Source organism: Poromitra crassiceps (assembly GCF_964638095.1).
Source record: "Poromitra crassiceps genome assembly, chromosome: 8".
Classification (NCBI taxonomy): Eukaryota; Metazoa; Chordata; class Actinopteri; order Beryciformes; family Melamphaidae; genus Poromitra; species Poromitra crassiceps.
In genome coordinates this window covers 59751494-59823582 of record NC_139629.1, presented here as the reverse complement: position 1 = coordinate 59823582, position 72089 = coordinate 59751494, and the positions used below count along the sequence as shown (strand labels likewise).

General features: G+C 43.3%; 1 protein-coding gene across 1 annotated transcript; it reads left to right on the top strand.

Moving 5' to 3' along the window:
• Window positions 1-38704: 38704 nt before the first annotated feature.
• On the top strand, window positions 38705-66804 carry LOC310780823 (extracellular calcium-sensing receptor-like; the record flags this gene model as incomplete). Its single annotated transcript, XM_083641320.1, has 8 exons — window positions 38705-38736; window positions 38833-38856; window positions 42991-43206; window positions 43420-43717; window positions 44052-44846; window positions 45031-45258; window positions 45393-45516; window positions 65891-66804. The coding sequence occupies 8 exons, from the start codon at window positions 38705-38707 to the stop codon at window positions 66802-66804; spliced, it is 2631 nt and encodes an 876-aa protein (XP_083497446.1).
• Between the last annotated feature and the right edge of the window lie 5285 nt (window positions 66805-72089).

Genomic DNA, 72089 nt, shown 5'->3' with positions numbered 1-72089 from the left:
TCTAGCTTTTCTACCTTTGAAAGGGGAACCTCTTAGACAGGTGCTATGATTACAGTATCAAGTCCATCACCTGAGATGTCACAGAGACAGGGCTCAGCTAGAAACACCATCTCTTAGCTCTCATGTGAGGAACTGACCCAATATCGGCTTTTCCATCTACAAGTTGGTGGTGACAGGGGAGGAGCCATGTGACAGGGGAGGAGCCATGCCCCATTGAGATCAGGTTGTAAGAAAGAAGGAGCCGATATGATCTACAAAATCAGCAGGAAGAAGCTCACACCATCAATTTCCAAAAGGTCCGGTGTGCTGGAGAAGCACATCAAATCTCAGTGGTTTCTGATGACACAGATGTGTTCATCCTATACTCCTTCACCATTACCATCAGGAAGGACTGGATGTCCCACACATCATGGAATCACCCCACAAGGAAAGGGCAATAGTGGACATCAAGTCAATACTGGCCAAGCATTCACAAGTTGTGAAGAACCTTTTACCAGCCCATGCCATATTGGGATGTGACACTGTAGCGTCTTACTATGGAAAAGGCTCTGTCATCAAAGTTCTCAAAACTGTACAAACTATCGGCCATTGACAATGTGGTTGCACTGTTCCAGCAGGTCCTCGACCAAGTCACTGCCTTCATCTCAGCCTGTTACAAACTTAGCTGCTCTACCGCCATCGAATAAAGCATTCATTGAGAATGTTAAGAAGGGCACACTTTCATGCAATCTTGTGGTGAAATCTCAATGTAAATCTGCCACTAGCATTGAATACTGAGGAATTTTGATGCAAAAAAAGACACATGCAACAGGTCACTGAGCCCAACCACTCTACCGGAAGATTGCAAACTTGTCCCAGACACATTTTGGAGATGAAAACCCTTCTAACTCCAATAAGTGCAACTGTGTGAAGTGCATGGTTTGCCATGCACAATGTTCTGTGCATGTTTCAGAGTAGGATGCTCAAGATCCAAATAGGCTTAACTACCGTGAAGACCATCAGCAAAATGTGCCCGTCACACCTCCCAGTGTGTATCATTCTGAATCTCTACTTGAGATGAGCAAAGGCTCAATGGATGTTCTCATCCAGCACGACCCATATTGTCATAAAAAGTTTGTTTTGCTGACACGGCCTAAAATGGTTAATATTATGTAATTTGGAATGAAATACATTGTACATGACCTCCTTTATGAATAGACATTGGAGAAAACAAATTTGATGCATTTGATTTGAGTATTTTGCGTGAAATCTCATAAATCCTTATTTTTCTGTGATTTTGGCACTTAAGGGGTTAATATCTGAAAATGCTCAAGGGTACTCACCGGGCACCCTCCTGTATTTTGAATAGGTACCCCCAAACTACAAGAATCAGCAGAGAAAAAAACTTTATCCGACGAAGCGAGGTTCAACCCCATGGCTCCCGGACTACCAGCTCAAAATGTCAAAAGCCAATTGCATGGCAACGTCATTCTTCCCAAAGCCAATCATATTTGCGAATGCCTCTTTTAACCGCCCTTCCTTTCCTCAGCCCATGACGTTGACGGAAGTGCCCCAGTGTGTAATTTGTTTGGTTAGCGGATAGCTAGCCATTAGCTCTTATTATTATCCCTAATCTACTCTCAGGTGTGGCGCGCTTGCTCTTCTGATTTCCAGCGAGCGGACGTACGCACTAAGAAATACTGGTTTGAAATCAACCCAACTGTAACCACATCGCTGGGTACATAGTGGACCTAACTCATGTTGGGTTGTTATATGATCAACCCAACCTGTGGGCTGATGTTATAACCCAACCCTACTGGGTCGGAATAACCCAACATGTGGGCTGTCAACCCTATATTAACCCAAACATATGGGATGTCAACCCTATATTAACCCAACAGGTTGGGTTGATTTATTACCCAGTTCTGTTGAGTTAAAACAACCCAAAATGTGTTCTGATCACCAATTTCAACCCAACAGGTTGAGTTGCTTCAGAACCCAGGCCTGTTGGGTTAAAACAACCCAAAATGTGTTCTGATCACCCATTTCAACCCAACAGGTTGAGTTGCTTCAGAACCCAGCCCCGTTGGGTTAAAACAACCCGAAATGTGTTCTGATCACCAATTTCAAACCAACAGGTTGAGTTGCTTCATAACCCAAGCCTGTTGGGTTAAAACAACCCAAAATGTGTTCTGTTCTGATCACTAATAGACCCTTTTCACTGGGTCCATTTTGTGTTAAAAAGGCAGGGTAAACACAGGTGCAAGCAAAACACTGGGGGTTTCCAACTTCCATGATTGGAAGTTGGAAACCCTCATTACTGTTTTGCTTTCACCCGTTTACCCTGCCTTTTCGAACAAAATGGACACCGTGAAAAGGGTCTATTTCAACCTTTCAAGCATAAAAGCATTTCAAGCATAAAAATGAGATTTCTAATTGTCACATTGTATTTATTGAAATGTAAACCCTGACTAACATCAGTTGTGACAAAGTATGTCTGTTGACTATTTTTTAAGAGGCAAAATGCAACATTAAAACAAAAACAATCATCTTGCTCCAAAAACAAATCTCTCAGAACAGACTATGACTATAAAAGTGCAAATATTTTTCAAAAATGTATCTGAACAGACGTGTCATACAATAAATCTGTTAAGTACATAGAGAGAGTAACGTTTCAATGTACAATACATCATCAGAGTCAATGTCAGACAAAGGCAGTGGTGTCATATAAAGACTGTCAGGGACTTACCAACAGTGAAATGGGCATACATTAAATTAGCCAATGTCTGTACCCTGTCAATAATGAGGTGGAAAGTGGGACATTGCACACGGGGCAGCCTCACAGGGAAAAATCAGCATCTTTAAAATAATACACCAATAGAAAAAATACACGTTATGTGTCATACAATAAATCTGCAAAGTACATAATCATAACTATTATACATGTATACATATACATACTGTATATACAATGTAAAAGTGCAAACTGTCTTTTTCAGAAATGTAAAAGTGCAAATCTCTCAGAAATGGATTTTAACAGATAAAATTGCATTTAAAAAGGCAAAATGAAAACATTTGACTTGAGCACACCAAAAACAAACACTGCATCCGAACAGACACAATCACAATTGGTGGATGTTAAGTCTATTTAAAACGGCAAAATGCAGCACATTTAATACAACTTTAGACTTAAATCCATCCTGCTCTCACACATTAAACAAAACCAAAACTGCGGCTGAACAGACAAAACTACAGCTACACATTTAGAGTCCAGCAGACTGAATGGTGGTTGTAAGGAACCGGACAGCTGGGGCTTTTCTGCCCGTGCCTTCCATCTGGTAAATCGCATGCTGCAAGAATTCCCAAGAAGGACTGCACTGCTTGGGGTAGTGGATATCAAATACATAAAATGCTTTGAAGCATACATCAACAGCTCCAAGCAATGAGCTGTTTTCAAGGGTCTCGCCTGCTATTATCGTGAACACCTGGGAGCAGGTTGTATCATCACCGAGGCACAAGACGTAAGGTGTTGGCTTTGTGGCTTTAGCAAGCTTGAGGTGTTGAACCATGTTTGTCCCAACCTGGTAATGATAGGATGGATGAAATTGGATTTTAATTTCAATCATTGCATTAGCAAAAAATAGCATCCCCCAGGCAGATGGCCTAGGCCTATTTTTCTTCTTTTCTTCTTTTTTAACGACCAAGTAAAAGTTAATTCACAACAAATCATGGTAACATTTTGAACAACTGTACAGTATTAAGCATTAGATAAGTACTAGTGCAGAGCCCGTTCCCCCCATTCAGCCCCCCCCCCACCCCACACACACACACACACACACACTGCACGGTCAGGTCCCCCGAAGCGCACTCCCCAAGTTTGAAGTCGATCCGACAAACGGCGGTTCTCGAGATACGCAAAGGACAGACATACAGAAGTCGATCGGACGGACAGTCCTGGAGATATGTGAAAGTTGTGATCTTTTTGGTTGAATTGCACAAAGTTAACCCAACAATGCACCTGCCAAGTTTGAAGTCGATCTGACAAATGGTCCTCAAGATAAACCGCTTTTTGTGTTGCCAGTAGGTGGTGCTATGCCGAATTGCACAACATTCGGCACTGCTCGATGTCGGGTTCCCAGCAGCGCAGTCCCCAAGTTTGAAGTCGATCAGATGAATGGCTATCGAGATAAGGCGCTTTTTGTGTTGCCAGTAGGTGGCGCTATGCCGAATTGCACGAAAAACAGGGCACCGCACTCAGTCAGGTGCCCCTTAGCGCACTCCCAAAGTATAGTATGGCAAAGCTCACAGGCTGCACATCAATGAAGAATCTCTTGGCCTCCTCGACACTTGGCTTGAAGAACTTCTGTCCAACCCTGTATGATGACGGTGGAAGCAGGAGTGGCAGCACCTTTAATGCCAAGTCACCTTTTGCATCTAAATTGATTTAAACTATGCATTAGTCAAATAGCTTTATGGTAGCATAATCAGAAAACCATTCTTAAATACAAATGTGCACATGTAAAAATGCAGCATTTAATAAGATTCAAAATCACCTGGTGACATTTCATCCGTTTCAATCCGAAGCTTTCCCTCACGTCTGGCAACTTGAAGCACTTTCTCTCAAAAGGGAACCCAAGTGTCGAGAAGCTTTTCTGCAGGCTCAGCATGGAGGTGGGCAAAGTCTTGAACAAATCTAATAATTTTTAAACATAAAAATGGCAGATGTAGTTTCATGCTTATTCTAAAGTTTATTTAAAGGCACCATTCATTCATAGAATGTAACTTAAAAAGTACTACGTAAAATTCATTGATTAAACAAATTAAAAACAGAATTACCTACACTATCCTTTTATATATCAACAGTGAGCAAGTGGGCAATATCTGTCTGTCGTCCATTTAAATTTTTGTCCCACTGATTATGTCACAATGCCTATGACATCACTGATGTATTCCATTATAAGTGAGCAAATGGGCAATATCTGTCTGCTCTGCCATCAGTTTAAATTTTTGTCCCACTGATGATGTCACAATGCCTATGATTACATTGGGGTCAAAAATCGTTGTTTTCTTGTGTGGTGTAAGGTGTTTGCAGCAAGGATAGTGAACTTGGACTACTCAATCCATACTACAACTTGGCTTGTTTGGCTTAAAAATGACTTCCCTCCACTACACTTTAGATATGCTTTTAGAAATGCATTGTTTCTAAAGAACAATCAATGGCAAGAGTAATATGCACATTAACTGCAAGGAAAACATACAATAGAAGCTAAATAAATAAAGTATGGCTCAGAGGCTGTGGATCAGTCTAAGTCTGGTTCTGTGGCTCAGAGGCTGTGGATCAGTCTGTGAGGCCTGGTGTTGTGGCTCAGAGGCTGTGGAGCTGTCTGTGAGACTTAAGAGGCTGTGGAGGTGTCTGGCTCAGAGGCTGTGGAGCTGTCTGTGAGGCTTAAGAGGCTGTGGAGGTGTCTGGCTGAGAGGCTGTGGGGTCTGCTTCTGTGGCTCAAGAGGCTGTTGATCAGTCTGTGAGGCCTGGTTCTGTGGCTCAGAGGCTGTGGAGCTGTCTGTGAGGCTTAAGAGGCTGTGGAGGTGTCTGTGAGGCTTAAGAGGCTGTGGAGGTGTCTGTGAGGCTTACGAGGCTGTGGAGGTGTCTGGCTCAGAGGCTGTGGAGCTGCCTGTGAGGCTTAAGAGGCTGTGGTGCTGTCTGTGAGGCATAAGAGGCTGTGGAGGTGTCTGGCTCAGAGGCTGTGGAGCTGTCTGTGAGGCTTAACTCATTCATGGCCAAAGACGTCTTTGACGTGTTATCAGGAATAGCCCAGAGGGCCAATGACGTGTTTGACGTGTTTTTGTTTTTATTAGTGCAGCGCGTAGTTCAAAGACTTCCCCAGCCTGTGACATGTTATCAGGTCCCTAGCCTCAAAGTAGGCCGACAACACGCGATCAAACACATACCGCAGCTGTTGTTTTGAAATGAGCAGGAGGAAAAACAGAAAACAGAGAAACGCGCTTCCTTGTTGCAGAGGAGAAACGCCATTGAAACACCCCTCGGCGCGCTGCACGAGCTGATCGGCTTGCTGCAGGGCAGCGGACATCGAAACCGCGGTAGTCAAACCCGTGACCAACATGATCGATCCTGGTCCCTGGACCCCGTTCCTGAGTGCCAGCCCGAAAAAGACGAGACGGAGTCACAACTGTGTGAGGAGGAGGAGAACAGCAGCCTCGCCACATAAATGGCTTTCACACAGAGCCAAGCAGCACGGCCACTTTCCTGTCGAGGGCGAGGAAGACTGGACTGACTCCAATGCGACAGGACCCGGATGATCTCGCGGTAAGGAGTGTGTGTGTGTGTGTATGTGTGTGTGTGTGTGTGTGTGTGAGAGAGACTACACTGATCTCTGCATTCTATTCTATGATCACACTCACTCACACTGAGTAAACTGTATTGTTGAATGTAAAAAAAGCACTTCATGTATATATATATATATATATATATATATATATATTTTTTTTTTTTTTCTTTTTTTTTTTCTTTTTTTTTTTGTCATTTGTGTCATAACAAATAATATTTACATGTCTGATGTCAATACAGTTCAAAATAAAAGAATTGAGAGCGAGTTCTGCCTGAGATTGTGTGATTTACAAAAATGCCATTTTCTGCAATTTGTCTTCTCAGAGAGACCTTTTTGGTGAAAACAGGGTGTATATAAATGGCTATAAGTAGAGTACAGAACATGCTAAAAGCTCACTTTTTTTTCCTGGTGAACCCAGAGACGTACATCTTCATTTTCAGGTATTGCAAATCACTTTGGTGCTAATAGATAATTTACTGTGGGTCTTGAAAGATGACCAACAATTATGAAAATCTTTGGCCTGTGCTAAATATTGGCAGTCCTAAACTGGCCATGAATGAGTTAAGAAGCTGTGGAGGTGCTCAGAGGCTGTGGAGCTTTCTGCAAGGTCTGGTTCTGTGGCTCAAGAGGCTGTGGATCAGTCTGTGAGGCCTGGTTCTGTGGCTCAGAGGGTGTGGAGCTGTCTGTGAGGCTTAAGAGGCTGTGGAGGTGTCTGTGAGGATTAAGAGGCTGTGGAGGTGTCTGGCGCAGAGGCTGTGGAGCTGTCTGTGAGGCTTAAGAGGCTGTGGAGGTGTCTGGCTCAGAGGCTGTGGAGCTGTCTGTGAGGCTTAAGAGGCTGGAGGTGTCTGGCTCAGAGGCTGTGGAGCTGTCTGTGAGGCTTAAGAGGCTGTGGAGGTGTCTGGCTCAGAGGCTGTGGAGCTGTCTGCAAGGTCTGGTTCTGTGGCTGAAGAGGCTGTGGACCTCTGAGTTATCAAAGCAGGTAAGCAATTTTAAAACAGTCTGCAGCGAAGTGCAATGTAAATATTGTCGTCATCTGATCTAATGACTTTACTGCATGTAAAGGATGATGACCAAGGAGAGAAGTTGCATCAACTGCTGCCATAACTGTGGTGTGGGTTACACAATAGGCAAATGAATGCCTGTCAAAGCTCAATGTGTCCCACATCCGAACAACAAGTTGAATGACAGAATCCAGAACCAACACGCATGTCACCAGGCCAAACTGTGGCTCACCATCCGGACTATATGATAAAAAGACTGTCATACCAGGTCTGAATTCAACGCCCCTAAACTTAACCCAAGCTGTGACATAAACTTCAGTGAAAGGTGGATGTCCTCCAACCCATAATGATGAATGTCCTCATAATGCTCTATGGTAGCAAGGAGCGAACCGTGACCTGGGCCAACTTCTGTATTGTGTTGAAACACAGAACCAGTGAGGAAGGTGTAGCACTGCGTCATCTGGTGCCATGGTCTTGCATATGTTTTTGAAATTGCAAGTGTGGCTAATGCATTTGAAAAAGCCATGCTTTGCTTCAAACCGCATTGCCCAGTACTGGATTAGGGACCTAAGCATGAAGTGATGCTTTGGTCGAAGATGCAAGTGTGGGTACAGTTCAAGAAAAAGACTGTGATGTTGTTCAATTATCTTGGCCAAGTACACTGTACCTCTATGTGTGAGAGATGGCGAGAAAATGAACTCCATACAATGAAGCAGAGAAGCAGGAGATCCCAGTGGTTATTCCCAATGGGAATCAAATCACCAACCAGTAATGGCAGTAACCTCAAAATGCACCACATTTGAGAAGCAGACTGGCACATGGATCCTTCACAGTTGCGTACCTCGTGTCTACTAACGAGGGAAGGTTTATTCCGTCGATCACAAAAGCCATAATCAAAGCTTGTGATTCGGTAGTTAAGCGCATCCAAAGTTAGGTGCTTATCTTCAATGAGAGAATTCAGAACGAGTTGAACTTCATATGGTCCCACACCCTCAAGAATATCATGCATAATGTCAGGGATAACGTTGTCAACAACGCTGAAATATGAGAGGCTATTCAACGCACTCTCTCTTTTTAGACCTGTCTCAGAGGGATTGCCAGTACGGATAGCAGCTTGGTAGTTACATCTGTTCAGCAGAAGACTTTCATCTTCAGTTGTCTGGAGATGCACTACATTCTTGGGAGCCTTGCACTGTCGACAAAAGTAGCTGGCAGAAAAGCTCTCTGTGAAACCAAGAATTGCATTCAATCCAAGATTGTCTCCACATACTTGCGCAAGTGAGAATCGGACTTCACCCTTGAAATTTGGCGTGTCCAAGAAAATACCATTGATTTCCAGAGAGTTCAGTTCTTCCAGGACTGGTTGTAGTATTGCATCAATCCCGTAGGTTTTCCCATCGTCTGATTTATAGACTGCCAAGAGGAAGTGTGAATCAAGACTCGAAAGCAACTCTGGTGGCAGGCTTTTTATGGTGAAGTACAATAACCCCAACTTGTGAACCGAAGTTTTACTCCCCAGCGATGACCGTTTCACAGTCATCGTTAAAAAGAAGCAAGGGCGCTGAAAAGGCGTTTGATCGCCTCGAATGGCCATATTTGTGGAGGGTTCTGAGAGAATTTAACTTTGGAGACAAATTTATCAATATGATTCGTACGCTATATGCCAACCCATCAGCTCGGGTGTGTGTGGGAGGAGGCCTCTCTGAACTATTTGACATCAAACGTGGCACACGTCAAGGGGATCCTCTCTCGCCTTTGATCTTTAATTTATCTATCGAACCGCTTGCTCAACTAATTAAGAATTGCCCTCAGATTTCCCCCATCACAATAGGTGCAACATCCCACTCAATTTCGCTATATGCGGACGACACGTTGGTGTACATGGCAGACGTTCAACGAACGCTCCCCAGGGTATTAGAAATACTAGATCACTTTGGACACCTGTCAGGTTACAAGGTCAATCTGGCTAAATCTGCATTGATGTTGGTTAATACGGACCATAGTAGGGTGGTTCTCCCCCCCCAGATTAGTATTGCGAAAGAGGTCCTCTACTTGGGTATTAAAATCAGTACTTCATTGTCTTCTATAGCTAAAACAAATTATTCTTTAGTGTTTAAAAAAGTGGAAGAGGATATTGCAAGATGGAAACATCTGCCAGCGTCAGTCCCAGCTCGGATATCAGTCATTAAAATGAACATCTTACCCCGTATTAATTTCATCAGCTCGATGATTCCACTGGCTCCTCCGATAGGTTACTGGCAGAAGCTGGACTCCCTACTAAGAGGTTATGTCTGGAATGGTAAACGTCCCAGTATAAAGTGGTCAGCTCTCCAGGTCAAGAAGTCGGTTGGGGGATGGGCATGTCCAAATTTTAAATTATATCACTGGGCATTCGTATTGAGGAGTCTCAGTTACTGGCTGGATGGAGATAGAGTTTCATCTTGGAAAAGCATGGAGCAAGAACTAATAACACCAATAAGATTGAAGGATTTTCTCCTTATAGGTATATCTAATAAAAAATGTAGTTTGCTTTATGGTCCAATCTTTACTTATATGCTTCAAGTGTTTAGAGCAGCGGAAAGGTTTCTGAAGATCAAAAACAAGTGGTACAATTCATCTCCATTATGGAATAACAGTCATCTGCTAACTGGGGGGAAACCTTTCAGTAACAGATCATGGGAGGATAAAGGTATCATGTCTCTTCAAGATATCAATGGGGTAGACCGCATTCGGGACTTTCGAGACCTAGTCTCCAGCTACAGCATCGATAATCATTCTCTTTTCTTTTACTTCAGAATAAGATCAGCCTGTAGAGCCTATCGGGTTCCCTGGGGGTCAGAGTTGAAAGAACATCCTATTCTTGACTGAGTAAGAATCGCTCCAAAAAGTATAGTGTCATATATATATGATAATTTTAACTCCCATAAGTATACACCTACTTGTGGTATGCAGGCATGGGATAGAGAACTAGGACAAGAGTTAAACTGGGATGCAATTTGGGATAATGTTACTGGTGCTTCGAAGAATCCAAACCATCAATATATATTTGAAATTTTGTCATAGAGCGTATCTAACACCGAGAATTAGGCATAGGATGGGATTGGTAACTGACCCATTTTGTACGTTCTGCCACCCGGGAACCATTGGCTCTTTTATGCATGTTGTATGGGAGTGTCCAGGGGTCTTGGAGTTTTGGGGGAAGGTTATTAATACGCTGTCAGACCTGCTGGAGGTGCAACTCCTGGTGGACCCGGCAGTCCATCTGTTGAATGATGACTCGCATATCGTCTTCACCGGAAAATCACGTAATATCTGGCTAGCAGGTCTAACGGCCGCCAAGAAGATTGTTGCTCAACGTTGGAATCCTCCACATGATATATCACATACTCATTGGCTTCGGAGCTTTCTGGACATTTCATACCTGGAACTATCTTCAGCAAGAATTAACAAGGCAAAACCAAACACGATTGTAGTATGGACAGATTTAATTTCGAAGTTAAAAGATCTTCTGATTAGGTGATTATTTTTATTGGATGTATGCCTGTTTTTGTTTTTGTTTTTGTTTTAATTTATATGGTCAGTTGCAATAGTCGGATTGGTGGTAAGGGGTGGGGGGAGGGATAAGTGGGTTTATAAATATTCATAATTGTATGGTAGTCATATATACTGTATATATTGTATGAATGTATGCTTTGCCTACAAAATAAAAAATGAATGATAAAAAAAAAAAAAAGAAGCAAGGGAATGGAGGTCTTAGAAGAGAACAGAGGATGATTCTGACAATAGTCCCCATCATAGAAATCCTGCAATACGCCACCCTCTCTTTGTTGCCACCTGAAGACAGCATCCAAAATTCCAGGGATCTCAAGAACTTTGGTTAGGAGGGGCCTCAGAGGCATCCGCTGAAATGTATCTTGAATTGCCACTTGTTTGACTGTGCCTGTAGCAGAATCCCTCCTCTGTACATATGATTGTCCTGGCAAACGGAGAGTGACGGTTCCTCAACCATACACTCTGCATTACCTACTTGGGCAGGTAATGAAATTGGGGCAGGCGCAGGGAATGAAAATGGAGCAGGTGGAGGCAATGAAACTGGAGCAGCCACAGTCAAGTCATTTTCAGCACCATGTTTGAGAATGTGTCTCTGAAATGATCTCATATAGTGAAAGGTTCTGCCACAACCAGGCTCACAACACTTAAAGAATGTGGATGATTTGTTTATACCATGGACTGCATGCACGTAAATGTGTGAAAAGGCTCTTATGCCCTCCAGGTATTTTCTCTTTGCAGTGAAAACACGTATACGCCATTTTTGCCTGAGAATAATTTAAGATGTATGCCTCAAAGATAAAAAGAAAAAAGAAAACTTACTAATGGTACTTTACTTCTATGGCGCTATACTTCACTGGCTACTTACAAATTCATTGTAATGCTTTAGAAACTTGACTCTCTGGCCAATCATTGGAACCAGACACTTTATAGTGTCTGCGTCCAAAAGCATGAAGCTCTCCTCATCCACTTGCTCTGCTGGAAGACAATAAACAAACAAATTAGCCTTACTATCAACTTCCGATCATAGGACATACTCTCAAACGTATCAAGGAGAGATAGTAGCTGCCATTCTCTCAGTTTGTGGCAAACAAATTCATCCATGCAAAATCTGTCTGGGAGGCACTTGAAACTTGACACAAGAAAGTCTGCACAAGAATACCAAAAATATTACAAACCGTTTCAGGAGGATAACAAGCAGGGGCGGATCTAGTTATTTTCAGGAGGGGGGGCCTACCCCGCGACAACAAAAATGAAGACCGCCACGGCGCCACCTAGCTCTTCAACATTTCGATTGCTAACTGCTAAGTGGAAACACTTGAATTACTTTTCTTAAATTGGACACTTACAGTGTATTTGTGTGTTCATCATGTTCACAATCACAATTAGAGAGATTGAATAATAACAGTGTAGGAGAATGACTGTTTTGATCATAGTGTCACTGTTATCTCTCTATCTGCAATACAGTCTTAGAATTCAGGACAAAATCATTAATGTCAAACTAAAAAACTACTGATTTGAGTTTTCAGAGACAGATCTCACCAACTTAGGGGTCCATGGGTCTAATGTGGACTTAGAGGTCCTTCATATGAAAATGGTTCATAATCACTGCTGTATAGTAATCACAATTAGAGATAATGAATAACAGTGTAGGAGAATAACTGTTTGATCATAGATTCACTGTTATCAAAATCACATGACAACCTTCTCAGGTTTAAATATTTCAGAGACACATCTCACCAAGACAGTTAAGGGTCCGTCGGTCTAATGTGGACTAAATTAGAGGTCCCTGATATGAAAAGGGTTGATAATAAGCACAGCTGTATAGTAATCCAAAAATTAGAGAGAATGAATAACTGTAGGATAATGACTGTTTTCATAATAGTTCCACTGTTATCTCTCTACATGCATACCTGCAATACAGTCTTAGAATTCCCTACCTGTCTAATAGAGATATTATTGGTAAATGTATGATCTAACCTGTTCAAAAAGTATGACAATGACTTAAATTTGTATTATAATAATTTAAAGCAGCTACGAGCAACTTTTTCGATTGTTATTAAACAGTATAAATTTAATATCAATGCATCACATCTTACCTCTAATAGTCGACGATACCAACGCAGAGTAGTCTCGCTTGAACCCCGAGTGAATCGGCCAGTGTTAGTGTGTCTGTAGCCAGGGCAGATCAGGAATTGAAATGAAACGGTTTGCAGCAGCCACTTCGGCCATAACCACAAAATAACTTCCAAAAAACCTGTTCGAATATAACGAGAGATGTTCCCGCGAGTATGCGTGGCGTTCACATTGTTTATGTTATGTTGCTAGGCAGCGCAAACGGTGTAAAAAGGCAGCTGCGTTTCACTTCCTGGTTTCACTTCCGCGTTTCACTTCCGGGTTACCCGGTCCGGTCGCTCTAGAGAGCCCCCTGTTGGCGCGAGTTTAGACAGACTATAGACTTAATAATCACCTAAGGGAGCAATCTCAGATACACACGGCTTTGGTCTCGTCGACTATTAGAGGTAAGATGTGATGCATTGATATTAAATTTATACTGTTTAATAACAATCGAAAAAGTTGCTCGTAGCTGCTTTAAATCAAGTTAAACTAGAACGACCGCAACGCGGACTTATGCCTCCGCCATTAGTTCATTCTTGAGTCCAAATCGCCATTTGAGGCAAATTGGAAGAAATTCCGTCAAGGCGCTCCTGTGATGTTGCATTACAGAGCTTGGAAATTGGGTGTGTGAGGTCACAGTGACCTTGAACTTTGACCACCAAAATGTAATCAGTTCATCCTTGAGTCCAAGTGGACGCTTGAGGCAAATTCGAAGAAATTCCATCTAGACATTCCTGAGATATCGCGTTAACAAGCTTGAAAATGGCATTCGAGAGATCACAGTGACCTTGACCTTTGATAACCAAAATGGAATCAGTTCATCCTTGCGTCCAAGTCGATGTTTGAGCCAAATCAGAAGAAATTCTATCAAGCCGTTCTTGAGATATTGCGTTAACCAACTTGGGAATGGCGTTCGTGAGGTCACAGTGACCTTGAAGTTTGACCACCAAAATTTTATCAGTTCATCCTTGAGGCCAAGTTAATGTTTGAGGCAAATTTGATGAAATTCCATCAAGGCATTCCTGAGATATGGCGTTAACAAGCTTGAAAATGGCGTTGGAGAGGTCACAGTGACCTTGACCTTTGATCACCAAAATGTAATCCATTCATCCTTGCGCCCAAGTCGACGTTTGAGCCAAATTGGCAGAAATTCCATCAAGCCGTTCTTGAGATATCGCTTTAACGAACTTGGGAATGGCATTCGTGAGGTCACAGTGACCTTGACCTTTGACCACAAAAATCAAACCAGTTCATCCTTGAGTCCAAGTCGATGTTTGAGGCAAATTTGATGAAACTTTGTCAAGACATTTCTGAGATGTTGTGCTAACAAGCTTGAAAATGGCGTTCGAGAGGTCACAGTGACCTTGGCCTTTGACCTTTGACCACCAAAATCTAAGCAGTTCATCCTTGAGGCCAAGTCGATGTTTGATGCAAATTTGATGAAATTCCGTCAAGGCATCCGTGAGATATCGCGTTAACAAGCTGGAAAATGGCATTTGAGAGTTCACAGTGACCTTGACCTTTGACCACTGTAGATAAATATTTTACCCCTGTTCATTACTACTCCAGGGAGATAGAGGGCGCTGTGAAACTGCAGACACAGTGCCTGGGCGGAGCCTAGACCAAAGATTATAAAGGAGGAGAAGACCCTTTGTTCGAGGTCATTTGCCATCTCCAGGAGGTTGTGTGAGCAGGCAGTGAACCGGATCTGTTTGTGGACTTTTGTTTTTGTAAATAAACTATGTTACAATTTACTCTCTAGTAAATGGACTTATTTAAAGGTTAAAACAAAACATCTCACCACAGTTTGGTTGCCGAAACCCGTGGTCGAGGGGGGAACTATAGTGGTTAGTTGGGCAGGCTTTGGGCCTGTGGTTATGGGCCTTTGTTTCACGTCGGACCTGAATTCCTGTGGAGCGCGCAAATCAACAACAACACAGTCAGAGCAGGCCGGCGAGAAGCAGATGGAAGCCAAAGGTGAGTTGTAATTTGATTATTACAAATACAAAAGTCTAAGTGTGTTGTGTGTTAATTGTGCCCAATAAATGATTGGTTACCGAATGATTAAAAGAGCATAAAGAATAGCGTGGAAAAAAATCGCTATGTTGTTATTGTGAAATTTGATTAAGAGGCAAGTTATTTAGCGCTGGAGCCTCAAGGATCCACTAGGTGGGAATCATTTAAACATTCTAAGGTAACTGAGTTCGGTAACTAATCATATTGTTGATGTAACAGAGATTCTGCTGCGGATTGTGTAGGCCTACAAGTGAGAGAGAATTAAGATTAACCAAAGAGGTAAATAAGTAAAGAAGGAGAATTATTGTCTCCCAGGCTGTGCGCGGTTGGAGCATCCTTTGTTCAGTAGTCTCTTAAAACAGACTGTTTCCGGCGAATGCAGCTATTCACTTGGTGGAAGCATTTGAAAAGTGCAAAAGCCAACTTGTCTGATCTGGGAGACTATTTGGTCAGTGCAATAGTTAGCAGTGGCTATTGTGCTAAGAAACAAAGGGAAAGTCGCATTGGCGACCCATAAGATGAGACCGCAGTAAAATCCTTAGAGGAAGAGGAGCATTAAGCTTTAAAGTCGCCGGATTTCCCCCGGTTGGAATATAATTAGCGCTATATAAATCAATAAGGAATAAAAGGTACGTTAGTCATCCAGTGACTGAATTAGCTAGCAAATCTAAGTGTATGGTAAGAAATGTTAAGGGGAGTTTATGTGAGAAACGGTAAGCTTAAAAGCTGGCTGCTCTGAGAAAGTGGCGCTCGGAAGATTTTGCATATTACTGAAATGAAAAGAGACGCGTTACCAAGTGTGGTTGCACAAATTTAATAGGAAGATGCTTCTAAATGTAAGGGCTATTCAGTTGCTGGGATGAACAATAGTAGCAGAATCTGTTACATATGGCTATGTTGTCTACCGCGGTTGTTTGTTAAATCGGCTTGTATGAAAGAACATCATTGACTATTGCATCAATAGTTTCTAACCTCAGCTGATGCTTAATAATTAGGGAATTAATTTATAAGCCAGCAGCTGATTTACGCCGGTTCTGTTAGTGTGTGAGTTGTGAAGCACATGGCTGTCGGCCATTTTGAATGTAGTTCACAAGGACAATGGGACTTGTAGTCTTTGTGTGAATGAATGTAATGCATGTGAAGCTACAAATATTTTACTCAACTTGATTAGAAGTAAAGCACATGATTATAAACTGTATAGTAAATAAGCAACTTGTTACAATAAAGTAGAATTAGAGGAAACTTTGCTGTGTAATAATTTGTGTGATTTTCAGAAATGGAGTTGAGAAATCCAGATACGGAAATCCTGCCTATCCAGCATATGCTGAGTCTTCATGGGCTCATAGCAGTAGAACGGACAACTGAATGGTCTTATTGGACGAAGGGGTTGTGGCCAGCTATGGGAACTTTTGAGAAAGCTAAATTAAATGCAGTATTAGAACAATTATCTCTTAAACAATTGGATGACCAAGCTAGGAGGGAACATGGAATAGCCTACAATTTATGGGCTGCTCAGATTGCCAGAAGAGAAGGAGAAGAATCATTGGTGAGTACAAAGCAAACGGGAATCGAACAAAAGGCAGAGCAGCAGCCATTTCGACCCAAAGAAAGGAGAGAAGGACTTCACAGGAAGGTAAACCACCCCCGCTCCAATTATGGCAGAAGAGGGGGGTGGGGTGTGACAGCAGGGCAGCCTGAGCAAAGACAAAAGAACCGGACAGGATGCTTTTGTTGTAAAAGTGAAAACCACTGGATAAGGGAGTGTCCTTACAATGTGCAGGCTCCTTCCAGAATAACATCACAAAAGGGCTCAAACTAAACGGACTTAGAGTTATTTAACATAGTGACAATGCATCTCACCCCTTCTTCCTAAACAGAGATAAGAAGATTTGAAGTAGGGTGAGGGGGTAGAGAACAGTAACATTGAATGAGACTTTAAAATGGTAAGATTTGAGCGTGGAGTGAGGAGAGCAAAATGAAAATTTGTTTGGGAATAAATAACACAGAATTGTCTAATTATGGTAATATCAATATCCATAATTTGAGTTGAATTTCAGATTCTTCTTCTTCTTCTAGAATTAGAGACAAAGGTGGATGCTATAAATTTAAACAACACGGTGAACTTCATGTCCGATGAAGTCACTTTGGGTTAGAATTCCTTTGTTAGTATATTAATGTGTTACACTGCTTTATGATAATCCATATTTAATTTTGCTGTAAGTTTGAGAAGAAGAGAAAATGAATTATCTACGGTGATTAAGTCACAAGTAAATAAAATACTATGTTCTTTTATTTCAGAAGGAGCTCAGCTGAACTGGAGAAAATGAAAGCACAGAAAATTAAGGCTGTACTATGGTTTAACATAATTTGTGTGTGTTTCAGAGACGGAACCATGGGCTGCAGGATGGAAGCAGTGTTATAGAACATCATTAGTAATGGGAAACTAGATAAGGAAGAGATAGCACAAGCTATATGGTAGAAAATGTATAATTAGAAAAGGAAGAACAGAAAGGAGAGAAGTTCACCCTTGAGATGTTTGGGGAGATAAGTGGCAGAAAAATGTCTAAGAGAGACAGACAGATTATTAAGATTACACAATACGAACAACGTTCTGAACTATGCTAAAGGTACGGTCAGTTCGGGGTACTATTAATCTGAGAATGTTAACATTGTGTCACATCGCTTTAATTCTCTAGGAATCAAGTTGTTCTAGTATGGGAGGAAGAGAGAAGGCAGTTGTTGTGAGCAGGAAAATTGTACATTATGGAAGGTTACTAATGTTGGTTTTAACATTTCAGAAGGAGCGCAAGATGAGGTGACGTTGGGTGTAAGACAACTTATGTAGACAACCATGGGAAAAAGATCAAAGAAAGATTATAAAATGAGATATGAATTAGCAAAACTCCGCAAGTAGTGTATATCATAAGAAGTAATTATCACGGAAATGTGCCTGCTGAAAAACATTATGAATAACTGTAAGTAAGTAATAAGTTCCAGTAATGTAGGCAGGAAGTGAGGTCTCTAGACCATAGTTCAAGCAGAAGGCCATTCGCGCATAATCTAATCCGATCACCCCTGACGTCAATCAAGTTCTAGTATGACGTGGTCAGTCAAAGTCTTAGTATGACGTCCGTAATGACGTCAGATATGACGTCAGTTAATTCTCATATATATAGCAAGGGTTCTACGTCACCTCTCTCTCTCTGGCCGATCATAACAGCAGCAGCTTCACAGCAGTCCATCTCCCTTGAGCCCTCCTCCGGAGCGTTGTTTTGCGGCTGTTTTGCACCACATCTGCAGACCGATCCAGCACCCCCAAGCCCTCTTTAACCATGGATAATCCCCGCGGATCTCGCAACGTTCCCCGCTCCACTCCGGGTAGGTCGGATCCCGAGCCAGAGCAGCCCCTGGACAGCGTCGACAGCCTAGACAACGATACCCTGTTCCGCATCGGCCACGGAGCGCGTCTGCCGTCCGAGACGTCTGACAACACCGAACGCTCCCCACCCCACTCCTGGCATGTCGGATCCCGAGCCAGAGCAGTCCATAGACAGTGATACCCCGTTCCGGATCAGCCACGGAGCGTATTCGCCCTCTGAGACGCCTAACGACACCGGCGAAGCGGCCCCGTGCCACAGGCCGCCAACGTAGCCACAATGAGAAGGCACGGGGCGCGCCACTGCGACGGGCCGCGCCACAGCTCAGCAGCCGTTGTCCCGGGTGTTCAGGCGTCCAGCCCCAGGCTTCTTCTCCAAGCAGGCATCACAGGCCGTTCCATTCCACGTCGCTCGTGGTCAGCTGCACGGCAGGCGCAGACCCCTCTGCTATCACCAGGCAGTTAAGTCTTTACTTTAACCGTAAATAAACGGGAGGTTGCGTGAGTAAAAGATGTCACGTTGCTGCCTGTTGACGGTGACGTTATCACCGCACATTGCATATTTCACCATGGAGCATGTCTGAGCATCAGTTAGAATGAGTGTTTACTGTATAACTCTCAGACCGAAGTCAGACGGCCCAGGGAATGCCGACGTCTTTTTCCGCGTCAAGCTACCCAGTCTTAATACACCACTTCCTGTTCTTAACAAATTTCAAAGTAAAATGCCCTGGCGTTTCTTTTAACTGTGGGAATTAGGAAACAGTGAGACAGTAGACGTAGGTTGGTCGAGGTAGTTTACTTCTATCCATATAAATGTTTACATTCACCGCGGTTAGCAACCAGCAATAACAAACCTAACCCGGAACCGGAAGTACGGTAACCTTAACCCCCTGCTCTTAAAGGCACAAGTCTCCTTTGGTGAATGTCTCTCCCAGTGTCTCGATGTGGGTCACCACATAACCATAAATAATACCAAAGCTAAAATAATTAATACAGTGTCACGCTAGTCATGTAACAAGAGGCTGCGAATCCCATTGTTATCAATCAATCAATCAATCAATCAATCAATCTTTTATTGGCAGACGCTTGGTCCATAGATGACACATACACAATTACAAAAAAGCACATAAGGGCACAATAAAAGAACAAAGTACATTATAAAAGAGACTCATACCAGAATTTCCACATATGTGACTGGTATCTCACAGTGCTTAGCCCAAGGTCAGTGAGCAACTTAATAATATCATTCTGAGACACGTTCAATCTACAGATGAACCTGTACCTCAGATTTCTCAGGAGTGCCTGGAAAGTGGCCACCCCCGCCTTACAGAACAGGTCACTAGCACTGCTCCACCTGGGTTTAACGTTAGCCCAGTGAGTGCGCGAGCCAGGCTGCCCGGTCTGTCGCCTGGTATATCGTTACTAAGAGAGGAGTATGGAACTACATTTATATCATTATTCGAGCGCTCAATCAAACATAACCACGAGCGTATTATATTGTTTCACTCGCGCAATCTGACATCCCGCGCGCACAAAGACGAGGAGAGAAAAGCACAGCGCGTATTTTGCTCTACCGCGCGCGCAGACTGCTGTTGCCCTCCCTCCCTCTCCCTCTCTCTCCCCCCTCGTGGCTGAGCTCTGCGCGCGCAGACTATCTCTCTCCTCCGCCCCCGTGGTCGAGTTCTATGCGCTCGTTTGGAGTTGGTTGAATTCTACGCGCTCGTGTTGGACTTTTGACAATTGTGGGCGGAAACCAAGGCAGGCCTCTGGCCCTCTATGATTGGCCACTTTCAACGCCGACCCACCCCCTTAAAAAAAAAAAAAATAACTTTATTGCACCAAGGAGCCTTACACTGGTATCCAGAATACTTTGGCTATTAGGCTACCAGTTTAATCTAAATTTTCACAATCACAAACATGCCAGGGGGATTAATGGTTGATAATAATGACGACAAAAATAAAGAAAATTAATTGTTATCTTGTAAACACGGACCTCCTCCGGCCTTGATGACAGCTTCCATCACAGACAGGAAGCTTGGAGAGTCTGAGCATCATAGGTCAGAGAGCAACCGATTGAAGAGGGAGCTGGAGCAGCATTCATGGGGTACGCTAAGTGAACAAAATTATATTTGCGAGATGATGTTAGGTTGTTTTAACATTGCATATTGGTTTGCATGCAACTAATGTTAGGCTAGCTGTTGAAAACTGCTAACTTAATGTAGCTAACGTTAACGTTAGCTTAGCTAACGTTAACCATATCTCTGCTCTCGGATAAGTTAGCTAACGTTATTTTAGCTCTATAACTGGCTGATACAAGCCAGGTTGGTTGCTTGTTATGTTCATTTTCTATATCTAAGGTTATACTAACTGTGATGCCTCCTCCATCACAGCGTGTTTCAGAGAAAAGTTATCAGTCTGGTTCTGTAGCTATAAGTTCAGCTAACGTACCAACTCGCTTCCAAGCGGCTAACCTAACTTAACGTTAAGCAACTAGCTAATGTGTTGGTGTTTGTTTCAATCAGATTTATTCCCATTGCCTATCAGCAAATAAGATGTTTACATGCATCTGTTTATGTGTTGGTTATTTGGGGTCTGACTCGCAACAGTAGCCTACTACTGTTTAGCCTTTCTGATGCTATTGCATGGTTAAATCAATTATTCTTTATGGGGGTAAAAGTTGGTAGCCGCAGTGCTAAGTGGTACTTTGGAAATTTGGTTTGATAGTGTACTTGGTCTGAAAAGTTTGGGAACCTCTGCTAGACAACATGACTGGTTTACATGATGTATGAAAATGTTATAAGGTGATGGGTGAACAAACTATCTAACTAACAACATACATACTTTCTCTGTCTTTGCTCGTCAGACCACTTGCCCGGTGCTCAGAGGGCAGACAGTCCAGTCGAATAACACAATTCAGGCTTATCATAATTATCACGGATTCACAGAGGGCTGGAGGGCACGGCTTCCTCTCCAGCCAACACAGAGAGCAGTCAACAGGTACCAGCTGTGCCAGGCTGATATAAAGGTACATTGATAAATCATTATGTCGAGCAGCACAGCAAGAATAAAAACTGTAGTTATAAACAGGACAGAGGAAACTCTTGTGGAAATATTTTTTAGACAAATTCATGGATAGCCTACATGTTTCGGGAGCTGCTACAGATGACAGCCTGTGTCTGCTGCGGACCCCCCTCACCCACAGGGTACCACCCTTGCAGACCTCCTGTGCCCAGACATCTTTTATACAATCCAGCATAGCTCTGCTAAATTTAATATTTTTTATCAGCAGGGTTGGTGTGAAACACTTTGGGAGCAAACATTGTATTGTATTGTATTTTGTATTATGTATTGTATATATTTTGTATGACTGCAACAGATGCAAAAATAATTTCCGAAAGGACAATAATAAATCTAATCTAATCTAATTTACCAAGCTAATAAAGGGATCTATTGCTTGTAAGATGACATACCAATATTTAGTCATGTTACCAAGAGGTTGAAACACAGCCAATCAATCGTGTTGGTAGACAGGAAAAATCTATCAATACACTACCCGGACGCCCCTAAAATATAATCTATCTAATGTAATGTAATTTCACACAACTTTTATTTTTGGCCATCCAGATCATTTTTGTGCCCTTCATAGAAAGGAATTTGGGCACCTCTGTTGTAGGCAGTGTAACATGCATCTTCAACTGGTGAAACAATAATTGATGAAAATGTTAATATAGTCCATTGCACTCTGTTCATTGCATAAAAAACATAGGTTGATATATTCATCTAATGCTGAAAGCCAAAACCTTTTGGAAGAACTGATTATGTCACGGGGTGACAAGGGAGATGTGGTGTGCTCCATGAAGCCGTGCAGTTTGAATGGGTTGTTGACTGACGACAAGCCGGACGGTGATTGTGTGTGCGCCTCTGTGCTCTTCTCCACTTAGCGTGACGGTGTCTCCACCTCCACCTGCCGTGAGGACCGTGGGAGGACAGACGAGACGAGACGGCGATGTGATACGCTCTAAAACGATAAGTAAAAGGAAGGTAACCCAGCCGTCCACATCTGTATGAATGGGTTGTTGACTGCTGACAAGCCGGACGGTGATTGTGTGTGCGCCTCTGTGCTCTCCTCCACTCAGCGTGACGGCGTCTCCACCTCCACCTGCCGTGAGGACCGTGGGCGGACTGTCATAGCCCCTGCCGGGAGGATTGTGGAAGGACAGACGGGACGACGAGACGGCGGCTTGGTATGCGCAGAGAACTGCACGGAGCGGTGGCAGCGAGCCACGGGCGGAGCTACAGGGTCACGGAGGGACCTTGCCCTTTCCCCAGACTCAGACTGGAGCGAGCCCATCGACTGTGCCTGAGGGGGAGAAACCACTCAGCTGCTCAATAGGCTTTTTAACCCTTTTTATCTTTAACTACTGACTGGCCAGTAGCAGGTTTTAATTATTGTTTTTGTACACCCTTTTAGATTATTTTGTAATAAATCATTTTATACCTTAAAGTTACCTGCCTCTTGTGTCTGTGTTGTTGTGGCCCGGGGATTCCTGATACAAACCTGTGACGTAATTTGGCGTTGGTCGGCAGGATCCCTTTACCACACTTCACAGTGCAAGATGGCAGATACTGAGCAAGAGAACGAAGGCTTAGCTGGGCCAGCTGTTGCCCCCACGATGGCCATGCCATGGTTCATGGCTTTACCTTTTATACCAAAATTTTCAGGAAAAGATGGTGATTTCAAATTTGGAGTATGGGTGGAACAAATGGAGTCTATGCTGAGGGCACAGGGCCTAGACACCCAGCAAAAAGTTGATTTTCTGCTTTGGGGATCACAAAAAGAAAAGTGATGCTACTAGAACCAAACCAGCGGGGGTCCTCTACAGCCATGGATGTCTAGCCAACAAATTATATTGTGTGATACTGTAGCTCTCACAAGCATATTGTACTCGTTTCTGTATACTTCTGTCCGATATTTGGAGCTGTTACTCTAGAAATTGGCCATTATTTATTTGGGAATGTCTCACCTCATATTGTTGTGAACGGCATTTTTTTTTACGTGTGGCTTGCCTTCCATAGCAACTAACCAAGGGAGCAGGACTTAGCGAAGGGTGAATTGTAATGTCTAATGGCTCTCATGTATAAAAATACAAATACATTTTTCCTATGAGTCAATGCAGCAGCCTAACGTTGTCTTGTCTGTTCATTTAACTAACTTTTTTTTATCAGACAATGCAATGATGACACATCACCTGTCGCTGGATGTATATTAACCTGCTGGAACGACGACAGAACATGAACATTGCAAGTGGCTACTATCATAAATTGCTTTACTACAAACTGCCCTTAACCGTTGGCATGGTGATGGTCACATTACTGGGATCTGCAACACAGATTTGTTGATCCCAATTTTATTTGTTAGGGCAGTGGTTCTCAAATTGGGGTCAGGAGGCTCCCAGGGGGTCATTGAGGATGTTCTAGGGGTCCCCAGCAAAAAAGGGGAATACTGTATTCTTAGGTTTTGAGGAGGTAGGCTACTATTGGAATGGTACTTCAGGTATTGCTAGCCTTTCAATCTAATTGGTATGCTTTTTAAGGCATAGTCACTTTAGATGAGTTCATACAGAATACATATCTAAATACTTTCTAACTACTGTAGCCTACTGGATGAATTAGAAACTGTAACATGTGCTTAAGAAACTTTATAAGACTATAAAGATCAGACTCTCCAAGCTTCCTGTCTGTGATGGAAGCTGTCATCAAGGCCGGAGGAGGTCCGTGTTTACAAGATAACAATTAATTTTCTTTATTTTTGTCGTCATTATTATCAACCATTAATCCCCCTGGCATGTTTGTCATTGTGATACCAGTGTAAGGCTAACCTGACGCTGCCAGATGGATGTAAGTTCGTTCACATTTGTTTCACAAGGTGGATTGTGAATTTGTGGAACAATGCCGCCCCCGTCTGGTGGAGTCAGGCTAGTGTAAGGCTCCTTGGTGCAATAAAGTTATTTTTTAAGGGGGTGGGTCGGCGTTGAAAGTGGCCAATCATTAGAGGGCCAGAGGCCTGCCTTGGTTTCCGCCCACAATTGTCAAAAGTCCAACGCGAGCTCGTAGAAAACAACCAGGGGGGGGGGCAACAGCAGTCTACGCGCTCGTGTTGGAGTTTACTCCAATGCGAGCGCGTAGAACTTGACCACGGGGGCGGAGAGAGAGAGGGTCTGCGCGCGCAGAGCTCAGCAAAATACGCTCTATGCTTTTCTGTCCTCGCTCGTACAGTGTTTGTGCGCGCGGGATGTCAGATTGCGCGAGTGTGAGTATGCATTTGCGCGTGTGAAACAATATAATACGCTCGTGCCATTTTGATATAAATCTGTCTCCATAGAGGAGCTGGTGAAGAACGAACATCCCCACAGTCAAAGCATTTCCCCCAGATATGCATAAAAAAAAAAAAAAAAAAAAAAAAACTTTGTTGCTTTAATAGCCTACAAAAAATAAAACGTCCGTTCGTACGTGATGCTAATCCGCTAGCGATGAGCTAACGGTGCGTGTGTACTACTAGGCCTCATCCCATGAGCCACCCCGACCTCCAGGCCTGCACTCAGGGGCGCCGTATAGGGGGGGAAAGGTAGGACGATTCTAAGGGCCCTGGAAGCTGACAGGGGCCCTGTCAGCTTCAAGGGCCCTAAAAGCTTGGACACTAGGCAATTTTTTGCAGTATTAAATTATTAACCTATTGTAATGAATATACTATTTTATTCAATGTACTAGTAAAACGAATTGCTTCTTTTTGGCAAAAAAGAAAAAATCCTCTTCCACACACACCCCCCTTCGATTTTCAAGAAATGGTTTCTCCCTGCCTGGCTGACACTACAGGAAAAATAGGCACGCCTCCCATCCAGGCAGCGTGGGGCAGCAGCAGCACTACGCAGCACGCGCTGAGATCAGATGAGAGGAGAGACTAGAGAGCAGAGAGGAGACGCAACCAGCAACATGCCAAAAGCAAAGTCAGGTTTCAAAAAGAGAAAGGATAGGCAAGAAAGAGAGCAGAGAGAAAAAAGAGGACAACAGTGCCTCACGCAGTTTTATAGGAAGGCAGGTGAGTGAGCTGGACTGGTGCAGCTGTCTGCCTGTCTCTGTGTGAGGCGAGGCAGATAGCCTACGCTACGTGAATCACTCTGTTAACCTAGAGAACTGTCTAGTCTGTCTGGCGCCATCTGAACATTTATTCAACTTTTCTTAACTACTGGAAATTACCCTGTTAGACCTTAGTGAAATATGCTTACTTCACAGAGTGTTTACATTTCCCTCTTGTCCTGTCTAGCGAACATTTAATCAATGCAAACAATTGTTTGCAAGCCGTTGACATGGTAGTTGGCACAATTGCAGTGGGTCTGTGGGGATTTATTTGTAATAGGGCCTACTACTACTACTACTAATAATAATAATAATAATAATAATAATAATAATAGTAATAAAAAAATAAGAAGGATCAACACAATTTATTTGTCCACATAATGACCATTATATGAAAGGAAAAGCAGCCCACAAATGACAGCCAATGAGAAAAGGAGAACATAATGATATCACAACAGTCTCATGCTAAACACTCCTGTTGGACTCCACATGTGTATCAATATTATTTCTAGTCATTAGTTGATAGTATTTCTTTGTTCCCTCTGGTGTATTCAGAGCAGAGAGAGAGTATGATGATTCAACAGGGATGATAGTGAGATGAAGGTGGGTGAGAAAAGGAGCAAATATTGATGGTTAAGACTGAATAATGACAACACTACAGTGTTATCCTAATATAATTTAAAATGCGATATTATCCTCTAAATCAGCTTCAAACAGCCCAAATTTTTCGCCGCCGCCCTTCGGACGCCGGCATCAGTGGGGCCCATGCTATGTCCTGTCATGGGGCCCAAAATCCCTGGCGGCGCCCCTGCCTGCACTACCCAGGCTAAGAGCCCATCTCCCGGCCCCACACACCCAGCAGAGTCACCCGACCTCCAGGCAGCATTACATAACAATGAAGCCGCGTGTCTTGTCTCTCACGATAGATCTATAAGGTGAAGAGCCTGTCCAGCCAATGACGGCTTGAGACTGGCTGCCACAGCTGCCAATCACCCATTTTCATCCCTTTTTATACATCAAATAACTAAAAAAAAAAAAAAAAAAAAAAAAAAAACTGATCAGAAAATGACCACTTGCACAGGCATTAGCATGATAATGACTATCTAAAAATGATACTAACCACCTTAAAAAAAAAAAAATCATCCGACGTATACTGTGATTATTTCGGTTTTGATTTTCCCATCCACTAACATGAGGAGGCGGGCCCCGTGACCCAATACTGGATTCAACCGCCAGAGCGGCGATCTAACATGCAGCGGCTTCACTGAACCAGTGTGATGCCCAGTCCATCTTATGATGGGTCCATGGTTGCAACTAGCAGTCTATGGTGCACTTGCAAGGCGGTGAAACCACTGTTTTCTTTTACTTGTTTATTAACCAGTTTCTTTATGTCCCATGCATTAAGCGTTACATTTCAGCTCTATAGGGTTGCCGCCAGAATGAACCGTTTGCCCCATGGATCTTTCGGTCTGTCCAGAGTGCCCGAGATGCTATGGCACTTCAGCATCAGTGCGTCTCCAGGCCGGGTCCCGTCAATCACCGTGAATCTGCCCAGACTTCCCCATGGGGGGAAAAGATGGTCGCCATCTGAGGACATCATCACCGGCCGGCACCGTATCTTTTCATTCAAATAGCTACTAATAATGCTTGCATTCCCATGAATTATTGGCTCGTAACTCTGAAATGATTGTCCCTGAAAGGGCTGAGAGCGTTGAAGCTATTATCATAAGAATCTTGCATCGGGTGAATTCTGTCTGCCTCTCCAGCTAGCGATCCTGTCCATGCGTCATATCGTTTATTTTCAGCTCATCAATCTCATCACGTAATGACTGCTGACCCATACAGCATTGCAGCTGAGCCCAAAATCAGGGGAAAGACCGCTCAGGCCCCAGACCGGCCCCCGGCTCCCCTGTTCCTCATCGCACCTCGTCACCACATGACAAGATCCTGGTTCGTCCTGCACCTCAAGCGGACGCTCCAGAAGTGCAACCTCCCGACGAAGAACTTCTCCAGCCACTCCTTCAGGATCGGAGCGGCCACCTCAGCCGCCGTGCAAGGAGTGTCCTCCGCCTCCCTCCAGCAAACGGGCCGCCGGTCTTCATCAGCATTCTCCAGCTACATCCGCCCGGAGCCATACCGGCGGCCCAAAGGACCCTCCTCCCTTCATCGGCAAGCATGGCAACGAACAGTGTCCCGGACGTCCGTGCCAAATAATGTCTCGTTGGTGGTGGCTCCCCGAAAAGCACGGCGCCCAGTAAGGCGCAGTAAATCTCCCGGTTAAGTCAGGTAAGGCGCCATGGCGGCCAGGAAGGCCAAGCCGGGAAGCACCTTAAGTCAGGTAAGGCGCCATGGCGGCCAGGAAGGCCAAGCCGGGAAGCGCCTTAAGTCAGGTAAGGCGCCATGGCGGCCAGGAAGGCCAAGCCGGGAAGCGCCTTAAGTCAGGTAAGCCCGACCGAGTTGGGAGCGCAGCCGTAAATAGCTGTAAGTCGCTAAAAAGGTCGAAGGCCGGAAAAGTACAATCGCGAGGCGCCAAGGCGGCCAGGTAGGCCAAGCTGGGAAGCGCTATTGCGAGGTGCCCGACCGAGTTGGGAGCGCCAGCCGCAAATAGCTGTAAGTCGCTAAAAAGGTCGAAGGCCAGAAAAGTACAATTTTTGGGGGGGGATAGAGAAAGAGAGAGCCGGAGAAAGTCAGGGTAGTCGCGCCAAGGCAGCCAAGTAGGCCAAGCCGGGAAGCGCCAAGCTAAACATTAATGTACCAAGATCGAAGGCCCGACCGAGTTGTGAGCGCCAGCCGCAAATAGCTGTAAGTCGTTAAAAAAGGTCGAAGGCCGGAAAAGTACAATCGCGAAGCGCCAAGGCGGCCAGGTAGGCCAAGCTGGGAAGCGCTATCGCGAGGTGCCCGACCGAGTTGGGAGCGCCAGCCGCAAATAGCTGTAAGTCGCAAAAAAAAGGTCGAAGGCAGGAAAAGCACGTACCAAGTAAACATTAATGTATCAAGATCGAAGGCCCGACCGAGTTGGGAGCGCCAGCCGCAAATAGCTGTAAGTCGCTAAAAGGTCGAAGGCCAGAAAAAGTACAATCAACTAAGTCGTGCGGCGCGCAAGGCCCGACCGAGCTGGGAAGCGCCAGCCGCAACGCAAGTAGGGGGGTCAAGATCGAAGGCCCGACCGAGTTGGGAAGCGCCAGCCGCAAGTAGCCATAAGTCGTTAAAAAGGTTGAAGGCCAGAAAAGTACAATCAACTACCGGTGCCCGCAGATCTCAATTAACCTCCGGTAATCAGATCTTCCTTTTGGGGGATCTCCTAGCCTAAGCAGATGCCCTCCTCTTGCCTCAAGAGCAGCGCCGCTGGCTAATGGAGTCATGCGCCAAAGTATTTGCCATGCATGCCGATTGCTAAATAAAGTTTGTTAAATCCTACCGACTGGCCTCTCATGATTGAAGTGAGGTCTCTAGACCATAGTTCAAGCAGAAGGCCATTCGCGCATAATCTAATCCGATCACCCCTGACGTCAATCAAGTTCTAGTATGACGTGGTCAGTCAAAGTCTTAGTATGACGTCCGTAATGATGTCAGATATGACGTCAGTTAATTCTCATATATATAGCAAGGGTTCTACGTCACCTCTCTCTCTCTGGCCGATCATAACAGCAGCAGCTTCACAGCAGTCCATCTCCCTTGAGCCCTCCTCCGGAGCGTTGTTTTGCCCCACCCACCTCCCCAGTCCGCCACCAACGAGTCGTGACTCCTGATCCCCCACGGGGGGGGGATCTCCTAGCCTAAGCAGATGCCCTCCTCTTGCCTCAAGAGCAGCGCCGCTGGCTAATGGAGCTAGGGGATCTCCTAGCCTAAGCAGATGCCCTCCTCTTGCCTCAAGAGCAGCGCAGCGCCGCTGGCTAATGGAGTCATGCGCCCCCCTAGCCTAAGCAGATGCCCTCCTCTTGCCTCAAGAGCAGCGCCGCTGGCTAATGGAGTCATGCGCTCCTAGCCTAAGCAGATGCCCTCCTCTTGCCTCAAGAGCAGCGCCGCTGGCTAATGGAGTCATGCGCCAAAGTATTTGCCATGCATGCCGATTGCTAAATAAAGTTTGTTAAATCCTACCGACTGGCCTCTCATGATTGAACTATATTTACACAATGTTGTCTTGTCATTTAAATCTCTGAGACTTCACAGGACAGTGGGAGGAAAAAATGCTAATGTCTGCAGGAAATGTGGCTGACAAAGATGGGAACCATAACATTGCTTTTATTTGCAGGAAGAAAAACCAGTATTCCATTTCGGAGTTGTAACTAATTTGATCTTTTACTTTAGGTATGACATGTGAAGCACAAGGAATCTAGTAGTGGAAAATGTAAAATCTGAATTAAATTTTAAAACCCACAGGATAAGCAAAAGTGCTCAGGACAAGATGTGAAAGCAATTGTTCACCATTGGGTGAAACGGAGCTGACGAAAGTCATGTTGATCAAAGGCTTTTATTGCAGCAAGCGTGATTGAAATGCTAATTTGGAGACAGAGAATGGCCATCTGTCAGTGGAACAAAGCAAGATAACATTCCTTCCAGGTTTGAAGAACAAAATTTGAATGTGAACTCCACATTGGGTAAACTCCAACTAAATTAAAGTGTATTGGTTAATATTCAGTCTAATATAATATTTCGTCATAAGGAAGTGGAAGTAGTTGTGGAAGTTTGTGGGAAATAATGCTTTATTATACACAATGAGTGACATGGAATGGATGGAAAGTTCCTGACATATATGTGTATAATGGTTTGGTGGAGGAAAAATAATCTTGCTTTTAAAAGTGTAAATTGTCATTAATCTGTATGCTTGTCTGTTAGGCAGAGATGGACAATGGAGTGAAAATCTGGGAGCGATTTTCAGAGGGGGGAAGGTGAAGAGGTCGGAGTTCAGACTTATGACTGTGTGTATGAGAGTGAAAGGGACGGACTTGACATTTCTGACTGACCGGGAGAGAATTTTATTTGTTCATAGAATTTAAGTGAGCTCAATAGCTAGAGAATGTTTATTTGTGTTATTGGTTGCGTGATTAATTGTTTACAGGATCAAAAAGTAAGGTAAGTATGACATGTGGAACTATGGGAACAGCTGAAATACTGCATGAATTAATACACTAACCAAACTAATGAATTCATAACTAATTATGAAAGGTGGCGGTTACAATAACCAAAATGTATTGGGAATAGCCATGGGAGAGGAATCTAGAGCAGGTAATATTGAAGAGGAATCAATTTAAGAGGTGAGATGAATCATTATTTATACAAATTATGCTGTTAATGTCAATTGAACTGAAATGAGAACCCTGAAGATATGTTTGTGTGTTGCCATGTAAATAATTTGTTAGAATAGCAATTTAAGTGATCATGTCAATATGGGGTGCATTGTAAGCAGATGAGATGCACAAAGTTATGTTTGTGTCATTACAGAGAAGGACGTGGAGACGGAGGATACAAAGAGCCATGGAGGATGGTTCAAGGCAACAGATAGGAAATGACTCATTGCTAGAACCTGGACAATTAATATTTGATAAAAAAGCGGTACAATTAATTATAGCAATTAATAATATGAAAATATAGGAAAGTAGTTTGGTGAGTATGAAAATGCATGCAGTACAAATTTAAATGTAACTAATGCGGGAATAATGAGAGAAATTGTCCAGTGTTGCTTGTTGGAGTCACTACATGAACAGGCAAGTGATTTATTATAATATCAAAGTAATAATTTCATATATATGACTAATCTGAAATGAGTTATACAAGCGCTGTCAGAGGTGCTAAACATCCTTAAATTTAAATTAAATCACATGTTTTGTATAATATGGGACCTTACTGTGTGGTATGGAAAAGCGTGCGTTCAGCTGTATATATGTCATGTGATTCGGGATTCCCTTTGCCTGCTTTAGGTTAGTTTGGGTCTCTAAGTCTGTGGTTTTACTTAGTTGTGTACAGGTTAGGCTGCAGAGGTCAGGAGTATATGATGTTCCCACGTTTGTGCAAGAGCACTCCCTTAAGGAGGGCATCATGGCAGTGATCAATATCTGTCAATCATCCAGTTATTTGGACAATGTTCTTAAACTCAACCAATTACTGTATTTAAGATTGTAATTTTGAAATGAGAATGTGTTTACTTGGAAAGAGTATAGTTTCCATGTTGGTATGGAAATTTCATCACCAGTTGGGTGTTCAAGTTTACCTAAAGTGGTATTAAAATGATCTTTAAAAAGTATTATCTTTAATTGGTTATATCTGTAGAGTGCAAACACCATTTTAGCACTGTGCAAACTCAATATTATTTATCGGCAATCAGATTGTAATGAAAATTGATATTAGGTTTGTTTGCATTGCAGAATGGCTGACCAGGAAGGAGGACTGATGTGGATCGTTCAAGACTCCAGGAATGTCAAAATATGACTAGGCATATGAATGATTGAGTATAGATAGGATGTGAGGGTTTAAGATGGATGAGTGTGTGAACGAATGGGAGTGGGCGAGATGGAGGCGAGATACTGGAAGCCATCAAGAGGACACTTCACTAGCATCTGACCTGGGGTGGAGCCAATGAAGAAGACCCAACCGAGGACGAAGAAGAAATAAAACTTGCCACAATAATCCTGCACTCCTTAATTTAATTCAGAAACTTATGCCAAATATTGATAGTGAACTATAGACCTTGAAAGCTGTTAAATGTAATGATATGTACTGTAAATGATTGAATTGAATGTATGTTGTTGTCTAGTACTAGAGTATGTAACTAATTAATTCTAGAAGTATTGTATAAAAGGCCTATTATAATATAGTATAAACATTATCATTATATAATAAGCATCATCATGGACTTTTGGTATCGCTGGTAGGCTGGGTTATGCACAGGCTTTTTAAGTGAGTGGTTCTATAAGAAGGAATAGAAGCTCGCAGAGGCCTTTGCCTACTTAAAAGGAAAGCGAATGGAAAAAGTAGGTTACCTCTGAATGTGAATAAGCTGTTAAAAGCCACCGCACTCTGTGCAGAGCTGTGTGCAGGGTGGTTCATGACATGGTTCCCGGGTCATTTGATTCATAGAAGTGTTTTGGACTTTGTGGATTATGTGATCTGGGAAAGGGCTGCGTTGTGGACCTGCTTGTGCGTATCTCTGGATGGGGTGAGATGTCAAAATGCTGATGATGTATGCTGATAGACAAAAGTTGCAAAACCAAAAAGCAACTTTATAATAAATCCCTCAGTTAAGTTTTTCCTTAACTCATTCACTGCCAATATCTGACTGGCATTTTTGGCACAGGCCAAGTATTTCCATAATGTTTGGTCATCTTTCAAGACCCACAGTAAATTCTGTACTAGGACTACAGTGATGTCCAATACCTCGAAATGAAGATCTAAGTCTCTACTTTCACCCCCAAAAAGAAAGTTAGCTTTTAGCATGTTCTGTACTCTACTTATAACCCTTTTTATACACCCCATGTTCACCAAAAAAGCCTGTCTGGGAAGAGAAAAGGGAGAAAAAAGCATTTTTGTAAAAGGGCACAATCTCAGGCATAACTCACTCTCAATTCTTTTATTTTGAACTGTATTGACATCAGACATGTAAATATTATTCGTTAGGACACAAATGACAAAAAAAATATATATATATATATATATATATATATATATACACACATGAAGTGCTTTTTTTTTACATTCAACAATACAGTTTACTCGGTGTGAGTGTGCAGACAGACAGACAGACAGACAGACAGACACACCGACAGACAGACAGACAGACAGACAGACAGACAGACAGACAGACAGACACACACACACACACACACACACACACACACACACACACACACACGATCCCCCTTTTAGATTTCTAACCCAACATAGGATAAGCAATAACCACGCCCTGTGGCGCTGGGATTGGCCAGGAGCAACACTGGAGGGCGAGCAGCCCAGCGATTTCATGAACCAACTGAAGAGCTCTTGAGAAGGACAGCGGGCTGCTGTGAGTGCCTTCTGCCCGCTGCTGCCTAGCTGTTCCTGTGTTTATTTTGATTTGTTCTGGTACACCGCCCTCTTCCATGTCTCCCTGTCATATCTATGATCGTTCCCGTTTTCCCCTCGGCTATTCAACACGTCCTCACCGCCCTCGCAAACTGATCGATCATTTCCTCATTCCTCCGATGATCAAACACATCTCTTGATTACTTTCTCCCGTTTTCTCCTGGCTGGCACAGAGGAAGGCGACTCCAGCTCGGCGTTTCAATTGCGTTTCTCCTGTCTGCACAAGGAAGCGTTACCCGTTCTCTGCTTTCCCTCTTGCTCAATTTCAAAACAACAGCTGCGGTATGTGTTTGATCGCGTGCTGTCGGCTACCCTTTGAAGGCAGGGACCTGTGTCTGTGTGACAGGCTGGGCAAGTGTTTGCTGCAGGCGCTGCACCAATAAAAACAAAAACACGTCAAACACGTCCTTGGCGGGGAAGGCCATTGCTGATAACACGTCAAAGACGTCATTGGCGGTGAATGAGTTAAAAGGAAAAAAAGGAGGGAATTGTAGATAAATAATTTACCCCTGTTCATTACTACTCCAGGGAGATAGAGGGCGCTGTGAAACTGCAGACACAGTGCCTGGGCGGAGCCTAGACCAAAGATTATAAAGGAGGAGAAGACCCTTTGTTCAAGGTCATTTGCCATCTCCAGGAGGTTGTGTGAGCAGGCAGTGAACCGGATCTGTTTGTGGACTTTTGTTTTTGTAAAAAAACTATGTTACAATTTACTCTCTAGTAAATGGACTTATTTAAAGGTTAAAACAAAACATCTCACCACACCACCAAAATCGAATCAGTTCATCCTTGAGTCCAAGTCGATGTTCGAGGCAAATTTCATGAAATTCCGTAAAGGCATTCGTGAGATATCGCGTTAACAAGCTGGAAAATGGCGTTTGAGTGGTCACAGTGACCTTGACCTTTGACCACCAAAATCAAATCAGATCATCCTTGAGTCTAACTCGATGTTTGAGGCAAATTTGATGAAATTCCGTCATGGCGTTCCTGAGATATCGCGTTAATAAGCTGGAAAATGACGTTTGAGAGGTCACAGTGACCTTGACCTTTGACCTTTGACCACCAAAATCTAATCAGATCATCCTTGACTCTAAGTCGATGTTTGAGACAAGTTTGATGAAATTCCATAAAGGCATTTGTGAGATATCGCGTTAACAAGCTGGAAAATGACGTTTGAGAGGTCACAGTGACCTTGAGCTTTGACCTTTGACCACCAAAATCTAATCAGATCATCCTTGTCATGGTGGATTAATAACATATTTAGTTAATTAATATTCTACCTTGGGGACCTTTAGGTGCAGCAAATGTAGGCAATGGTTGAACTGGGAGGTTCCTACTACTGCTGCTGTCATCTGATTCTGCACAGTCGTCATCAGGGTCACTGGTCTCCTCCCTGGGTGGATCTAAAAGTATTGATTGACATAGATAATACTTCATTAACTATATTCTATTAACTGTAGTAGCTATATTTTAAATGTAATTTCTATTTAAATGATTGTATAATTTTTACAGCATAAACTGCACATTAACAAAGGCATACTATGAAACACTACAATGCACAATGCCATAATTTTAATTTAGTAATTAGGTAAATCGGCAGAACAAGTATGACTACATTTTTATGACTACTATATTTTCTCCATACCTGTACTTTCACCTGGAGGTCCGGAGCTGGTCTGGCCCTGGATGTTTTGTTCACCACGTGATGGGTGCATCTGAAAGTATTTATATATTTTAAATGTAATTTAAATACTTTTTACAATATAGCATAAAAGTATGACTTGCAGATGTTTAACAAAGGCATGCCATGAAAAACTGCACAGTACACAATACCATCAGTTTAATTTATAGTAATTAAAAGTAAGTAATCATTCATTGAACTGTAAAATCATGCAGAACCACAAATTAGTAATATGTGGTATAAGTATGCCCACATTTTTTTTAATAATTTTCTCCATATCTGTATTTTCACCTGTAAGTCCATAGGTGCTGGTCTGCCCCTGGACATTTTGTTCACCACGTGATGGTCCCTCCCTGGGGGCATCTGAAAATATTGATTGACATACAACTATATTTTATTAACTTAATTATCTATATTTTCAATTTAAATTTAAATGCAAGTTATACTTTTTACAATATAGCATAAAGTGCACTGCAGATGTTTAACAAAGGCATGCTATTAAAAAAAACTGCACAGTGCACAAGGCAAGGCCATCCGTTTAATTTAGTATTTAACTCATTCATCGCCAAAGACGTCTTTGACGTGTTATCAGGAATAGCCCTCCCCGCCAATGACGTGTTTGACGTGTTTTTGTTTTTATTAGTGCAGCGCGTAGTTCAAAGACTTCCCCAGCCTGTGACATGGTATCAGGTCCCTGCCCTCAAAGACGAAGCCGACAACACGTGAACAAACACATACAGCAGCTGTTGTTTTGAAATGAGCAGGAGGAAAAACAGAAAACAGAGAAACGCGCTTCCTTGTGCAGAGAGGAGAAACGCCATTGAAACGCCCCTCGGCGCGCTGCACGAGCTGGTCGCCTTGCTGCAGGGCAGCGGACATGGATCAGTTGTTCGCGGTAGTTAAACCCGTGACCAACATGATCGATCCTGGTCCCTGGACCCCGTTCCTGTGTGCCAGCCCGAAAGAGACGAGACGGAGTCACAACTTTGTGAGGAGAACAGCAGCCTCGCCACAGAAATTGCTTTCACACAGAGCCAAGCAGCACGGCCACTTTCCTGTCGAGGGCGAGGAAGACTGGACTCCAATGCGACAGGACCCGGATGATCTCGCGGTAAGGAGTGTGTGTGTGTGTGTGTGTGTGTGTGTGTGTGAGAGAGAGACTACACTGATCTCTGCATTCTATGATCGTATAGTTTACTGAGACACTAGTACACTACACTGTCTCTGTACTAAATGTGATTATATAGTTTACTGAGGATATGTTGCTTTTATTTCAGATGAGGAGCCGATTGTGAGCCCACATCTCAGAATGAGGTCAGGACGGTCAGGACGGTCATTTAGGTCTGCTAAATGACCAAATGTAATGTAATGTAAAGAGACACACATGGGCCCCGCGCACACACACACACATTCACACTCACTCACACTGAGTAAACTGTATTGTTGAATGTAAAAAAAGCACTTTTATATATATATATATATTTTTTTGTCATTTGTCTCATAACGAATTATATTTACATGTCTGATGTCAATACAGTTCAAAATAAAAGAATTGAGAGCGAGTTCTGCCTGAGATTGTGTCCTTTACAAAAATGCAATTTTCTGCAATTTCTCTTCTCAGAGAGACCTTTTTGGTGAAAACAGGGTGTATATAAATGGCTATAAGTAGAGTACAGAACATGCTAAAAGCTCACTTTTTTTTTCTGGTGAACCCAGAGACGTACATCTTCATTTTGAGGTATTGCAAATCACTTTGGTGCTAATAGATAATTTACTGTGGGTCTTGAAAGATGACCAACAATTATGAAAATCTTTGGCCTGTGCTAAATATTGGCAGTCCTAAACTGGCCATGAATGAGTTAAAGGTGAGTAATTGAGTCACTTCATTCACTGAACTGTAAAATAATGCAGAACAACAAATGAGTAATATGGGATAAGTATGACCACATTTTAAATCATTTTCTCCATATGTGTATTTTCACCTGGAGGTCCATGGGTGCTGTTGTGGCCCTGGGCATTTTGTTCAACAACAATAATGCATTCAGGCTCATTCTGACTTTCACAGTTGCTGTCAGTGCTCTCAGCTTGGCTCTCAGTGCACTCAGCAGTCTGGTCTGCACTGTCCCTGTTCTGAAGCAATGCCTGCTTCTTCTTCATGTTATTGAAGAAGTCTTGAATGTCTCCTTGTTTTCGTTTCATTGTTTGTTTTTATTTTAATCTTTAATTATCCATGTGGTCAGCCTCATTGAGATTGAGAATCTCTTTTTCAAGAGGGAGCTGCCCAAGAAAAGTGTTAGTTGGTTAGTAAAGTCTACCTTGAGAACATACAAAGCATTGAAAGCAATTATTTTATATGGCCAACTTCAATGTAAGTGGATAACATTATACTTCCCTCTACTTTTACTGTTGAATTACTGTAGAACAAGAAACACTTACTGCTACACGCACACATGCAATAAAAAGCAAACAACTAACCCTAAGTTACTTATTGTAGCTAACATTATGTATTAATTCAGTGCACTGCAGACAAACAAAGTCTAAAGCAATGATTATCCACATAATAGGTTTGATGGAGCTAGCTGGCTGGCTAACACCAATGATATGCCGACAGAGGTAACTGTCCGCCTTTCCGAAACCCTGCCACTCCGAACGTTAACTTCCATTATTCGGACTGGCGGTCCTTCACCTTTTTTTCATAGGTCCCACCATTACGAAAATTCCTGCCTTCATTATTCAAACTGTTGGCCCTTCCTCTTTTTTCTAAAGGATCCGCCATTCCGAAGTTTGGATATTGTGGAATATGGCACAAAAGTGCAGACATTTCAGTCGCACACTGTGCGTCTCAGCAGCGCAGCAGTAGCCTATTAGAACTGGGCTTTTACTGATGCTTTCTGAAGGCTATTTACTTGATTATACTTATATTTTCGTTAGGATATAATTTTTTTCGTTATTGTTTAATTGTTTTCAGTTAATCAGGCAAGGTTATCCTATTGGAATTTATAATTATTTCGTATGACATTTTACACAGCTGCAGGGCACATGGAGGGACAACAGAATTAGGCTATGTTCCCGCGGGCGTGTCAGCATGTGTGTGCTCTCTAAGCAGGGTGTGTGCGTTGTGCACCCACCTATAGAGACACATAGCCTATTACTATCTTGCACATTGTGGAGTTAGAGGGAGCACCAACAACATCTTTGAACAACACGTCTTTATTTTAATTTTGTTGGGCTCCACAATCATTTCGAGGATTCGAGGCAACCCATTTAGCAGCATCTGAGAGAGGTGCCTGTCTGAACGAGGTTCAGCTGCCTGAACGTGAACTGGAAGTCAAATCAAGTTCGGAGTGGCGGACCTTATGGAAATCGGAGTGGCGGGATTTCTGAGTGGCAATATTTCTGAGTGCCGATATTTCTGAGTGGCGGAACGTCGGAGTGGCAGCACGTCGGAATGGCGGCATGTAACCAAGGATTCCCAACCGGGTAGGTATGGTTTTAAGCTGTTCAATCAACAATTTCAACAGTATTTTGTTCATTAATGTGTCTGTTCGTCTGTCTGCTTTTCTCTTCCTCTTTCAGCTGCGTTCTGCTGGTCAACGCATGGTCTGCTGAGCTAGTCGCATAGAGTGTGACGTCAGTGGAATATCTTAAAGGGACAGCGTCACCACAACTTCCCACAGCATTTCATATTAAAGTATTATCAGATCATTTTTAACAGACTCTTAACTCATTCACCGCCAGTTTAGGACTGCCAATATTTAGCACAGGCCAAAGATTTTCATAATTGTTGGTCATCTTTCAAGACCCACAGTAAATTATCTATTAGCACCAGAGTGATTTGCAATACCTCAAAATGAAGATGTACGTCTCTGGGTTCACCAGGAAAAAAAAGTGAGCTTTTAGCATGTTCTGTACTCTACTTATAGCCATTTATATACACCCTGTTTTCCCCCAAAATGTCTCTCTGAGAAAAGAAATTGCAGAAAATGGCATTTATGTATTTATGCACACAATCTCATGCAGAACTCGCTCTCAATTCTTTTATTTTGAACTGTATTGACATCAGACATGTAAATATTATTCGTTAGGACACAAATGACAAAAAAAAAAAATATATATATATATACACATGAAGTGCTTTTTTTTTACATTCAACAATACAGTTTACTCGGTGTGAGTGAGTGTGCAGACAGACAGACAGACAGACAGACAGACAGACAGACAGACAGACAGACACACCGACAGACAGACAGACAGACAGACAGACAGACACACACACACACACACACACACACACACACACGATCCCCCTTTTAGATTTCTAACCCCACATAGGATAAGCAATAACCACGCCCTGTGGCGCTGGGATTGGCCAGGAGCAACACTGGAGGGCACGCAGCCCAGCGATTACATGAACCAACTGAATAGCTCTTGAGAAAGGACAGCGGGCTGCTCTGACTCCCGCTTCTGCCTTGTGCCTTGCTGTTGTGTGTTTATTTTGCACCCGTCCTCGTCCATGTCTGCCTGTCATATCCCCTGCTATCTGATCGTTCCCGTTTTCCCCTCGGCTATTCAACACGTCCTCACCGCCCTCGCAAACTGATCGATCATTTCCTCATTCCTCCGATGATCAAACACATCTCTTGATTACTTTCTCCCGGCTGGCACAGAGGAAGGCGACTCCAGCTCGTGCAGCGCGCCGAGGCGCGTTTCAATGGCGTTTCTCCTGTCTGCACAAGGAAGCGTTACCAGTTTTCTGCTTTTCCTCCTGCTCAATTTCAAAACAACAGCTGCGGTATGTGTTTGTTCACGTGTTGTCTTAGATGCTAGGGACCTGATACCATGTGACAGGCTGGGGAAGTGTTTAAACTACGCCCTGCAGTAATAAAAACAAAAACACGTCAAACACGTCATTGGCGGGGAGGGCTATTTCTGATAACACGTCAAAGACGTCATTGGCGGTGAATGAGTTAATGAATTCAATGCATATGTTTTAACCAACAAAGCATATTTATGGGGATTTTAACTCATTGAATGCCAATGACGACAGCTGTCGTCAATTCAAATACTGACGTAGAGTGCCAAAGACGACGATTGTCGTCAATTGCGTTTTTTGACGGTGGGACGTGGATCAATCCCTGATACATCTCTGGTACAACTATTGTAGCTATTGGAGGTCTATAACCTATTTTACAGAACCCTTAGGTGGCGACAGTGCTCTCCACATAACAGAAAGGCAAGGAAAAAACAAAGAAGAAGTCGTTATGGAAACGGAAATCGCATCGCATCCGTATGCATCGATATGCTGAAGCACGTTACTGCAGCTGTGCCTGCAGCAGCCAATCTGCTCCCACAATTGAGCCGCTCCGTGTCGGTTGCGACAGCACATCCGCACATCCACACCGTGGAGTTGTTATTATTCTCAACTGGAAGCATCGTTGCCGGTGACAAACACACGCGGAACGCTGTAAAAAAACTGGATGTTGCGCACCCTTCACTGTGCGCACAGCAAACTCAGCAGAGAGCCACCACCACAGACAGGAGGAGGAGTGTGCAGTTGAGGCGAGGCGGGGCGGGGCGGGGCGGGGCGGGGGGGGGGGGGGGGGGGCGGGGCACGCAGAGCAGCACGCAACACCCAGACAGACCCAGGCAGCAGGACAGGATTGACAAACGCAAGCCAGAATATCCGATGCCCACCAGCAGCAAATCAAGACCAGCAAGAAGCTGCAACCAGCAGCGCACGCAGGGGCCAGCGCTGCTGGTTGTAGCTAAAAATATTATTCTGCCAAACAAAATTCCCTGGCCTAAACTGTTTTATTGAAGGAAATTATTTTTGAGGTGTGACTACATTAGAAAAGATTAGCTTCAGAGTCAGTGATGTGCTTGAAATGTTTAATTTCACAAAAGGCCAATTATCTCAGCTTCTAGAAAAAAATTGCTGTTTTTGGATGAATCAAGCTATCTTCTCCGGCTCATAACTAAAGAACGGAAAATGGGATCAATAAACTTTTTTTTGCAGATGATAGAATAGAGTCTCATCGTTCTTTGTGCGTGTTCAGTGTTTACATAGTAATATCACACAATATTCTGTGGGCCTCGAGAAATCACTGAAAACGCTCTGAAACTCTGGCACTGGGAGCGTCCGTTCTCCAAAAGTGGCTGGCACTCAATGAGTTAACAAACTATTTATTCAATGAATTATTCTTATTTGTACCATATTTTAACGTGGGTTACATTATCATACCAAAATATCATACCAAAATGTACCTTTTCAAAAAATTTGACTAGATTTTTCCACCTTGAGTGATACCGAAATCTGGTCTGGCTCATGGACTATATACGCGACATAATTTTGGAAACGTACTCGCAGGGTTCCGGGCAGTGCGCTCCCCAAGTTTGGAGTCGATCGGATGAACGGTTCTCGCAATAAAAGTTTTTGTGTTTGCAGTAGGTGGCTCTATGACTATGCATGGATCTGAAATTGACCACCTCACTCTGTCGGGTTCCTGGCAGTGCACTCCCCAAGTTCAAAGTCGATCGGATGTACGGTTCTCAAGATAAAATCATTTTTGTGTTGCCAGTAGGTGGTCCTGTCCGAATTTTAGGAAATTATGGCATTGCACTGGTCAGGTCCTCATAAACGCACTACGCAAGTTTGGAGGTGATCGGCCCAATGGTGCGAGTTCTGGCCATTTAAAATCTAAAACATTGCTCTAGCGCCCCCTATGGTTTTTTCTTTCGTTTTTTTCTTGCCAGTTTCATGCCAGACCACTGAAAAATGTTTTGGCAAAATGTGAGGCAATTGGAGCATCAGTGCACCTTGCAACTCTAGACAGACAGACAGACAGACAGACAGACAGACAGACAGACAGACAGGCAGGCAGGCAGACAGACAGGCAAGCAGGCAGACAGACAGACAGACAGACAGACAGACACACAGACACACAGGCACACACGCGTGCACACACACACACACCCACACACATACACACACACACACACACACACACACACAGAGAGAGAGAGAGAGCACACAGAGAGAGAGAGCTCCCCAATTATAGTAGTAGGATGCTTGAATCAGTAAAACCTGAATGTTATGGAATACAGTTGTGGAGCATTTAAGTTAACCAATTTAAAATATAATTTTCTAGGTTTTTACCGCTCCTCCATCCCCCATTATTTTTTTAATTAGTGCAAATCAGATGTTCAAATAGTCAATGCAAAAAAAAATTGTATGCGACTGAATAGGCTACTCCTCATAAGATACAGCCAAAACTCATTAAGAACTTCCCAGTTTTGCATCTCCCTCCTCTCTGTCCTCCCTGTGGAGCTATGGAACATCACTGTTCACTATTTCTCATGCTTTAATATCTATAAATACTGATGCAAGCTCTGCCCTGCTCCTGTTAGGGCACATCTGCTGCTGCCCTGCAGTTTGTCTCTTAAGGTCGACTCGTTACACACACGTTTTTCTTTTCTTCATGTGATTAATTTGCATAATATAATACAATAATATTTTTCAAACCTATATCAGTCAATGCAACTGTGCAACGTTTTGCTGAGCGATATTGCTGCGTAAACTTTTTCGGACAAGGGTTGATTTTTCAGAAATGTGCTTCTGACGTGTACACTGTTGCTGTGATTGACAGGTGGGTCAAAATTCGCATAGCAATTTCCTGCTGTATATTTGCATTGCTCTGGGTGTGTAACAGCCTTTAGTATGATCTCCACCCAAAGGTGGACAGAGCAGGGTTGGGTCCTTCTGCAGCTGCTGCTGGTAGCATCTCTCTCTGCGGCTGAGGAGCTGGTGTGTCGGCAGATAGGGGAGCCGGAGATGCCCCAGCTGTCTAAGAATGGGGACATTATTTTGGGTGGAATCTTTGGTTTCCACAATAGCTGGAAAGACAGACAGGACACCTACATGTATAGACCACCGCCACTGCAGTGCACAAGGTAGATCACACACTGTACTGTAGCAAGCTGTTTGCCATAAGTAAGATAGAAGATTATTAGAGCTGTGTAGATATACAAAATTGATTAAGGAAAGTTTATCACAGTGAGTTGTGAAATAAAAAATGTTTGCTCATATATTTTCACTTCAAATTTTGTTTCAATTCAAAGACATACTGGCTATAACACCAACTATTTATAACTGTCTGCATCAAGTTTGGATTTCAGAGAGTTCCAGTTTGCTCAGGCTATGCTCTTTGCCATTGAGGAGATTAACAACAGCACAGACTTGCTGCCTGGCATTTTTCTGGGCTACAAGATCTATGATTCATGTGGCTCCATTGCAAGGGCAGTAAGGGTGGCACTGGCCTTGGCTAATAGTAATGAGGATATATCCACAGCCTCCAAGGCACCCTGCACCAGACCAGCCCAAGTGCAAGCCATTATAGGAGAGGGCTACTCATCTCCTTCCATGGCTATATCCACTGTCATTGGACCTTTTCATATCCCATTGGTGGGCAGTTTTTCTTTTTTACACTTAATGGATAATCATGTACTGTAATGGACCTTGGCCACAGTTTTATCTATTTATTTTGTTTCGTCTTCTTAATGATACAGCAATTATTATACTTCAATTTGTCTGATTGCTCACAGTAAAGGCAGTTTTAAGAGCAGTAATAATAATAATAATAATAATAATAATAATAATAATAATAGCTTGGATTTATATAGCGCCTTTCAAGGATTACTGCATTACTGCTAATGTGATGTGCTCTATGTTTTCCTGTGTACATTGTTTTAGAATTTACATCTTCATCTTGGGAATCTCATTCCTTTCTACTCCCTAGATCAGCTACTGGGCCACCTGTGCTTGTCTCAGTGACAAAGTCCGGTACCCATCCTTCCTCAGAACAATACCCAGTGACTTCCACCAGAGCAGAGCTCTGGCCCAGTTGGTCAAGCACTTTGGCTGGACTTGGGTCGGGGGAATTAAGAGCAATGATGATTATGGCAACAAAGGCATGGCCATATTCACACAGATGGCCCAGAAGCTGGGCATCTGTCTAGAGTACTCTGTATCCGTATTTAGAACAGATCCACCAGAAAAAATACAGGCAATAATTGAGATGATCAAAGCGTCCACTTCCAAGGTGATTGTCGCTTTCCTCAACACACCTGATTTGCAAATACTAATACATGAAATGGCCCCCCACAACCTGACTGGGTACCAGTGGGTAGGCACTGAGGCCTGGATCGTTGATTCCTACTCTGTAACTATGTATGGACAGCACAACCTGGATGGTGCTATAGGGTTGACCATCCCCATGGCCCATGTCACAGGCATGAGAAAGTTCATGTTGGATGTAAAGTCACTCAATTCATATAGTCATGATTTGTTCACAGAATTCTGGGAGACAATGTTTGATTGTAGGTTCAAGCAGACAGAGGGATCAGGAGGGAATCAGAGATACTGTACAGGGTCTGAAGATCTGTCTGGGCAGCAAAACATTTTCACTGACATGTCACTCATGCCCATCCTTAACAATGTCTATAAAGGAGTGTATGCTGTGGCTCACACACTACATAGTGTTCTTGGCTGTAAAGAAACATGTGGCAATAAGGTACAGCCAGATCCATTCACGGTGAGTTGAACAATGAAGGCTGAATGATAGTTCAACATTATGCGCTTCACATGAACAGTTATTTTTGCCCTTTTTTTATTTTAACTGTATTGCTCAATAAATTGTTGCCTTCCATCATAGTGCAGAGCTAATACAAGGTGGGTTAGATTTAATGGAATAAGTAAAGTAATATGTATCTGCTTAGATTTTGCAGCACATAAAAAAGGTTCAGTTCAAGACAAAGGAGGGGGAGGACGTTTACTTTGATGAGAATGGAGACCCAGCAGCAAAGTATGAGATCATAAACTGGCAGCCGAACGAAAATGGCAGTGTGGAGTTGGTCACCGTTGGTCTTTATGACACATCCTTATCTGTAGAAAAACAGCTAAATCTACACTCTAATTCCTTAATTTGGACACAGAACTCAGAACAGGTTAATACCGATCATTCATGGATTGTTAACTTGCAGGATTATTCTATTGTAATCTTGATTTAATCAGATTTCCAAATGATGACCTGTAAAGACAACAGCAAAGTGTATATCATACTGCTTTTTTGTTCATGCAGGTGCCTGTGTCAGTGTGCAGTGAGAGCTGTCCTCCAGGAACGCGTAAGGTCCTCCAGAAAGGAAAGCCGGTCTGCTGCTATGACTGTATACCATGTGCAGAGGGAGAAATCAGCAACACCACAGGTGCCCGTTCACTTGGCCAGTGATTGGCGAGTGGTGGATTCACCCTTCACCAATCAGTAATGTCTTTGCGAGTAGGGAGGCCCACCCACCCTGAGACCTCCCTTCTAACTGGCTCCTGCAACATCGAGCATTTCGAACATTGGTACTACGACCCGTCACTCATTCAATTCCATACCCCCTAGACCCACCCTCAAATACTAGCTGTGGCTGCGAAGCGGAACAGACTAATTTATGTAGTATGCGGAGCACAGTGATTCAACATATTTGAGGCTGGGGAGAGACTAGGTCTACCGAAGCGCACTCCCCAATTTTGAAGTCGATCCGACAAACGGTTCTCGAGATAAACCACTTTTTTTGTTTGCCAGTAGGTGGCGCTATGCCTAATTGCACAAAATTCGGCACTGCACTCCATCAGGTCCCTCTAAGCGCATTCCTCAAGTTTAAAGGCGATCGGAAGAATAGTTCTCGAGATAAACCGCTTTTTGTGTTTACCAGTAGGTGGCGCCTTGCCGAATAGCACACAATTTGCCACTGACCTGTGTCAGGTCCCCCTAAGCGCACTCCCCAATTCTGAAGTCAATCCGACGAATGGTTCTCGAGATAAACCGCTTTTTGTGTTTGCCAGTAGGTGGTGACCTGCCGAATAGCACAAAATTTGGCACTGAACTCTGTCAGGTCCCACTAAGTGCATTCCCCAAGTTTGAAGTTGATTGGACAAACGGTTCTTGAGAAACCGTTTTTTTTTTGGGGGGGGGGGGGGGGGGGGGGTTGCCAGTAGGTGGTGCTATGCAGAATGGCAGAAAGTTTGCCACTGAACTCTGTCAGGTCCCCCTAAGCGTACTCCCCAAGTTTGAAGTCGATCGGACAAACAGTTATAAATAAACCACTGATCGGGCCGCAACATGACACAAAACGTGAATTTTTGTCCATTGCTGTGTTTTTGTGTTGCGCTCAGACTGGTCACTTAAGGAAATTATGTGTTTGTTTTGGCGGAAGTCAGGCAGAAGTCAGTCATGTTCAGAGATTGTACTTTCTCCCCCTGTCAGACAGTTTTATATTTTGTTTATACATTTTGTTTTGTTTTGGGGGTTTTGCGCTCCCCGCAGAATCTCTTGCTTGCTGCTTGGATTCATGGGAGGTCAAACTGAGGTAGGTTCTTTTCTATAAAAAAAACAAAAAAACAATTAAAAAAATGTATAGCCTTTACAATCATTTTTAAAACCTTTCCAAATAGTGCAAAATTTTACCAAAAACTGGGGTAGGTAGAAAAAAAGGAAAACACAATAAACAAGGCTAGGTCGAAACCTACCATATGGCCAGCGCAGAAAAGCGTTGACGACCCTGTTGGTTGTAGCAGGCAGCGACATTGTTAATGTGGAGGGCTGTCGGTGGCCAAAGTATGAAGGATATCATGGAAAATCAGTATGGTAAGAAAAATAATTATTTAATTATGTACTTGGCATAATAATAACATAAAACATGTTATTATAATACATTCATGAGTGTGTATGCGCACATGTATTTATTGTAAAATTCTAAAAGATGTGTATTAGTCCCAGTAAAAGGACCCCACCCCTCTGTATAGCCTCATGGTGCCTTTTCAACTTCTATTGTTCTAATTATATCTCTCCCAGAGTTAAGAGTATCACAAAATCATAATTTCACAATGAAATAGCCTACGGTGCGGTGCGGGCTTTCAAAAAACCATGAAATAAGTTTTGAGCAACACAGTCCACACATGCTGTGTGCTGTGGTTTGGTGAAGATTTGACAAAATTTGAAGGAGACATAGCGAAAAAACACTTTTGGATTAAATTGTAAATGGCGGAAAATCTAGTTATATGGAAATGGGCGTGGTCTATATAGAAAAATGTTGATCATAGAAGCTATGGTTTCAAAGTTATGGACCAAAATGTAAAGAGGGCAGCTATAGTGCCACCGTGAGGTTAATCTGTGTAATTATTTAGGCCAGAGTAGAAGAATACTCTATGAACCTATGTACCCTATTTGGGAACTGTCGCTCTAATGGTTTGTGAGCTACGGGTATGGTGTGTTTTTATCAGCTCAGAGTACATAGCTGCACACCTGTACCAAGGTTAATTCGCAATGGACAATGCATTCCGGAGTTAGGGCGATTTTTGTGAATTAGGTCATACCCACAAAAGTTCGGAAGTCAATTATATCGCAATGTCTTACAAAAAAACGCAAATTAAGTTTTGTCCACACACGCTGTTTGATGTGGTTTGGTGACGATTGGACAACATTTGAAAGACAAATAGCGAAGAAAACGCTTTTGGAGAAAATTCTAAATGGCGGAAAATCTAGTTAGACGGAAATGGCCGGGGCCTCTATCAGCAGATGCGGAATGACCCAAGGAAGGGAAAAAAATATTTTTGATTGTAGATGATACGGTTCAAAAGTTATGGACCAAAACGTAGAGATGGCTGTTATAGCGCCACCTAGTGGTCAACTAGTGTAATTTTTCCGCCCATAGTAAAAGGTGACTCTGTGAACCTACCTACCAAGTTTGGTAGCGGCAGGTCTTATGATTTCTGAGTGGCACCAAATCGGCTTGCAAATTAGTGACTAAATTGGGTGGACAAACCCTGTTATAGGGCCTGCGCCCTGCGGGCGGTGGCCAAAAATGTTACGGCGTCTTCCAACATGTAACATTTACAATCTAGCATTGTAACAAAAACTAGGTAGGTTTAAAAAAAATACAATTAAAATATAATCATGTCTTTCAACATGGAGCATACAATCTAGCAGTGGTATTACAGGTGGGGCGCCGGGGGAAAAGCAGAAATCCGGCACGGAACCAATGTTTTGACTTTGGACTTATTTCCCGGCGAGCAATAAACATGGTGACTTCATGGATGGTTCATTCATTTCAGACAGTGTGGAGTGTAACACTTTAAGGGCTCTATAGTCGCAAAGGCGGTACTTTTGCGTTAGCGGCCATTTAGGCTGGAATAGAGCAATAGCAAAGCCCTAATTGTGGGCATGTCGGCCCGCTGCGCTTGGCGTCATCTCGCGCAAACCTCTATATAGGCATGTTTATGCACAAAACAGTATTCACAAGTGTGAGATCACTCCCCTTAAAAGCCAGAGTGCCACCGCCGTCACATCTGTGACAGCAGCTTCTTTCTTGCTGAGTGCCATGGGCAACAGAGGGACAGAGTGAGAGAGAGAGAAAAGAGAGAGGAGCGAGAGAGGGGGAGAGAATTGGAGGATGAACCAGTTCAAAACAAAAATTGGTGCTGATGGAACGATCCATTTGAAACACACCAAAGGCCTGCCACACAGTTACGCAGTGAATATCCACATGGTGTTATTATGTCCCAAAGTTGCGCTTACTGTAATTAGTCGTTTCATTCATATAGGCTATAACATACACATTTACAAATATTTGTTTCTTTAATAGGGTAGGGATGTGTGAGATTTAAATTCTAGCCTATATCAGAATTGTCCACTCGGGTTAAGCTATTGTTGCATGGTGTAATTGCAGGGAAAGTGGTTACTGTATAGCCTACTGGCCGACACAACTTTCTCAAAAGCAATCTACTGTTACCTCAACACCATAGACCTGTATGGTCAGGAATTATGTAGCCTAATATCATCATCATCATCACTTTATTGACAGACACAAGGTCCAATACAAAACACACTACATATAAAACAGGTAAACAATACAATAAGAACACTAGCAACTCAACAATACTACAATAAGACATCTACCAATGTTTCCAGATGGAAGACAGGTATCTAGTGTCACTGAGATTAGGCTGAGACAGCAACATAATTATCATATTCTGAGACACATTCAGACGACAGATACACTTATACATCAGGTTTCTCAACAGGGCATGAAAGGTGCTAACTCCTGCTCCACAAAACATTTCACTGGCGCTGCAACACCTTGGTTTCCTAAGAAGGATCCTCAGGCAGTCATTATAAGCAACCTGGAGCTTTTGGATGCTAGCTCGTTTAAACTTGACCCACAGGGGGGCAGTATAAAGAGGAGTACAGTAGGCTCTAAACAGGTTTACCTTTACATCATCTGAGCAAAAATAAAACTGTACATGTCATCATCATCACTCATTTGATCAGTTATAATATGACCCAACTATTTAGTTCTACAGCAAACTGCCAGCACCTGCCCAGACAGATAAAAAGAAGGAAAGGAAAGATCCTTATCGCCTCTTGTTCTGCAGATCATAGTGACACTCTTTTTAGCATTGTATTTCACATCAAAACGACCTCCATAGTCAGAACAGATATTCAGCAACTGTTGGAAACCAGTACTACTCGGAGACAGGATGACCAAATCATTGGCATACATAAAGTGATTTACAATGGTATTACCAATCACATATCCCGTTCGGCAGCTGCTGAGCTGTACAGAGAGATCATTCATATAAAGATTGAAGAGGGCGGGGGAAAGAAGCCCCCCCTGACGGATGCCATTCCCGACACCAAAAGGAGCAGAGACCGTATTACCCCACCTTACCTGCATGGTCTGGTTAGCATACCAGAATGCCAAGATTCTAATAATGCTATCAGGCACACCCCTCTCCCTCAGCTTTAAAAACAGTTTATGATGGTTGACTCGGTCAAATGCCTTAGAGGCATCAATAAAACCCACTAAAACAGAGGAATTCTTACCTTTATACATATCAATAACCTCTTGCAATGCATATATACAAAGGTCAGTACCTACCATGCTTGGCTTTGCAACCAAACTTGTCATACGTGAATAAAAAGGAACTTAAATGATCTAATAAAATTCTCTCAATAACTTTAGAGAGTACACTGGCCAATGCAATAGGTCGGTAGTTGTCCACGGGGTCATGCCTATGTTCCCCGGGTTCTATGTTCCCTGGGTTCTATGTTCCCCGCTCCTGCTAAAAAGGGTTCTATGTTCCCCAGGTCCTATGTTCCCCGCTCCCGAAAAAGGGTCCTATGTTCCTCGGGTCATATGTTCCCTGCTCATATGCGTAAAGTCGGCGAGTGCAAACCGCAATATCTCGAGGTTGTGAGACTTCATTGACAGAGTGCATGAGGGAAAGCTCGAGTCTATAGGCTCAGATATATGCACACATTCAACAGCAGGAGCAGCAACATGCTATCCATCACTACGTGGCCGACAGATGCTTCTCTAGCCTCTGTATAAATGTTACAAATTGCTAGGGAAAACTTTCTTATCGTGGCATTGTGCCAGGAAAATGTGAGACATAGCCTACTGCGCCATAGCGCATCAGAAACATCCATATCCCCTGAAAATACACAATAAACACAATAAATACTGTTGTTTCAAAGTTAAATTGTGTATTTAGTCGCATCCGACAGGTGCAGAGGAAATGAACTCTTATATTTGTATGTTATTTTTCCTTTACTATGACTGGATTGTGATAGAAAAAAAGGTCAAACTGTTTTACACCGGCTGTCTGTTTTAGATTGTGGCTCTTATTATTGTGCTTGCTGAAAGCAAGGCACAATCTTTGATATTCCTAAATTATTATTCTTATATCTGCCACAAAGTTTGTCGCGTAATAACTCCCACATCTTTTACACGACATAGACATGCCAGACCTCAAAATGACCGGCTTATTGAGGACAGGTGTGCTATGACTTTTCTAAGGGTTTGTGAAAGCGGTTTGGGCGCTATTCGCCATTAAGCGCCATTTTTTCCCCATTGACTTGCATTGGGTTTAGATAAATCTGGCAAAAGCTTGCATTCCATTAGCTGTATTTCAGAAACCATATGGCATAGAGTGACCAAACCTTGTAGGGAGGTTCCCAGAGGGGTCTTTTACTATCCCCGAAAAAATGACACCAATCGACCATATGGTGGCGCTATAACAGCCCTCTTAACCTTTTGGTCCATAACTTTTGAACCGTAGGGTCTATCATCAAACTTCTTTTTTCCCAGGATTTCTTGGGTCCTTCCGCATCTACTCATCTAGGCCACGCCCATTTCCGTATATCTAGATTTTCCGCAATTTTGCATTTTGTCCAAAACAGTTTTTTTGCCATTCCTCCTTGACATTTTGTCCAATCTTCACCAAACCAAATCACACATCATGTGGGGACTGTCCTGCACAACACTGATTTGGAAGTTTTTGAAAACAACGCACCGTTGCGATATAATCCACTTCCAATCTTCTGTGGGTGGGGCCTATTTCACAAAGATCGTCCGATTCTAACCAAACTTGGTACAGGTGTGGACGGATGCACTCTGAGCCTATAGGAGAAATATTTTGTAATTTAGCCTTTAGGGGGCGCTATAGCAGCATTCAGTACCTGTCCCTTCTAAATTGTTATATTTTGAAGGGCGGCAGGAAGTGCTGATTCATTGTCATTATGGCCAGACTTCCTTCTTGTATGACACTTGACACTTCTGAGTTGATTTCAGAAGAGATAGTGTCATTTGGCGTGTAGGGGGCGCTATTGTTTGCCTATGGGGGGCGCTACAGCAACGTATCTCCGCAACCGTAACTCGTCCGATTCTAACCAAACTTGGTACAGGTGTGGACGGATGCACTCTGAGCCTATAGGAGAAATATTTTGTCATTTAGCCTTTAGGGGGCGCTATAGCAGCATTCAGTACCTGTCCCTTCTAAATTGTTTTATTTTGAAGGGCGGCAGGAAGTGCTGATTCATTGTCATTATGGCCAGACTTCCTTCTTGTATGACACTTGACACTTCTGAGTTGATTTCAGAAGAGATAGTGTAATTTGGCGTGTAGGGGGCGCTATTGTTTGCCTATGGGGGGCGCTACAGCAACGTATCTCCGCAACCGTAACTCGTAGAGACTCAGGGATGGCGCCGTTGGAATCGGGGTGAAAAAGTACGCTATTGGTGGGCGGAATCACGATTGCACCTTCAGTTTCCGAGATAAAAGCAATAATTATTGTGCTTGCTGAAAGCAAGGCACAATCTTTGATATTCCTAAATTATTATTCTTATATCTGCCACAAAGTTTGTCGCGTAATAACTCCCACATCTTTTGCACGACATAGACGTGCCAGACCTCAAAATGACCGGCTTATTGAGGACAGGTGTGCTATGACTTTTCTAAGGGTTTGTGAAAGCGGTTTGGGCGCTATTCGCCATTAAGCGCCATTTTTTTCCCCATTGACTTGCATTGGGTTTAGATAAATCTGGCAAAAGCTTGCATTCCATTAGCTGTATTTCAGAAACCATATGGCATAGAGTGACCAAACCTTGTAGGGAGGTTCCCAGAGGGGTCTTTTACTATCCCCGAAAAAATGACACCAATCGACCATATGGTGGCGCTATAACAGCCCTCTTAACCTTTTGGTCCATAACTTTTGAACCGTAGGGTCTATCATCAAACTTCTTTTTTCCCAGGATTCCTTGGGTCCTTCCGCATCTACTCATCTAGGCCACGCCCATTTCCGTATATCTAGATTTTCCTCCATTTTGCATTTTGTCCAAAAGTTTTTTTGCCATTCCTCCTTGACATTTTGTCCAATCTTCACCAAACCAAATCACACATCATGTGGGGACTGTCCTGCACAACACTGATTTGGAAGTTTTTGAAAACAACGCACCGTTGCAATATAATCCACTTCCAATCTTCTGTGGGTGGGGCCTATTTCACAAAGATCGTCCGATTCTAACCAAACTTGGTACAGGTGTGGACGGATGTACTCTGAGCCTATAGGAGAAATATTTTGTCATTTAGCTTTTAGGGGGCGCTATAGCAGCATTCAGTATCTGTCCCTTCTAAATTGTTTTATTTTGAAGGGCGGCAGGAAGTGCTGATTCATTGTCATTATGGCCAGCCTTCCTTCTTGTATGACACTTGACGCACGCATGCTATTGTATAGACTTCAGACATAGCTATACCTGTATTACAAGTGCTATATCACTCATGGTCTCACTCATACATTTTACATATTGTCTTTTGAGCAGCTGCAGCTCTTCTCTGTTAAAAAACACATGCAAAAAGTGTACTGGAAGCAGGAATCCAGTGTGATTTGACCACATACATATAGCTTAACAGTAAAGGCCTAAACATGGTCGTCCGTCCGCCTCGAATTAGAGCCGTCTCGCCGTCTGCCGGCGCCAGCTAGCCCTACATGCTCGGACGCCACTACACCCTCCCTCCCTCCCTCCTGTGGAAGCTCTGTGTGAAAATGGCGGAGATTGTGTGCCAGGCAGTCTGAATGAAATTGAATGTAACGTTCCCAATTCTATGTATTAAATTCTAAAAAACGACCCTCAACATTTGGGAAGGCTAAGCCACACAACTAGTTCGTTATAATCTAACATCATGCTTTGAAATGCGACTTTACGACGATAAGCCAGGGCAACGGCCAATCGCAACTCTCCTGCAGCTGACGTCACGCACGTATCGTCGCCGTGAAGTCACATTTTCGAGCAGCCCCCGTCAGCCGACGGCGCCCCCTCCCCGTAGGACGGCGCTCCACCTGCCGTCCTACGGGGAGGGCGGGGTGAGGCTCTGACGGACGACCATGTTTAGGCCTTTACTCTGAGCAGGAGTGTTGCATGTTGCGTAGAGAGAATGATGTAGACAAAAATAACGCATTAAATTAGCTGTATCTCAGAAACCATACGAGGTACAGCTACGAAACTTGTTAGGGAGGTTCACAGAGGGGTCTTTTACTATCCACGGAAAAATTGCACCGATTGACAAGATGGTGGCGCTAATACAGCCCTCTTTATGTTTTGGTTCATAACTTTTGAACCGTAGGGTCTATAATCAAGCTTTTTTTCCCCTGGATTCCTTGGGACCTTCCGCATCTACTCACATAGGCCGACCATAACTACTTAAAGGTACATTCAGCGATGTTTTTGTGTTCAAATAAGTGTTAAATGGCTCTATATTCTGACATAAATCACTGAAATAGAGTGTTTGGTCAGTGACTTGAAACCCCCAACCCCCCACTGTCCTCTATCTCTCTCCTGTAGTCCTGCAGGCTGGGCGGACGTATCTCCACAACCGTAACTCGTAGAGACATGGCGACATTGGATTCGGGGTGAAAAAATACATATAGTCCTTTACAGGGATCGCCATTGGACCTTCCCTTTCTTAAAAAATGTCAACTTTTCTCTGATTGGATAGTTTGAGGTCAGCGCCAATTTTGATCCAATCAGAGAAAAGTTGACATTTTCTAAGAAACGGAAATGAATGGCCATGTCCCCGCTATTTTTTTTTCTTTTTTTATATATTTTTTTCAATTTTATAATGGAACAATAAACGAACAAGACAAACAGGCTCAGACACAGGAAAATAAAAAATAAAATAAAATACATACATCAATGACATTTGGCATCATTAACGTGGTGCTTGTGAGGGATATTCTGCATAGGACCCCGCCAAAGGGGTCCACATGAAACAGACCGGGCAAGCTGTCCATCACCCCCAACCTTAGTCACCGCTCACTAATCATTTTTTACCTCGTCAAAGTAGCCCAGAAACAGGTCCCAAATAGTTAAGAACTTTCTAAGCGAGTTGGTTCTCAAGAACCTGAGTCTCTCCATCTGTATAACAGAAACCATGTCCATCAACCATACTTGAAAAGAAGGTAAAGAGGAGGACTTCCATTCCTTCATGATGAGTCTTTTGGCGACAGTTGTCCCCAGTGTCAGAGATTGTTTCACAGCTGTAGGGAAGTTCAGAGAGGACTCCGAGCAGCCGAAGATGGCGAGTTCCGCCTCTGGCTGCAGGGTTATTTTGTAGGCCTTAGAGTACCAGTCAAATACTTTGGCCCAGAATCCTGTTAGTGAAGGGCAGAACCAGAAGGCATGAGATAGTGTGCCCTCTGACACATGACATCTGTCACACAGTGGTGAGACAGAAGGGAAGATCCTGTGTAGTTTCTGCTTGGAGTAGTGAAGACGGTGAGCGACTTTAAATTGGATCAGCTGGTGTCTGCTATTAACTGAGCAAAGTTGCACCACAGACAGACTCCTTTCCCATATAATGTCAGATAAATTAATACCAAGTTCCCCCTGCCACGCTTCTCTAATATTCTCAGTAGAGGCTGTGTTGCGGTTGTCAAATAGACATCCAAATCTAGAGATAAGATGCTTGGAATGAAGAGGGCTCTGTAATACAAAAATAAAATAAAAAAGCATGCTCATCTGGGAGCGCTTCAAAGGTATGAACCTTGGATCTAACGTAATCTCTAGTTTGCAGGTATCTGAACCAGTTTGTGCCGAGCATGTCCCCGCTATTTTTATCAGCCTGTCCTTGATGTAAGACTTCGTGAAAATCACAAACAACATTGTGGCCAATTTCCCAGAGAGAGAGGGTGTGAGTTGTGTGGTTGTGTGTCCTTTAGATGCGGCTGCAGCTAAGTACATTACATCTTGCCTCCGAGGTGTTTTCACTGTGCATTCCATTCCCTCTCTTGCCTTGGCTGTCTGTAGCGTTCGGGTGTCATGTGACCGTTGAGCAGAGGCGAACGTTCACTGAAGTATAAATGCAACACCATGAGCGACACTTTCTTTTTCATCTGCGACCATGTGCTGAGCAACACTTTCGAATAGGTATAAATTAAGCTTGAGTCCCCCTAATTGCATGGGCAGGGACCTTGCAAGCCAGGCGGTGCATGGCGAGGACAGCAAGCACAATTACATTTTCGGTAGGAAATGTAGACATTCTAGTTTATCAAATAAAATAGCCTAATACCAAACTCAAAAACACATTAACTGTCAATTCTAACTTCATAAAATGAACGGAACGGATACCCTAATATGACAACGAAAATATATAGGCAACGGAAACAAATAGGCCTGCTTTAATGGCTTTCTTTAGTGGAAAAATCACCTCCACCGACAGCTGATAGGTGGCGGCCAGCAGTTTCTCACCAGTTCTTACGTAGTCTACTTTCCCTGGGGCTAGCCTAGGCTACATATCAAGCGAAATTAAACAATTTATTTGAATGGCTTTACAGAACTTGTGCATGTCTGTGGGTTATATAGTCAGAGGCAATTTGTGCTGTGTGAATGTTGCAAATATTGATCTCTCTCTCTCTCTCTCTCTCTCTCTCTCTCTCTGAAATATTTAATATTATGGATAGCATGCTGCTGCTGCTGCCGCCGTGCAGTCATCAACTTATAATTCATTTTTACTGTCGGACTCGAATGTGTGCATATACAGCATCTGAGCCTAAAGACTTGAGCTTTCCCTCATGCAGTCTGTCAATGAAGTCTCACAACCTCGAGATATTGCGGTTTGCACTCGCCGACTTTACGCATACGAGCGGGGAACATAGGACCCGGAGAACATAGGACTCTTTTTCGGGGGCGGGGAACATAGGACCCGGGGAACATAGAACCCTTTTTAGCAGGAGCGGGGAACATAGAACCCTGGGAACATAGAACCCGGGGAACATAGGTACGCTCCCGTTGTCCACACTCCCCACCTTACCTGCCTTGTCCTTGATGACTGGCACCAAAGTGACCGACAACAAGGAGTCCGGCAGCAGCCCATGTGTCATGAGGCCTGTAAAACAGATGGAGAGCAGGACAGCAACCCTGGGGCTGGCATGTTTACGATGCTCTGCCGAGATATTATCGAGGCCGCTGGCTTTGTTATCAGGCAGCTGAGTTATTGCTTGAAGCACCTCGTTAACTGTAAAACCAATGGACTGTTACTAAAACCATGACAAACAAATTCTCATTTTTAAATCAAGGTGTGCTTTTTCTGCAATGTAGGCTATAGTTGAAAATCAACGTGGCATTCTGAGGAGGGAAGAGAGTGTTCTGAGCATGCGAGGTGTTGGAGAGAGAGTGACATCCATGCTGTGCGTAATGTATCCAAGCAAGGATTTCCTGCACTGCGCGGAGAATACTGTGTGCGCTCAGGCGTAGTGGCCCTTTTTACTAAAACATTGCGCTGGAAACGCCTATTTTGGCACGGGCAACGGCCAAACCTGTGTTTACGCTTGGAACATGGCGATGGTATCTTCACCAGAGCGCAAAATGACACTTGCGGGAGGCAGATGATAGGTTAAGAGGCGCACGGACACGCCTGGGCAACGCCTACACCTGTGTCTGTGCTTAGATTCCAGCGCAAAACTGGATGGTGGAGGCAGACAATAGCTTAAGGGAAGATAGCATAAGAGGTGCGCCAACGATAGCGCCGTACGACGATACGGCCCTAAAGCTTAATTTATACTTATTAGAAAGTGTCGCTCAGCACATGGTCGCAGACGAAAAAGAAAATGTCGCTCATGGTGTTGCATTTATACTTCAGTGAACGTTCGCCTCGGTTCAACGGTCACGTGACACTCGAACGCTATAAGCAGACAGCCAAGAGAAGAGAGGGAATGCACAGTGAAACCACCTCGGAGGGAAGATGTAACGTACTTGGCTGCAGCTGCATATAAACAGCACACAACAACACAACTCACCTCCTCTCTCTCTGGGAAATTGGTCACGATGTTCTTTGTGATTTTCATGAAGTCATACATCAAGGACAGGCTGATAAAAATAGCGGGGACACGTTCATTCATTTCCATCGAGCGAAAACCAAAACAAGGAAGTCAAGCGCATGCCTTGTATATAGCCAATCAGACTTGCGCGACACGTGACGTAGTCAGCGACACTAGACATTTCACTAGGTATGCTGCTCGCCGACACTTGAAAGTGTGGACTCAAGTTCTAATTTCTGCCGGCGACCTTTTCAAAAGTGTCAGCAGACAAAGCATAAATTGGGCTTGAGTGTGCAAAATGAAGAGACATTTGAGAGGAGTGGGAGGAAAAGCAGCCGCAGGCGTAGCTTCAATGCGAGACTCAGCCTTCATTGTTCAGACTGAGTCTTGCCGTAGCAAGTCCTCAATCAACTGCAGTTATCGGTTGAAATGGTCTCAAGCGACATGCACGTCATCAATCGCAATAGAAATTTACCCTACCCATGCTCAATGTTGTTAACCAATGAATACCAAGCCATTATTCACATGCCAGAGCCGGTTTAGGCTAAATAATTATAAAGAGTGCAGTACACCATCCCAACCACTGAGCTCACAACTGATACATCCGTGCTGTGGAGCAGTTGAAACCAGAAATGACAGCCAAAGAAGACTGTTTTTTAGATTTACCATTGGCTCTAGTATGTGAATAAGGTCTCAGTATTGTAAAACGACATAATATTCTATATAAGGGGGATATGGGTGGTGTAGGGGGGTGGGTGTAGCTAGGGATGGGAAGGTGGTAGAGTCAGGATTTGAGGGCTGGGTAGGTGGAGTGGCTAGGGAGATATGGGTGGTGGGATGGGGTGGCAAGCAAAATAAGGCCATCGGAGGAGTGGTGCCATGGGGTGCAAATCTTTGTTTGCACTTATTTTTATTTAAAGGCAATCGTGTGAAGTGAATTCTGCTTATTCAGTTATTGATAATTGTACATGCTGTATCAGACAAAATAATAATGTTGTAAATGTAAATGATAGATTGTACATGCTACATGCAAAACAAATTAAACTTACCTCCGTTTTTGTTATGATGCTAGATTGTAAATGCCACATGTTGAAAGACATTTTATTTTTTATTGTATTTTATTTTTACCTACCTGTTTTTTTTGCACTATTTGGAAAGGTTTTACAGACATTTTGATACAATTGTTGTAAATGCTAGATTGTAAAGGCTACATTTTGAAAGACACTGTTGTGTTTTTATTTGATTTTATAAAAAGAAATCTACCTCAATTTTTTTTACACTTTTGCAGTACTTGGAAAGTTTAAAAAGTTTTAAAGAGCCGTCTTAACGTGTGTTTTTGATCAACCTTGACCACATAGGGCTCCTTCCTATGTGAGCTGTGACCAGTGGCGTGCCGTCCATTAGGCGAACTAGGCAAATGCTAGGGGCGCTTGAGCCGCCAGAGAGGGTAATTTTTTTTTTTTTTACAAATACTTTTTCATGATAATAGGCCTACTATTATTTTACAATAGTAGACAAAACATTAGCAGAACAACGTCTTAAGTCTTTAAATAATAGTGGAATCATTTTTCTAATTCTGGCTTTCTGGCTGCCTGGGCTGCAGCACTTTCACCATGGTCCCTAATCCATACCACCCCACCACCTGCGCGGCCGCGCCCCCTTCTACCTGCTCTGAGCTTTTTCCCAGAGTGGAGGAAGGGAGCTGGAAGGTGGGTGCTAAGGGTGCTGCAGCACGCCCTGGTGGCAAGATAATAATAATAAGTTCAGTGTTTATGCCTGTGTTGCTGTCTGTTGTAGTGTAAAACGACTAAAGGGAGAGCAGGTGCTTACATGAAAGTGAGTGAGAAAAGGAGAAGATACTGAATAATGACATCACAACAGTATAATCCTAATGTTAATTTAAAATTAAATATTCTTCTAAATATGGATGAAAGTCCAAAAAACGTAAAATTTTCTTCGGCGCTGCCCTCGCGGGCAGCAACGAGAGTCCCTTCCTTACAGCACCCCCTACCTAAAAGTACTTCCAGCGACACTGGGGAAGGGCCATTCTGAGCCTGCACTGCAGTGGTGGAATTAGCTGCGATATAATTTTTATTATATTTTCTTTGGGGGAGGGGGGGGGGGACCAGCAAAAATCTTGCCTAGGGCACCAACTTGGTCAGGCACGCCACTGGCTGTGACAACCATAGTTAACTGTTAACACTTTGAGTGCCACGGCCCTTGGGCAAAAGGTGCTGTACTGTGCCACATAGGCCGCAATGCATTTTAAAACAGTCATATAATTTCTTTAATAATTACTATGTAAACACTGAACACGCACAAATAACGATGAGACTCTCTTCTATCACCTGCAAAAAAAAGTTTATTGATCCCATTTTCCGTTCTTTAGTTATGAGTCGGAGAAGATAGCTTGATTTGACCAAAAACAGCCACTTTTTTTCTATAACCTGAGATATTCAGCCTTTTGTGAAAGGAAGCATTTCAAGCACATCATTGACTCATTGCTAATATTTTCTGATGTAATGACACCTCAAAAATAATTTCCTTCAATAAAAGAGTGAAAACAAAGGAATTTTGTTTGGCCAAATACTATTTTTTAGCTGCAACCAGCAGCGCTGGCCCCTGCGTGCGCTGCTGGTTGCAGCTTCTTGCTGTTCTTGATTTACTGCTGGTGGGCATCAGATATTCTAGCTTGCGTTTCCTAATCCTGTCCTGCTGTCTGGGTCTGTTGTATGCTGCTCTGCGTGCTCTGCGTGCCCCCCCCCCCCCTTCCCCCCCCTACCCCCTCAACTGCACACTCCTCCTTCTGGGAGTGTCTCTGGGGCTTTCTGCTGCCTGCGTTTGCTCTGCACTGACTGAAGTCTGCTACATCCAGCTTTTTTACAACCGCGTGTATTTGTCACCAGCTCCCATGCTTCCAGTTGAGAATAATAACAAATCCACGGCTGATCATGCGAATGGGCTGTGCAGCGGACACGGAGGTGCTCAATTGTGACCGCAGATTGGCTGCTGCAGGGGCACAGCTAACGTTATGCTTCAATGAAGCAGCTGCATACGGACAGATGCGATGCGATTTCCTTTTCCCCAACGACTTCTTCTGTGTGTTTTACTCCACTTTCTCTCATCTGGACCCTGTACTACGAAGCTAGTTTAACAGATCTGCGATAAGTCCCTTTGATCTGGTTTGACTGAACAGGATCAAAGCTATCTAGTTTAAGGATACTACGACGCTGGTTTTGTAGTCGATAACTGAAGCTGGGATCTGCCTGTGCACGCGCACGTTTTTCGCTCGTGCACAGGCGCGCGTCCACGCGAAAGAGGTGCGCTAGCCAATCACATTATGGACAGCTGAGTTGATCCACGCCCACACCCATTTCCACACCCATTTCCTCATTCAGCGCAGCCACAGTGTGATCAGAGATTTTTGCGGATATTTAACACGTTAACTGCCAACGACGTACTGATACGTCAAGCAGAATCCAACCGTTAACTGCCAGCGACGTATGGATACGTAAAAAAAATCGTTTTTTTTTTTTTGACGGTGGATCGTTGATCTGGCCCTTTTGCATCTTCTATTATACTGTTAGAGCCGCCGGGCGTGTGCAATCCATTCCGCCGACCCACTGAGTGGCGACGGTGCTCAGACTATTGAGTGTTGTTTGGCCAGAAACGCACGCATTCCAGCTGAGCTCAACCGAGGACCCAGAAGCGAACGAGCCTCATTCTCATACTGTAGGCGAAAACCTTTCACACGGGCGCACGGCGGTGGGGGCTTCCAAAGGTGGACTGGGTGGAAAGCACACTTTGAAGCGCGCAGCATAAGCCTAGTCACACAAGGCTTCGTCAAAGCTCTCAACCGAAAATCCAAGAACGGATTAAGCCACATCCACGCTCGCCGACGAGGGGCCGCCAGAGAGAGAGGCTGCTGCTCACTGCTCAGACAGGCAGGAGAGACTGGCTTGTGACTGACAAACACGGAGACACGCCCACGGAGGGAGGAGTTGTAAGGAGAGGGGGTGCGGGTGCTGCTATGGAGGAAATTACTGTTCAGAACTATATTGTTTATGTCTGATGTCTCACTGATGCCAAAAATAAATGGTTAAAGTGACTGTTTGATATTGAATTTCACAAAACTGCGATTATCTCAGCTTTTTGTCTCAGACGCTGAAACCATGCTGTACTCAACGGCTAATATCTACATAACTACTAACTCTACAAACTAACTCTTTTAGACAGAGAAAGCACACATTCTATTAGTACTTTTGTGAACTTTGTGTTGACAAACTCCAAGCAGAAAATTATCCTTGGCTCTTGTAAAATGAGCCAGAATCCTCAAAAAAACCCTCTGGCAAAAGCTACCTACAGTAAAAAAAAAAAGGCTGGCAGTGAATGTGTTAATGTATCCGCGATTTAATGTCAGAATGAAAATCCGCGTTGGATAGTCTGCTGAAGGGCTGTCTAAAGCAGCAGCTTGTATTCACATCAGTCATTTGATTTACTTTGATCAGCGATTTCTGTCTGATACAGCTGCATTGATACAGGCAGCAGCAAAAAATGTAAAAGTGTAATCTCAGTCTATACATTTCCACAATCTGTAAGCCTATTTAGACCATAGATTTAGAAACGCATGCTCAATGAATAATGATCTCTATCACTCATGTGTGTGGTTGCACTGATCGAATAATTCATATATAAAATAGCCTAGTATAAAGCCTAATAGCCTACTATAAAAGAGAAAACTGCTGAACTGAATTGAGACGATGCGGGCATAGTTATCATTGATAAAAACTAGCCTATTTTTGCTCATATATTGGCATACAGCCTACAGGACACAGTTCCAGCTGAAAGATGCAAGAATAGCCTGCATATTTAGTATTGGGGCTATCCCATATTTAAACTAATATCTATATTATATGTATAGGCTTTTCTGGCATGTAGGAGAATATCACCCTCACTCCATTTGAGGGTCCGTTCATGATATGCGCCGCGGTGATTAATAGTGATCATATTTCTCCACGCATCGTTGAGCTGTTAAGACATAAAGTGGTAAGTAGGCTTAATTTAATTATGTAGCCTACAGAGCCACGAATGTTTTGCTTGTTCTATGACTGCAATCTATTTTTCATATGGCGATCTTATGAATGGTGAGTGACTCCAGAGAGCCGATATTATATGGGTCTCTCATGGATTTTGATCTTATCCTCTGAAGCTAACCTGGTCGCGACCAGGTTAGCTTTGCAGCGTCAGTTGCCATGGTGATTGAAAGTTAACTTGCTTTGTAGTACGGCTAAACCAGGTTTAAACTCAAACTTACTCGGATAAGGCATTAAACTAGCTTCGTAGTACAGGCTACTGGAGTGCGCTGTCGCCACCTAAGGGTTCTGTAAAATAGGTTAGACACATTCAATAGCTCTCATATTGTAAGAGGCGATGTAAGAAGCATAGATCGACACCCCCCTGTCAAAAAAACAATTTCGAGTTATTGACGCCATTTGGCGTCGCTGGCAGCCTACGGTAAATTTCTAATGACGCCATATGGCGTCGCTGGCACTCAATGTGTTAATAAGTGCATAATACATTGATTTATTAACCTTAATAAGGCACTGTTCTCGCTTTAGATCAGATACCTGCAAAAAGCAGAATAAGTGCAGAATAAAGGATTTATTAACCTTAATAATGCACTGTTCTCACTTTAGATCCGGTACCTGCAAAAAGCATAGTTAACTGTTAAAAAGTGCATAGTTAACTGCTAATAAGGTAATAACAAACTATTTATTAAGCTTAATAAACCAAAAAAACAGGCTAGTAAAGGTGCTTATAAAGTGCTTATAAATGTCTTATAAGCTACCAATAAACATGTTTATGATGCTATTATTAACACATATATAGTCTTATTAACATATAATAGTGTTAATAAGCACCTCATGAGGCCCTTATTACCTATTAATTAATGCTTATTAATAGGACCTTAATACATATAAAAGTGTTACCGGATTGTTTTGGATGAACATCATTCCAATCAAAGTTAGGAAATTCCCCTTTTATTTTACTTTTGTTTATGCCTACAAAGCAAATGTTACTTTGTACTTGAGTTCTCCCCTGGAAGTGATGTTGGTATAGATGGGCAAGCAGTATTCAGACCTGAATGCAGAATATGTCGGGAGTTATTTATTTATTAACACATTGAGTGCCAGCCGTTTTTTCAATGCTGTAGTTAAGTTGTGCCAGGTTTTTTTTTGAGGATTCTGGCTCATTTTACAAGAGCCGAGGATTATTTTCTGTTAAGACTTCGTGAACACCAATCATCTAAAAAGAACTAATAGAATGTGTGCTTTCTCTGTCTAAAAGAGTTAGTTTGCAGAGTTAGTAGTTATGTAGATATTAGCCGTTGAGTACAGCATGGTTTCAGAGATTTTCAGAGAGTTTAGAGATAAATGGATTTTTAGAACCACCTCACGTGCCTGTGATTATGGGTGCCCTTGGGCAAGTCTGTATACTGTATTGTGTGTGTGTGTGTGTGTGTGTGTGTGTGTGTGTGTCTCCAAACTCCTCCCTCCGTCTGTGCTGCGGAGGGAGGAGGCTCCGCGGCCGCTCTCGGGCAGTCTGGACTGTAAAACTGGCTCGTTCGTTTCTTGAGGTGTCGGCTGAGATCTTTGAAGAAGCTTTTGCGATTCTGGTCTTATTTATGCGCAAAGGTACTCGAGTGTGTGTGTGTGCGCGCGCGCGCGCGCGCGCGCGTGTGTGTGTGTGTGTGTGTGTGTGTGTGTGTGTGTGTGTGTGAAATCGAAAGAGTTTTCGCCCAGCTATTTCCTTGAAAATTAGACTGGCTTTCTCCAGGTCTGGAGAGAACTGTCGCCACTTAGTGGTCGGTAAAATAGATTATACACATTCTCTTCCTCCAATATTGATATAGAAGACGTAAAAGGGGTTGATTGATGTCCCACCGTCAAAAAAAAAAAAAGTTTATGTAAGACGAGATATCTCGTCTTTGGCACTCAACGGTTGGATTATGTAAGACGAGATATCTCGTCCATGGCACTCAACGTGTTAATTTACTTTTTCATCATTTTAAAGCTACACCACCATAAAGAGCATGTGACGTGTGTACTTCTTCAGAGATCTAGCCTCTTAATTTTGCTCTCAAAGTGCACCAGATTGATGCATTTTACTTTCAAATGTACAAACTTCTCCTCTGGGGGGACCCCATAGACTAGAGGGTCTAAGGTGCATCCCTTCCCTCATGAAAAAGTACTACTGAATCACTACTATACGATATCTACACAAAGCTTGCTGTTCCACTGCTTGATTGCTATTGAAATGTGTAGTGATTTATGTAATGATTTCAGATTTCACCAGTAATGAGTAGATAATTTGCGCCTTTCACTGGTGATTACAACATAATGACTATTTAAATCACTGCATGACTACTTAATTACTTCTGTCTTACCATTTTGCTTTTGGGAAATTACTACATAAAAATGACTAATTCCTCCACATTTATTTTTGAATTACTCCACAATGCTTACACATTTACTGCTGTATGCCTTCAAAATCCCTGTGGAATTAATATGTCCTTCTGGATGTGTAGTGTTTTACTACACATAGTGCACTAGTGAGCACTATTTAATTTCTACACAAACCCTTTTGAATTACTATTGAAAACTGACACATTGTTACTAGTTGCCTATTCAGTTTTTATTTCAAATATTAACTTGCCCAACTTTGCTGCTAGTTTAAGGTTGGATAATCTGTTGGTTGGATAATCTACTATGATAATAAGATGGGCGTTCCGCGGCACAATTGTTCAACTGCGCACTGACTGAGTAAGTGAGTGTCCTGACTTTGGCATCTTCTTACCCCGGCCTGGCCTGCTGCCACCACCGTGGGAAAATAAGGGAGCTGCTCAGGAAATCTAATATCTGTTTTGATTTTAACTTGTAGATTCCATCACCTGTGAGCGATGCCATCCTGAATTCTGGTCAAACGAGAAGAGAGATGACTGTGAGAAGAAGGACACAGAGTTTCTATCATATGAAGAGATTATGGGGGCACTGCTCACGGCGGCGTCCCTGTTAGGAACTTGCATGACTGCTATGGTGGCTTTCATCTTCTTCAGATACAGGAGCAGCCCCATAGTCAAGGCCAACAACTCTGAGCTGAGCTTCCTGCTGCTCTTCTCCCTGTCCCTGTGTTTCCTGTGTTCTCTGACCTTCATCGGCCGGCCGTCTGAGTGGTCCTGCATGCTGCGACACACAGCATTTGGGATCACCTTTGTCCTCTGCATGTCTTGCGTTCTGGGGAAAACTATAGTGGTCTTACTGGCCTTCAGGGCTACACTTCCAGGGAGTAGTATGATGAAATGGTTCGGCCCTGCTCAGCAGAGACTCAGTGTTCTGGCTTTCACTCTCATACAGGTCCTGATTTGCATAATTTGGCTAACTATCTCTCCTCCTTTTCCTTTCAAGAATTTTAAACACTTTAAAGACAAAATCATCTTAGAATGTGCATTAGGCTCAGCTGTAGGCTTCTGGGCTGTGTTGGGGTATATAGGAGTCCTAGCTATGTTATGTTTCTTTCTAGCTTTTTTGGCTCGGAACCTGCCTGATAATTTCAATGAAGCCAAATTGATCACCTTCAGCATGCTGATATTCTGCGCGGTCTGGATCACCTTTATCCCTGCATATGTCAGCTCTCCAGGGAAGTTCAGTGTTGCTGTGGAGATATTCGCAATTCTGGCCTCCAGTTTTGCACTGCTAATCTGTATTTTTATTCCAAAATGTTACATAATCTTATTGAATCCAGAAAAGAATACAAAAAAGAACATGATGGGTAAAACGCTCTCAAAAGCATCATGATGAGTGAATGTCAGGCAGGGGTGCCGCCAGGGACCACTGAAAGGATATCACATCGGGCCCCAACAAATTTTTCGCCGCCGCACCTCCGGCCGAAATTTGGACCTAGGCCGTTTGAAGCCCAATTTAGAGGAATATCTTATTTTAAATTAAGATTAGGATTAGACTGTTGCGATGTCATTATTCAGTCTTAACCATCAATATCAAAATGTCACCACCTGCTCTCCCTGCCCACCCTGTTGAATCATTATACCCTGTCTCAACACCCCCCCCCCCCCCCCCTGCTCTGAATATACCAGAGTGAACAAAGAAATACTATCAGTAAACTAATGACTAGATAAATAATATTGATACACATATGGAGTCCAAGTCCAACAGGAGTCTGTTATTAGGATGAGACTGTTGTGATGTCATTATTCAGTTATTTGATCCTTTTGAAACTCACCTGCATGTCACCTCTCCCTGCCCTATTCGCATCATCATGCTATAAAAAATGTGCTAAAGGCCGTCTTTTACAGTCTAGATGTAATCTTAATGGTACAATTCTAGAATAGACCCACTGCAAGCATGCTGCCATGCCATTCAACCATGCCATTCAACACAATGCTGCCCTCACCTCCTTCATCAGTTGGGACCGGAGTAGGGCTGGTGTATTGGAAGGATGGGGGAGGGGGAAGGGGGGGGGGGGGGGGTGCTGAACCCGCATCTGTTGTTGGGCCAGGGACCACTGATTTTGTATGAAAGGTGTGCAAAATAATTGCCTGCAATGATTAAATGTTGGCTAGAAGAGGAGCGAAATGTTAACACTGAATTGTCTGTGAAATTTCTGCCTATCTCACTCCGCACTAACAGGTTCATTTCCAGTAAATTGAATAATATTCACTACAGATGGCAGGACTGTTCTCTGGTTAATAAACATGAGAGCTGTGTGTTAAGTCCTGTCTAGTAAAGGAAGCAACAGAGGATTAACTTGAATGCTGTTTAATTCTCAGAAGCAGTAGCACAGCTCAACGGTAACTTCACAGTATATAAGCCGGTACGCAGAATGACAGTTCTACCCTCCTCCCCTGTCTCACATGTCACTACATCATTACGTCTTACAGGCGCAGGACACAACATTTCCCCCCTCTCTGAAAAGGATTACTTTGTACTAACAGGAAACATATTAATCAACAACACATAAAAATAAGTAATGTAATCCTCAGTGTAGTCGGGTGAAAATCCAGAAGGCCTGTCTAGTAGTAGTAGTAGAGAGTTGATGTCACCTCCACATACAGGATGTTTGACAAGTTCAATGCCAGAATATCTAAGAGAAGAAACATTATGAGAAGCTTGTGTGAAGTGGACAGCCACTGTACTTCTCATGTCATTGTTACGGATGTTGGATCTGTGTTCTGAGATTCTGGTCTTAGGTGGTCTGGTGGCCTATGTAGGCGAGGCCACACGGACATTTGAGCATATAGATGACATTATTACTTTTACATGTTATCACTCCTTTGGGTTTTCCTGTACGTGGATGAGTAAAAGTGGTGGCTTTGTGTGTGAAGTTACACTGAGTGTGGTTGCCGCATCTCGTGAGGGATAGACTGTAAGAAGTGGGGCTGGGTTGGAGGTGGGACGTAGGCTCTCACAACAGGTTTCTTAAGTTAGGTGGTCTCTTATAGACGATCCGAGGTGGTGTGTCAAGGGACTTGAGAGCTGGATCAGATTCTATAATGTGCCAGTATTTTTGAATAATAGATTGGAATTCCCTGCCAAGGGGTGAATACTGGATTATACAATTAACTCTAGACTCAGATGCTCTAGATCTGGTGTGGCTGAGAGACTCTGCTTGTGATACATTTTCAAAACGGTGACGTGCATGTGTGACCCATTTATGTTTATACTGTCTCTGTTGGAAACAAGTTTCTAGGTCAGCAGCCTGGGCTTGAAAGTCATCATTGGAACCACAGATACAGCGGATACTGTGACAGATCTGGCTCTCAAAATAGGATCAAGCTCTGAAGTGTCTAGTCAATCCAAACCTCGCCACAATAACACAGAATGTCTTTGCACAGAAACATCAAACAAGAAGTCCCAAACTGAATGGGAGCAGCCTACCTTCTAGCAGGCCTGGGCGTTGACAGCTATATACGGCCTCTTTCATGGACAGCTCAGTCGGTGGTATGGAGCTGGCCATTAGCAGCTCCCGTTCAGTAGATTGGGGACGCTAGATAAAATAATATCTCACACACACACAGTCACACCCATACACGTGAAAACGGAGGGATCAATAGAGAATTGGAGAACAGCAGCGATACGTGGCTGGCTCCCATTAGCACTGGGGAGAGAGAGTCGCGCACCTGAAACACCACGTCAAGTACTCTCATAAGGCACTCCCACTTCCTGTTTGACCCTCTGATGCAAAGACGTAAATTACAATATCAGAAGTAAACACGGGGGTCCCTGACAATCACATGTCAATCACATATCACCCTGTGACAATACGGTTGAACTGAGAGATGGGCAGACTTATTTTGAGTGGAATTGGATGGAAGGAATGTCCATGGAGTTTCTGTCCGTACTTTTACGGTATAGGTTGGAGCCCAAATTATTTGCATCTCTGTATACAAGAATGTCTAAAAAGTTTATCTTATGCCTGTCATATTCCATTGTGAATTTCAGATGACGACTGTTGGTATTAATAAAGTCATGGAACTCCTTCAGTTGTGTTTCAGATCCTTTCCAAACAAAGAAAATGTCATCAATATACCTCTTCCAGTTGCTGATGAAGGGTAGATGTAGGTTGCGATTATCATTTAAAATGATGTCATGTTCCATGAGTCCACAATATAAGGAGGTGAAACTAGTAGCCGTTTTAGCCCCCATGCTCGTGCCTGACACCTGGTGGTAAAAGTCAGAGCCAGACAAAAATAAGTTAGAGGTGAGCACAATCTCAATAAGATCTACAATACATTCAGTACTGGGGGTGCAGTCAGTCCTTTTATTTAAGAAAAACTCTGCAGCATGTAATCCCCCTTCAAAAGGTACATTTGTGTAGAGAGATTCAATGTCCATGATAACAAAAAAGCAATCTCCATCTGGTAGCTGAATAGATTGAATCATGTATTCATGGTGGTAGACTTTCCTGTTACACCGGTGCTCTACACACTCCCCAAGATTCATAAATCTTACACAGATATACCTGCTGGCCGACCTATCGTAGCCGCCATTGGCGGTCTAACAGAACACATTTCAGCATTTGTTGATCATTTCCTCCAACCTCTTGTCATCTCTCTTCCGTCCTATGTTAAAGACTCTATGGAGTTCATTAAGATGATTCAATCTATTCAGCTACCAGACGGAGATTGCTTTGTTGTTACCAAAACAGAGTTAATAGGAATGATGATTCTTTTTACCCACCTGGCTACATTCTCCCCTCAGGGACTCAATTCAGATTCTTGACTTCATTCACCACCTCTCGAAAGAATACAGCACCCATACTTGTCAATAACTGAGATAATACATCAGGGCTGAGTGTAATAGCATGACAAGATGACATAGAGATGTGATGTGGGTTTGGATGCACCCAGCATTTGCTCTCTGACTCCTGCGTGGTGCGGTAGTAGGTGCAGGATCCTCAGTATCCCTATCAGACCCACTGCAAGTGATGGGAGCGGTTGACTCCTGGTTGGGCACAACCACAGTCGGCTCATTACTGACTTGCTCTGTAACCTCTACAAGTGCTGAGACCTCTCCACCCTGATCTGATACTTCACCAGCATCTCTCTCTTCCTCTACTACATCCTGTTCTCGATTTGGGTATGTAACTTCCCCATGCAGCACATACTCAGGGTCTGGATCTGGCTTGGGATCTACCTGCTCTTCAGGGGTAGAAATGGCGGGTGTGGCAGCACTAGCTCTCACTCCCCTAGGGGCAGGGACAGGACCTACACAAGGCCTGAGGTTAGCTCTGTGGACCCTCTTAATAGGGCCACCTTCCACTGGCTCTACTGTGCTGCCCTGAACCTCAACCACCCTGTAAATAGTAGGACCCCAAGGAATCCTGACTTTTGTTCCTACCCTGCAGCCAGTGACGGAGGTAGACTAGTTGGCCTACTTCTACAGGAGGACAGTATACGTTGTCGTTGTCCAGTTCAAGTCTCTCTGCTGCTTTGTGTTCAGCATACTCCCTTGCTCTAGCATGAGCCTCATGTAGACATTCCTGATGCACTATAGCCAGTCATGCTTCCTATCCAACACTTGCTCTTGCCCTAGCAAAGCATCTACAGGTAGGTGGGGGTGTACTCCAAACATAAGGTAATATGGTGAGTACCCTGTAGTGGCATGAGGTGTAACATTCAATCAATCAAACCTTTATTTAACCAGAAAATAAAAACCCATTTAGACCGAGGTCTCTTTTTCAAGGGTGATCTGGCCAAGAAGGCAAAAGCACATGTCACGTCGTACAAAATACACAAGTACAAATACATATCCAAAACTTCTGTCATTTGACCACCATCAACTCAAAATGGAGAAAATTTAAGACAAATAGAAATTATCTAAAAGACCAATGCAATAAAACAGTACAATCAAAAACATGCCTCATCAACATGAGAGACAGCTAGTAAAAAGTCGAGAGGTAAGAAGAAAGGTTAAAGAAGAAAGAGAGTTAAAGAAGAGAAGAGGAGTGCTACACCTCAAAGCAGGAACAGCAGGTGGCAAGGACCCCAGCTAGTTTTTGTTTAAAACTATATAAAGAGACCAGAGAGGCCAGTTTAAGGCGGGTCTGAAGGTCATTCCAAGACCAAGGGCCCAAGTAAAAAAGACTTCTCCTACTTACATCAGTCCACGCGGGTGGCACTCTAAAGCGCACCCAAGAGCTGGATCTGAGATTTACAGAACTCTGAATCAGTTCAAACTTAGAACAGATGTAGGGTGGAAGCTTGCCAAGAATAGCCTTGTAAATAAAGATGTACCAGTGTTGCAACCTGCGTGTAGCAAGTGAGGACCAAGCAACCAAAGAGTAGAGCGTGCAGTGGTGCGTCCTATATGCTGAGTTAGTGATAAATCTCAGAGCAGCATGGTAGAGAGGGTCAAGTTTAGCTAGGGCAGTGGGACAAGCAAATCTATAAACTATGTCACCATAGTCCAGCTGTGACAGAAATAAGGCCGTAACCAGCTGTTGGCGGGAGGAGGGAGAAAAACATGCTTTTACTCTGTAAAAGAAACCAATTGTGAATTTGAGTTTCTTGGCTAAGACATCGATATGGTGTTTAAAATCCAGGTTCTTGTCCAGCCAGATGCCG